This window comes from Bubalus kerabau, chromosome 7, assembly GCF_029407905.1.
Source record: "Bubalus kerabau isolate K-KA32 ecotype Philippines breed swamp buffalo chromosome 7, PCC_UOA_SB_1v2, whole genome shotgun sequence".
Taxonomy (NCBI): domain Eukaryota; kingdom Metazoa; phylum Chordata; class Mammalia; order Artiodactyla; family Bovidae; genus Bubalus; species Bubalus kerabau.
This window is the reverse complement of record NC_073630.1, coordinates 76,249,017-76,321,105: the sequence shown is the minus strand read 5'-3', so window position 1 is coordinate 76,321,105 and position 72,089 is coordinate 76,249,017. Positions and strand designations below refer to the sequence as shown.

General features: G+C 42.7%; 1 protein-coding gene, 1 long non-coding RNA gene and 1 other non-coding gene across 3 annotated transcripts; 2 read left to right on the top strand and 1 right to left on the bottom strand.

Moving 5' to 3' along the window:
* The first annotated feature begins 27,168 nt into the window (after positions 1-27,168).
* On the top strand, positions 27,169-34,521 carry SPINK2 (serine peptidase inhibitor Kazal type 2). Its single transcript, XM_055587465.1, has 4 exons — positions 27,169-27,270; positions 28,097-28,140; positions 32,680-32,789; positions 34,196-34,521. The coding sequence occupies exons 1-4, from the start codon at positions 27,213-27,215 to the stop codon at positions 34,239-34,241; spliced, it is 258 nt and encodes an 85-aa protein (XP_055443440.1). The 5' UTR covers positions 27,169-27,212; the 3' UTR covers positions 34,242-34,521.
* A 16,875-nt stretch (positions 34,522-51,396) lies between these two features.
* Positions 51,397-51,523, bottom strand: LOC129658220 (U6atac minor spliceosomal RNA). The gene has a single exon (XR_008717319.1). It is a non-coding gene; the product is annotated as a U6atac minor spliceosomal RNA (small nuclear RNA).
* An 11,653-nt stretch (positions 51,524-63,176) lies between these two features.
* On the top strand, positions 63,177-68,152 carry LOC129657243 (uncharacterized). Its single transcript, XR_008716635.1, has 3 exons — positions 63,177-63,309; positions 64,289-64,419; positions 67,610-68,152. It is a non-coding gene; the product is annotated as an uncharacterized LOC129657243 (long non-coding RNA).
* Positions 68,153-72,089: the final 3,937 nt, after the last annotated feature.

Genomic DNA, 72,089 nt, shown 5'->3' with positions numbered 1-72,089 from the left:
TACAGTGACTGATGGTTTGACAGCCCCAACATCCTTTGTTTACTGATATAACAGGTGAAATTCTTCATCCACAATTGGGAGTTGATACAGGAGGCTGTTCTTATTTGATTTCTATACTTCTGTATTATCTGAATCTTTTCACCATGAGTTTGTATTGATGTATTTGTAATTCAAATAAACGAATTAACTAAAGAACCTAGGCTACAGCAAGCCTACTGTTTCTTTCTGTATTCTTTTTTAATTGAAATGTAGTTGATTCATAATGTGGCAACAGCCACCGTTTCTTGTTTTTTTTTTTCACCACACTACACAGCATGTGGTATCTTAGTTCCCTGACCAGGGATTGAAACCTCACTCCTTGCACTGGAAGCTCGAAGTCTTAACAACTGGACCACCAGGCAAGTCCTAGCTTACTGTTTCTTAATAGTTATCTCAGAGGTCAGTAGGAAAACAAACCTTTGGCATTAGTTCTCTATTTTTGCACTAAGTCAAAACTTAAACAACAACAAATGCTAACTAGCTTAGACAATTTCAGGAATTTGGGAGAACTTTACCTGGTGCTTCTGGCTAGAGATTGCTCATGAAGTTATGGTCAAAATGTCCACTGGGCTGCAATGTCATCCGAAGGTTTGATAAGGCTAAAGAATTCGCTTAGAAGATGGCCCGCTCATATGACTGGCCCACTTGGTGCTGGCTGCTGGCAGAGGCATTGATTCCTTACCTACTCAAATGTCCTTATGACATGGCAATTGACTTCCCCCAGAGCAAGTGACCCAAAAGAACAAGTCAAAACTGCAATGTGTTTTATGACCTAGACGAGGAATTGGCAAACTACAAGTGACCAATAAAGCTACCCTGCTACCTTCTTTGTAAATAAAGTTCTTTTAGATCACAGCTACAGTCATCATTTACTTACTGGTTGCATTCTTACTATAGTGACAGCATTGAGTAGTTACAATAGAAACCATATAGCCTGTAAAGTTTAAAATATTTACCATATTTACTACCTTTTAGGAAAAAAGTCGGTCAACCTTTGACCTAGCTTTAGACGTCATAGACCATTATTTCCCTGGTATTCTATTGGTTACAGAGACAAACCCTGATAAGATGCTGGGGGACTGTACAGAGTGTGAACACCAGGAGGCAGAGATCATTGAGGACCATCCTGAAGGCTAGCTGCCACACACTTCCCCTCCTACAGGCTCTCTAACATCTCTGTCATTGCACTTGCCACCTCATAGGGTAACTGTCTATTAGTTGGCTTCCCCCACTATGATACCAAAGCACCTGTAGGCCTGGGCTGTGCGTTGTTCCATCTTTGGCCCTCAGTACTAGCACAACAGCACTTAATTTTTTAATTGGATGATAATTGCTTTACAATGTTGTGTTGGTTTCTGCCGTACACCAACATGAATCAGTCATAAGTATACGTGTATTCCCTCCCTCTTGAGCCCCTCCTCTGCAACAGCAGCACTTTAAATATAAGAGTTCAGTTCAGTTCAGTTCAGTCGCTCAGTCGTGTCCAACTCTTTGCAACCCCATGAATCGCAGCATGCCAGGCCAAAGAGTAGCAAGAGCTTAAAAATGTTTATGGGCTGCATGCATGTAAACTGGGAGTGTCAGGAAAGTTTGATCAGGCAGGGGGCATTTGAACAAATCTTGGAGGGATTTAATTTGATTAAGTAGAGAAGACAAGATGATGGAAAGGAAGACAGATAAATAGAAGACATCGAAAAGATTAGAAACAGCAGGACAGCTATTGATTATTTTCCTGATGATTTATCATAACATGCTCGTCTCAAAAGCCTGTGCACTAATTAGAATCCTTCTCACTGAAAATGGCAGAAGCCCAAGGGGAGGAGAGCCAGGGGAAGGGAGAGGTTCACATGGGTCCCAGGCTGCCTTGGAACCAAAGTGTAATGTCACAGGAATCCCTTTCTCCACATTTCTCCTACTTGTCTGTCTGTATATGGGTTATATGGCCTCTGGTTCAATATTATAGTGGGGAGGCTGGCCCAGAAAGGACTCTTTTTCTCTAACGCTGAATAGAAAAATTCTAGGAAGGGATTCTGATTGGCCTGAGTTGATGCCTGAGAGTTGGGAGGATGGGGGTACTTAAATTGGATATGCCCATAAAAACCTCTGACTTGAGTGAGAGGAGTACTATCTCCCCTGAAGAAGTAGGGTGCTGTCACTAAAGAAAGAGAGGAGCACTGGGTGGGCAAAACAGTAATAACTACTCTAATAGTGGCTTCCATATCTTTTTGAGCCAGCAAGAAAAGGCATTTTATCACTGGAGAATCCCATGGACAGAGGGTAGCACAGAGTCAGACATGACTGAAGCGACTTAGCACACACCTGTATATAATACTTTGGGTTCCCTGGGAAGCAGATTCTGGATGGAGAGTTGATGCAGCTCATTTACTGGGGGCGTTCTCTAGGATCAGTACTTTTGAAAGTACAAAGGACACAGAATTGGGCAGAGGAAAAAGTAGAACTTAGTGATGCTCCTGCAATCTAAGTGAAGCTTCAGTTGATTATACAGAGTTCTGAAGTTGATTTATCAATAGCATCTCAAATTGTGGCAAGAGTGGGTTGACCAACCTTTCCAATTTACCCAGGATTGAGAGGTCTCCAAGGACAAAGGACATTCAGGTTTAAAGTTCCAGGCAAGACAGAATACTTCTAGGAGGATTGGACCTTTGCACCTACCTCCCAAGTTGACCAGTCACTGGATTCGGGCTTTCCTTGGGGAGGGGCCTTAAGCCTGCATGACTCAGTTCGCTCAGTAACCGTGCTCAGTGGTTCAGTCATGTCCAACTGTTTGAGACTGCATGGACTGCAGCGGGCTAGGCTCCTCTGTCCATGGAATTTTTCTAGGCAAGAATACTGAAGTGAGTTACCATTTCCTACTGAAGGGGATCTCCCCGATCCAGGGATTGAACCCATATCTGCTGCACTGGCAGGAGGATTCTTTACCACTACTGCTGCTGCTAAGTCACTTTAGTCGTGTCCATCTCTGTGTGACCCCATAGATGGCAGCCCACCAGGCTCCCCCGTCCCTGCGATTCTCCAGGCAAGAACACTGGAGTGGGTTGCCATTTCCTTCTCCAATGCATGAAAGTGAAAAGTGAAAGGGAAGTTGCTCAGTCGTGTCCGACTCTTCGAGACACCATGGACTGCAGCCTACCAGACTCGTCCATCCATGGGATTTTTCCAGGCAAGAGTACTGGAGTGGGTTGCCATTGCCTTCTCCATCTTTACCACTGAGTCACCTATAAACCTGCCAAGGGCAATTTCTGGGGCAGGGTTAGATTTTGAGCAGTTAGTCAGCAACAGGCAACATTCTTAGGAACTGGGGAGTGTGTGCTTAATCGTAAATGAAAGAATCTGAGGAATACAGCACAGCAACTACTACAATATATAAAACTAAAACAGTGTTTCAGGAAAAAATATCTACTCTTGCCATGAATGGTATATTCTGATATTTTCTAATCTAATCCATTAAAAAATGTACTGGCCCTCTAGTTCAGTTGCTCAGTCGTGTCTGACTCTTTGCAACCCCATGGAGTGCAGCACACCAGGCCTCCCTGTCCATTACCAACTCTCAGAGCTTACTCAAACTCATGTCCATTGAGTCAGTGATGCCATCCAATCAGCTCATCCTCTGTTGTCCCCTTCTCCTCCCACCTTCAATCTTTCCCAGCATCAGGGTCTTTTCAAATGAGTCAGTTCTTCTCATCAGGTGGCCACAGTATTGGAGTTTCAGCTTCAACATCAGTCCTTCCAATGAATATTCAGGACTGATCTCCTTTAGGATGGACTGATTGGATCTCCTTGCTGTCCAAGGGACTCTCAAGAGTCTTCTCCAACACCACAGTTCAAAAACATCAATTCTTCAGTTCTCAGCTTTCTTTATGGTCCAACTCTCACATCCATATATGACTACTGGAAAAACCATAGCCTTGACTAGATGGAGCTTTGTTGGCAAAGTAATGTCTCTGCTTTTAATATGTTGTCTATGTTGGTCATAACTTTTCTTCCAAGGAGTAAGCGTCTTTTAATTTCTTGGCTGCAATCACCATCTGCAGTGATTTTGGAGCCCAAAAAAATAAAGTCTGCCGCTGTTTCCACTGTTTCTCCATCTATTTGCCTTGAATTGTGGACCGGATGCCATTATCTTTGTTTTCTGAATGTTGAGCTTTAAGCCAACTTTTTCACTCTCCTCTTTCACTTTCTTCATGAGGCTCTTTAGTTCTTTTTCACTTTCTGCCATAAGGCCCTCTGAACTAGCACTTCACAAAAGAAGATATTTAAATGGCCAATAAACAGATGAAAAAGTTCTAACTTCATTAGTTATCAGAGAAATGCAAATTTAAAACCACAATGTAATAACACTATGTGCGTGCACAAGCGTGCTGTTGCTTCAATCATGCCCAACTCTATGCCACCCTATAGACTGCAGACCAACAGGCTCCTCTGTCCATGGAATTGTCCAGGCAAGAATACTGGAGTGGGCTGCCATGCCCTCCTCCAGGGGATCTTCCCAACCAAGGGGTTGAACCCATGGTTCTTATGTCTCCTGCATTGGCAAGCAGCTTCTTTACCACTAGCACCACCTGGGAAGCCCGCAGTACCACTGTATATCCTGCCAAATGGCTAAACTGAGGAAAACAATGCCAATTGTTAGTAAAGATATGGAGGAACTGTAACTTTCACATATTATGGGAGTATAAATTGGCACAAGCCAAAAACAACTATTTAGCATTATCTACTAAAGTTTAGCAAACATACACAGTTCAACTCAGCAATTGAGCTTCAAGGTATAATACATACTGGACAGAAATGTACATATCATCATGAAAAAATGTCCCAGAATGGTCACAGAGCTGAGGCAATTCATGTTTTGCAAAGATGGCTGTAAAAAACTTTTCTGTCACATACGCTTCCTTATAACGTAACCCAGAGACTCTTCAGTAGGAGAGGTAGGATCTGTGCCTCTTTTCTTTGAACCTAGGCAGGCTTGTGGCTCATTTGGAATGATAGAATGGTGTGGAGGTGATGCCATGTGACTTCCAAAGTTAAGCTAATGGAGGGTAGAAGAATATGCTCCCCAACAGTGTGCCACTTGGCATTAGGATTCTTTGAGCTGAAGACAACTGAGAAAAAAGCAAATATAAGAAAAGCTCTCTGCCTTCCTCCTACTTTGTATGACATAAATTTATGATGCCCCCTCTCTCTGCTCTACCAGGAAGAACAGAAGTTAATCATCAGAGACAATAGTAGACTCATAAATCCAGCCCTTATCTTCCACTAGTTCCCCCATATATTTACCTTCCCACAATTTGCTGTCCTAGAAACTTAAAATTCTCACGTGTCTTGTCACTTCCCTGAAAATTTATTGTTTTTTGGTTAAGGCACTATATAAGCCCAAGTTCTCACTGCTATTTGTGTTACTCATGATAGAGAGTTCCCATGTGTATGCGAAGCATATATTAATAAACTTTTGTTTTTCTCTGTTTATCTGTTTTGTTTTTTTTTTTTTTTTTTTTTTGTCATTCTAATTTATAGAAATGGCAACCCACTCCTGTATTCTTACCTGGAAAACTCTGGAGGAGCCTGGAAGGCTATAGTCTACGGGGCCACAAAGAGTCGGACACGACTGAGTGCATACACACAGAGTGTGGTGCAGTGGTAAAGAATCCACCTGCCAGTGCAGGAGACACAAAAGATGAGGGTTTGATCCCTGGGTTGGGAAGATTCCCTGGAGTAGGAAATGGCAACCCACTCCAATCGTTATTCGTGCCTGCAGAATCCCATGGACAGAGGAGAATGGCCATGGGATTGCAGAGTTGGACACAACTGAACGCATACACACAGAACCAATGAACCTAAGATGGGTAGAGGCAAATCAGTTATCCTGTCTTACAGTAGAAAAAGCCACGGAGCTTCTTCCTTGTTCCTGGGGACACTCATGCTTGGAATTCTGAGCCTTTGTGTACGAAGTCCATCTGCCCTGAGGCCACCAAGCTATGAGGAAGTCACACTACCAGAAGATTTCACACAGAGGTGACCCAACTGGCAGTAGTTAGTCTTAGAGTCCTTTTAGCCCTGGTGCCGTATATATGCTGGTGCCACTGCCAACTCACCCACAACCACTGAGTCTGTTCACCTGAAAGCCCAGACTTCACTGGAGCAGAGATCAGCCATCCCTACAGAACCCTTTACAAATCCCTAACTCATAGAATGTTTGAGCATGATAAAATGGCCATTCTTTTACATCATTATCTGTAATGGCCCCAAGCTGAAAACAATGCAGATGTTCATTAACAGTTGAATAGATAAGTTGCAGTGTATTCATATAGTGAAATACTCTATGGGAATGAGAACTACTGACACACACAACTACATGGATGAGTTTCACAAATACAATGCTGAGCAAAAGAAGCACCATACAAAATAACACACACCATAAGATTTTATTTCAATGAAACTCCAAGAATACAAAATGTTATGCTTAGTGCTAGAAAGCAGGCTAGTGGTTAGCTTTGGAGACAGGCAATGACTGGGAGGGCGTGTGAGGAGGGTTTCTCTTTCTTCATGTCAGGTTGGCTATACTGGTGTGTCCATTCTGTAAAAATTTATTGAATTCAACAGTTTTTAAATTTTTATTTTTATTTTTTGATCATGCTGTGTGGCTTGTGAGATCTTAGTTCCCTGACCAGGGAATGAACCTGGACTCGGAGCAGTGAGAGCACAGAGTCCTAACCTGGAACACCAGGTAATTCCTGAGTTCGACATTTGTTTTCTTCTGAAGTTCGACACTTAAAAACAAAATTTTTTTTTGGCCACTGCTAAGTCGCTGTTAAGTCGCTTCAGTCGTGTCCGACTCTGTGAAACCCCATAGACGGCAGCCCACCAGGCTCCGTTATCCCTGGGATTCTCCAGGCAAGAACACTAGAGTGGGTTGCCATTTCCTTCTTCAATGCATGAAAGTGAAAAGTGAAAGTGAAGTCGCTCAGTCATGTCCGACTCTTTGCGACCCCATGGATTGCAGCCTACTATGCTCCTCTATCCATGGGATTTTCCAGGCAAGAGTACTGGAGTGGGGTGCCATTCTCTGCATATGGGATCTTAGTTCCCTAACCAGGGATTGAACCTGGGGCCCCTGCAGCAGAAGCATAGAATCTTAACCACTGGACAGCCAGGGAAGTCCCTGGAGTTCAACATTTTTTTGTGTGTTCACTTTTATTTTATACTTCAATAACATTTTAAAAGATGCCAGCCATGATCCACAGATTGGTCTCTCAACACGCAAACAGATTACAACTCGCGGTTGGGATTGTATGGGACAGTGGCTGGAGGTGATTTTGCCTCAGACAGGCAGATGGGTATCTCAGATCAGCTGTTCATGAATAAGCATCCTTAACATACAGCTTCCTGCATACCGCAACCAGCTGCAGGCTGCCGCTGCTGACAAAGCCTGCAGGCAAGACTATCCTTTTCTTTCATACCAGGATTGAAGTGGAATGCGACCCAAAAGAAGGCAGAAATATCTTGGTGTTTTAAGAAGATGGATTCAAATATTTGACAACATGCAGCAGGTTAGGTTAACCTTACTAAAAACATTTTTTAGTACTTATTCTGTGCTAGCATTTTATATGTACAACCTTATCTATCATCAGAACAAAGCTGTGAAGCAACTTAGTTACTGGGATTCTTTCTATTTTTAAAGGAGAGGGAATTAAGAACTGGAGAAGTTAAACAACCTGTTGGAGTTCTCAGTATTTATAAATATCTAAGAATGAAGTCTGCCACATTACTGTATTTTTTGAGTTGCCTAAATACATGGGCAAACTTCACATTGAAGACTGGGAGGGATGGAAGTAGTCAGCCAAAAATAAAAGGAAGAGCTTACTGACACTGCTAAAGAGCCTTGGCCAAGGGCAAATTTGGGTTCAGAACACATATATCTGGGGTTTGAGTTTCATTTCTCTTTGACTCATCTTTGACTGATTTTTTGACTCATCTTTTGACTGATTCAGTTTTTCCTTTTATATTATTGTGTTTGCTTTTCTCCTACAGGTCACTGTTTTTAGAGAAAGAATTGAGCTCTTTGCCCTTTTAGATCTTTGTTTGACTAGCTTCTTTGTATTATTCAGGTCTCTGGTCAAATGCTATCTCCTCAGAAGCCCTGTCCTAATCACCTTGTCTAAAAGATCCTCCTTGTCACTCTCTTTCTCTTTTCTTTTTTAAATTATTTTTTAGTTTTCTTCTAAGCAATTTTCAATACTTAAAACCGTATTATTTACTTATTTATTTCCTGTCTCCTCCACTATAATGTGAGCTTCTCAACAAAGATTTCTCTGCTTTGTTCATCCAAACCCCCAGTGCCTAGAATAGTGCCTGGAAGGAGTGTAGTAGATGCTCAATTATTGATAATACTGGGGGAGGAAGGAAGGAAGAGAGGGAGGCAGGGAGGGACTGGTATAAAGACATTTGAAGGCTTTGAAATGGTATTTGGTGATTAAGACTGTATTGTAACAGTAGCTGCTATAGAGATAAACCTCCCAAAATCTCAGTAGCTTGACACGAAAAGCTTATTTCCCACTCACAAAAATAGTCTAATGCAGATGTTTCTAGTTGGGATCCAGGCTCCTTCTATATGTGGCTCCTCCCACATTCCGAAGATGTCTCCCAACGTTTTCCTGGGGGTTATCGCCCTTTCTGTCAGCTGGGAGGGTCCAAGGGCGTGGAGGACAACGCAGAGATGTTTAATGGGCCAGTCTTGGAAGTATTACATATTACTTTTGACCGTGTGTGTGTGTGTGTGTGTGTGTGTGTGTGTGTGCATGTGCTCAGTTGCATCCAACCCCATGGACTGTAGCCTGCCAGGCTCTTCTGTCCATGGAATTCTCCAGGCAAAGTGAGTTGTCATTCCTACTCCAGGGGATCTTCCCCACCCAGGGAACCCTAGTCTCCTGCATCTCCTGCATTGGTAGGCAGAGTCTTTACCATTAGCGCTACCTTATTGTTGTTTGCTCAGTCGCTAGGTCATGTTCAACTTTTTCGACCCCCACGGACTGCAGCATGGAAGGCTTACCTATCCTTCATCATCCCCAGGAGCTTGCTCAAACTCAAGTCCATCGCATCGGTGATGTCATCCAACCGTCTCATCCTTTGTCGTCCCCTTCTCCTCCTGCTTTCAGTCTTTCCCAACATGAGGGACTTTTGCAATGATTTGGCTCTTTGTATCAGGTGGCCAAATATTCAGCTTCCGCATCAGTCCTTCCAATGAATATTCAGGGTTGTTTCCAGATTTTATGAATACAAATATATAGTAATGAATGATTTTACTCTGAACTCTTTATTCATAGATATCTAACATAGACTAACTTATTTAACCACAGCAGCAGAACAGTGTCTAGATTTATCATCGCTTTTCTTCCAAGAGGCAAGCATCTTTTAATTTCATGGCTGCAGTCACCATCTCCAGTGATTTTGGAGCCCAAGAAAATAAAGTCTGTCACTGTTTTTATTTTTTCCCCATCTATTTGCCATGAAGTGATGGGACCAGATGCTATGATCTTAGTTTTTCTGAATGTTGAGTTTTAAGCCAGCTTTTTCACTCTCCTCTCCAGCACCACCTGGGAAGACCGCTTTGACCACATACCACTAGGCATATCTAAGGTCAAGGAAGGTTTGGAAATATAGTTCAGGTGTGTGCCTAGGTAGAGAAGGAACCGGGTTTGGTAAACAGCTAGCTAATCTCTGTCACTGTGGTTAAATAAGTTAGTCTGTGTTAGATGTCTATGAATAAAGAATTCAGAGTAAAATCATTCATTACTGTATATTTGTGTTCATAAAATCTGGAAACCACTTATTTCAGAAAATTTCCAAAGTCTCTGTCTATGATAAAAACTATTCTGTATACTTGAGAGCTGCCTTTTATATATTCTCTCAGGAGAAGAAAGAAAGGAGAAACTTGATTTTTGTAAAAATTCCATTTGTATCTGAATTGCTTTATAAGACTGTGAAATATTTACATATAAGTTATAGTTTTGACTTGATTATAAAACCTGCCAGAATTCCATTCAAAGGTATGGTTTTTCTAATAGTGTGGCTATAAACACTGCAAAATGCATTTCTGAGGGTTTGAAATCTTACCTTCTAGAAAGGAATGGATATTTCTAAAATTTCTAAATTCTAAGGCCTGGGTAAATCCTGCAGTTTTCATTCAGATTGTCTTACCATATGTTTCTTTTCTAATTTAATACTGCTTAAAACTATAAGCTCCAGAAGAATGAGGTTCAGTCCATTGGTAAGAAAGATAGAAAAGTGATAATAGGAAAAAACTAGCATTTGCTGAGGCTTATTTGTCAGGACTGTGTGAGGCACTGTGCCCACACATTTGACTTCCTTGAATCCTCACATCAACACTGCAAGAAAGGTAGTGAGCCCAGTTTTTTCAGTGAGGATCCTTTGTCTCTGGGAGGCTAACTAACTCACCTGTGGTCCCAAGCCAGGAAAGGACAAAGCTTGGATGTGAGCTGAGGCCTATCTGGCACCAAAACCCAGATTCTTGAATACAGCAGACTGGAAAAGAGAATGAAAATGAAGAACTTGGGAAACGAGCTAGAGACCAACACTACGGAGCTTTGAAATTTGATTCCTCAGTCTTTTCTTTCCTAAGAAATCCCTGGAGGTGATTTTTTTGATCGCCCCTCACAGCCTGCGGGATCTTAGCTCCCTGTTGTTAAGTCGCCAAGTTATGTCCGACTCCTTATGACCCTATGGACGGTAGCCCACCAGTCTCCTCTGTCCATGGGATTTTCCAGGCAAGAATACTGGAGTGGGTTGCCATGTCCTCCTTCAGGGGATCTTCTTCCCAATCCAGAAATCAAGTTGATCTTAGTTCCCTGACCAGGAATCATACCTATGCCCCTGCTGTAGAAGTGCAGAGTCTTAACCACTGGACCACCAGGGAAGTTTCCACAGAGGTGCTTAATTCCTTTGTATCTGTTAGCCACTAGCTCTGCCGAAAGACCGAAGTCACATGTAAGGTTAGAGCTTCAGATCTTAGTACCAGCTCTCTGATGTTTCTGGTCACTTATTGAAATCCCTCTGCAGGGTTTTTTTCCAAACCAGTTGTCTAGGGGAGCAATCAAGTTCCAACCTAGCTCTTGACTGGGAAGGTATGGCTGCCTTGATCACATCTCCATGGGAAAAATGAAACTGACAGATTAAGGGAGTAATTCCAAGAATAACTTTGGCACTAGACCTAAGACTGGAAAACAATTTTCCTTCTCCTTTGGGCAGAGAAAATACCTCAAGGACAGTAAAATGTGCAGGAGAATCAGGCCGAGGGCCATTTTTCCTCTTCTCTTCTGCCAGGGTTCATGTGTGTAAAACAGATGAACTGTTTGCTATCTTCCTGAGTTTTTACTCAGCTGTTTATAGCAGATCTGTGAATATGCACATCGTAAAGTTAAAAATAAAGCCAAATAGCAAGACTTCAGAGTGGGAGAGACAAGAAAATACTTGTACTTTACAAGAATTAAACTAAAATTCCAACCTCAACTATATAAGGTAAGTTTTTTGAATCCTAAGAATTATATTTTGCAATATTGAGTGTATCATTTTTGAAAAAGCCACATCTTTTGAATCTACTTGGGTTAACACTATTTTCAAATTTATCTTTCTTACAGCCATTACATAGAATGCAAAGAAGATAAAGAAACAACAGTGCTAAAATGTATTCCCAGTAAATTGATACATTCTCTGTGGAATCTTTTTGCAAAAATGGAATATGGATTAAAGATTAAAGTAATGTACCAATGGTTATAATTCAAAGTGAAAGTGAAGTCAAAGTGTTAATCGCTCAGTCATGTCTGACTCTTTATGATCCCACCAGGCTCTTCTGTCCATGGAATTCTCCAAGAAAGAATACTGGAGTGGGAAACTCTCCCTTTCTTTAGGAGATCTTATCGACTCAGAGATCAAACTCATGTCTCCTGCATTGCAGGCATATTCTTTACTGTCTGAGTCACCAGGGAAGTTCAACCAATAGTTATATTCAAATGTATTCTAAAATACCTATAATTGTACTAAGAGGTAAAGGAGTATGCTGTATGTAATCTACAAATAGTTCAGGAAAAATAATTAATATTATGCATAATGAAGCATCCACATATATGTATTTATAGAGATAGTGAATTATAAAACAAATGTGGGAAAATGATAAAAGTTGATAGATTCATTGTAATGTACTGATTGCTACTGATTTGTTCACTTTAAAATAGTTAATTTTATATTATGTGAGTTTCACCTCAATGGAAAAAAATATATAATGGATTTGAGTGAAGGTATAAAGGGTGTCTAGAATTTTTCTGTATTACTCTGCATTTCTGTATTATTCTGTATTTTCTGTAAGTATAAAATTATTTTTAATAAAAAGTTAAAAGAAACCTCTATAGAAACTATAATAAGTAGCTCAGCAGAGAGAATTTAACTTGGAAATTAAATTAGTTATACAGATGTTAAAGGTCTGAAAAAAGCAAAGGGACCCTGAGGTAACTGAGGTAAAGCCTGCGGGTACCATGAGCCATGTTGTAGGAGGGGCTCCACAGAGCTGAGACTCAGACCTCTGAGGGCTATAATAGTTCAGAGAGCTGGAAAAAAGTCTGAAATCAGCTGCTACTACTGTCAGGGTAAACGGCCGTGCATGCGTGCTACGACTCTTCAGTCGTGTCCAGTCGTGTGACCCTATGTACGGTAGCCCGCCAGGCTCCTCTGTCCAAGGGATTCTGCAGGCAAAGATAAAGGGGGCACTGTGAGCCAAAGTCCATCCTTCCTCCTCCTGCCTTAAAGTCTCCCTCTAGTGCCCCTGGGCTTCCCTGGTAGCTCAGGTGGTAAAGAACCCACCTGTCAATGCAGGAGACATAAGAGGTGTGGGTTTGATTCCTGAGTCAAGAAGATCCCCTGGAGAAGAGAATGGCAACCCACTCCAGTATTCTTGCCTGGAGAATTCCATGGATGGAGAAGCCTGGCGGGCTGCAGTCCATGGGGTCACAGAGTGGGACACAACTGAGCGACTAACACACAGCGCCCCCTACTGGAAGAACCTGACAGCAGTCTGCTGACACAGAATGAATGTAGGCTGTAGAGTTCTAGTCTCACCATCAGAAAGCTCAGCATGAAGGTTTCAAAACCACAAACACACAGGACCCAAGGTATTTGGAAAGCAATTCTTTCTGGGTTTGATTTGACGGATATAAGTTTAGTAACAGGCACACTCCACATAGTGGAATTCTGAGATGCATAAAAAACCCAGCTCAGAAGAAAATCATAGTCTTAAATACAAACACTCACACAGCCAATTCACATTACTTACAGTATATTCTATAAAGTGGCCACAAACACACCATTAGTGAATACTGAACCATCATTCTAGAGAAAATTCAGGGTTAGCTTCCTATGAAGCTCTGTCACATTATTTTTATCAAACTGTGAATAAATAACTTTGTTTTATGGCTGTTTATGTTTAAAAACACCTTACTTAACACATTTTTGGTTGATTAACACTGAACTGATGTTCAACAGCACTTTAACTCATGCCCAAGTAAAGCTCATCCATCCCATGTATTTTCTCCTTAGGAGAAACTTCAGGAGAAATTCTTTCTTTTTAAATATTTATTTATTTATGGCTGAGCTGGGTCTTTGTTGCTGTGTGCAGGCTTTCTTAGTTGTGGTGCTTGGGCTTCTCATTGTGGTGGCTTCTCTTGTTGCCAACTCAGGACTTCCATTCCAAGGAAAGAGAAGACGTGCATACACACAGGAATGGAGAAGTAAATACTGGGACGACAGTCTTCTGCTGAACTCAGGCCTTGGTCCCATCTCATCTGGGGAACCTTGAAGCCTTCCAGTTGCCTCCTCAAGGAAGAAACCCTCATCTGGTTCCTATGTGGATCAGATCCCACATGCCGTAGCTTCACTCTTGCAGCTCCTTTGCCCCATCTAATGCATTCAGCTCACCACAAAGCAATTTTCTTAAATGGCCCATCGGCCTCAGGGATCAAGACCAACCTTCTGAGAGTGACTGAAAAGATTCTTCATGCTTTAGACCCTGGGCTCCACTCCCGCCTCCTCCCACCTCCCCTTGCCCTGCCTGAACTTGCACTCTGGCCTAGCTGACCCAATGTCTGGACTTGTGCCTGTCTGCTTACTGCTTGGGATGCTCTTCCCCATTTGTTTTTCTAGAAAGCCTTTTTAGGGTCCCCAAGTCTGAAATGGCAATGGCACCCCACTCCAGTACTCTTGCCTGGAAAATCCCATGGATGGAGGAGCCTGGTAGGCTGCAGTCCATGGGGTCGCGAAGAGTCGGACACAACTGAGCGACTTCACTTTCACTTTTCACTTTTACTCATTGGAGAAGGAAATGGCGACCCACTCCAGTGTTCTTGCCTGGAGAATCCCAGGGACGGGGGAGCCTGGTGGGCTGCCGTCTATAGGGTCGCACAGAGTCGGACACGACTGAAGTGACTTAGCATCAGCAAGTCTGAGATGGTTTTTCAATCTTTTTTTTATTTTTGGGATATTCTTGGGGAATATCCCAAACATAGCACCTACCATACAGTAGGCGTCGTGCTCCCTCACTGAGCTTCAGGCTCCTCGGGAATAGGGCTGCCTGCTCTACGTTGTTATTTAATCGCTCAGTCGTGTCTAACTCTTTTGCGACCCCATGGACTGTAGCCCGCCAGGTTCATCTGTCCATGGGATTTCCCAGGCAAGAATACTGAAATGAGTTGCATTGCCTACCCTATACATCTTAGAATTGTTAGTGGAACTTAAAAAATTCCTGGCATGCAGTAAGCCTTTATAAATATTTTCTGAATTAACCAGTGTGAGTGAGGACATTTTACAAAATAACCACAGGAGTGAAGAGAAAGAAGTCATTCATGAGGGTGAGGTGTGCCTTTTGGAAAATGTTGAAATTTCAGACATGCTTCATGGAAGGGTCAACGCTTGGCAAGGCTTTTACATGCTGGCACTGGAGACTGGTTTTTGGAGATGGTGTGCTTAGGAGGCTGGGGAGAAGGCTGAAAGGAGGAAGCTTAACCAGGGTGAGAGACAGTGGCTTTAAATAGGGAAGTTTCAAGAAAACAGGAAGTTTTGTTTTTTTTTTTAGCCACCTTGGTGAAGTGCATGGATCTCAGCTATTAAGGTGTCAGAAAACTGTTGAAGGTGTGTAAGTGGCTAAACTTCTTTGATGTATTGGGCTAGTCATTACAGAAATAGAAGATCATTGTCCAGAGATGTGTTAAACGAGCCACTTCTAAACACTGTGTAAACACTCATCCTTGAGGGAAAGAACTGGAATGGCTCTCCTTTATTTGAGCCAGACTGCTTTAAAGTGGCTCAGACTGTCTAGCAGAGAAAGAAGGACCCAGAGAGCTGGCAGAGAAGGGTTGGCCCAGGGCTAGGAGGCAATTGAACCCCCAGGAAGCCAAGATGCTCGAGGTGAATCTCCAAAGAGTTACAGGATTTTATGCTCTTGTTGTTCAGTCGCTCAGTCATGTCTGACTTTTTGTGACCCCATGGAAAACAGCACACCAGACTTCCTAGTCCTTCACTGTCTCCTGGAGTTTGCTCAAACTCATGTCCATTGAGTCAATGACGCCATCCAACCATCTCGTTCTCTGTCGCTCCCTTCTTCTGCCTTCAGTCTTTCCCAGCATCAGGATGTTTTCTGATGGGTCTGCTGTTTGCGTCAGGTGGCCAAAGGGTACTCTGCAGGCCCTCTTAAATGAAGAAAGGGGAGGGTGTGATGGCATCTTCATTGTATGTTTAGAGCTTGTTTACTTCTCGGGACTGGTTCTTTGATTTCTTAGCTTCAGAATATTTGCATAAGAATGTGATTCCCCAGGTGGGCTGATTTCCAGAATTGAAGGATTGACCTTTAACTCATCTGGGAATCTCAAAGGCCACTGAATGGACTGCAGACCTTAGTCAGAAGATGAGCTGGGTGGGGCCTGATGTGGGTTACTCTTCGAGGCTGAGGTTTTTAGGCTGATTAGATACTGCTGCTGCTGCTGCTGCTGCTGCTGCTGAGTCGCTTCAGTCGTGTCTGACTCTGTGCGACCCCATAGACGGCAGCGCACCAGGCTCCCCCATCCCTGGGATTCTCCAAGGGAAGAATACTGGAGTGGGTTGCCATTTCCTTCTCCAGTGCATGAAAGTGAAAAGTGAAGTCGCTCAGTCGCTCAGTCGTGTCCGACCCTTAGCGACCCCATGGACTGCAACCTACCAGGCTCCTCCATCCATGGGATTCTCCAGGCAAGAGTACCGGAGTGGGGTGCCATTGCCTTCTCCAGGCTGATGAGATAAGGGAGGGTGAAGTTTCTCCTTTGCACCTGCACAGCATCCCCTTCTCCTCCCCCTGCACACTCCACCTTACTCCCCACTCCCCATGTGCTCCCACTGAAAGGACAGAACCCCCACCCCACAGTTGCCACCAAATGTAGACTTTTCTGAGGGGCCAGAGGTTTTTGGTTGTTCCTAGTCTGTGACTGTATACTGAAGCCAGATATTTGCCCCGAGTCTGCTGTAACCGCCTCACCACCCCCACGTGGTGTCCGCTCACTCAGCACCTCTTCAAAGAGGTGGTGTTGTCACCTGGGTCACTGTAGTAGGCGCTGCTAGAGAAGCTGTTTGTGAAATTTGAGCCTACAAATAGAGGCCTTCATTTTGTTTTGATGAAGAAGGTTGGGCTGCAGCCTGCAGCCCTACAAGCCCAGTGCTTGCCCACCTTCTAGACCAAAGGAAGAGCCTGGAGTCAGGGACAGAGACTCAGTGGTTTAATGAATGAGGAGGCTTATGTGTCCAAAGCAAAGTCTTGGAGCACACCCCATGGTGTCCGGCAGACAGCAGGCAGGCCTGGCAGGGGCTTCACTCCCAGGAGCAGGGGGAGATTACCAGTTATGGGGGCACTTACATCAGCTTGACTCATCAGTTACCAGGGAAACCAGAAGTGGGGACCACCCCTTAATGCCCATTAGATAAGAACAATGGGCCTGGGACAAGTATGTACGAAGGTCAGTCAAATGAGTAAGGTGTAGGTGAAGCAGGCCCTGATCGAGTTGGCAGGGGTTGGTGGGGGGGGCGTGAGGCAGATGTATAGAGAGCAAGAGAACAGCCATCTTGGATAGCAGAGTGCTTAAATGTAACTGTGAGGAAATTGGGGATCATATACATCTTTCTTGAGTTGGGCCTCATGTGGAAAAGATTGCTCATCCATGCCAGCTTGTACTGCCTTCTCAGGTTACACCAAGAGGCACAGTTTTCTTAGTACACAGTGTGGTGCCCCAAGGATGAAAGAACAAGGTGAACAAGAATGGTCTTGGAATACAGGAACAGAAAAAATCAGACCCTCGATACCCTTCCCCAACATGTTGTAACCCTTGTGGAATTTTTGAGTCCTCCTGAGTAGTATTGCCTATCTCCCCTCTCACCCCATATAAGGAAAAGATGTTTGCCTTACTCTTCTCCTGCCCAGTATACATACCTATCCAAGCAGCAAATGACTCTCCAGACCCCTACCCTGCTCCTTGTCCCACTCACTATACTGGCAGACAACCTCCTCCCCCAATCTAATAAACTCGATTCTCCTTTCATTCTGCCTCCTGTCTGGAAATTCTTTTCCAACCTGCGCACAGACCATGACACTATGACTCTGAGATCCTTGAACCTAGAGGCTGTGTCATATTTACTTCTCAAGCGGCTTGACAGCTGATGTTCAGTGACCCTGTTGCTTTACTGAGGAGGGAAGTTGCCCGTGTTCTCTGGGCCACCTTCCCCCTCACACCTTTCCCTTTCTGCACAAATCATAGACATGCATAAATCTCCCTCTGCAAAACCAAAGCAAGCAAGTGTCCCCATAATCCACTCCACGCCTCATCCCACTTTTGCTCACTTGCCCCTAACATCAGCCTTAGCCTCTGTTTTTTCTCTTTCTAGGAAAAAAGGCAGTGACCCAGTCCACCTCTCCTATTCCCCAACAGTATGAAGTCTGCTTTCAGTCTTCCTCACTCATAGAAACTGTCCTTGCCGCATTCATCAGTAGCTTCTTCATTGAGAAAGCAGCTGGGCCCCGTAGAGTCTCTTCACAGGCACGGCTGTTGATTATTTCACCTGACATGCTGCCATCTAGGCCTCCCCAACAGCACTCTGTCCTGGTTTTGCAAGGAGCTTCTCAGACCACTAAACCCCTTCCTCATGTCAGAGCCTCCTTTAAGTCCCCCAAACATAGGAGTTGCTAAGTGTTCTGATGCTGATCCCACTGCCTCCCTTCCATCTAGAACCTTGCTCCTCAATGTGGTCTTTCTGGACAAGTAGGATTGGCTTCCTTGAGAGCCTGTTAGAAAGGCAGACTCTTAGGTCTATCCTGGACTTCTTGTATCAGAAGCTGCATTTTAATTCAGATCCCCGAGTGACTCATCTGCACATTAAGATTTAAGAGTTTCTGATCTATGGCAGCACTAAGAAAGAAATACAATGCACACCACGTGTATTTTGAAATTTCTTGTAGCCACATTTAAAAACATGAAAAGAAACATGTGAAATTAATTGTCATCATATAGTGTAATTGAACTCAATAAATACAAACTGTTATAATTTCAATGTGTAACCCATATAAAAATCATTGAAATACTTTATACTCATTCGTTAAGTGTTTGAAATTCAGTGTGTATTTTACCCTTATAGCACACCTCACATCACACCAGTCACATTTCAAGTGTTCAGTAGCCACAGGACCAGTGGCTACAGTTTTAGAAAAGGCAGTTCTAGAGTTTAGCATGCAGATGAGATCTTAAGGTTACAGTGAAAAAATCTGTGGGCAAATTTCTTCATAACTTATTGGTGTTGTGATCGTGTACAAATTATCCCTCTCTGGCTTCCTTTCCTCATCTTGTGAACTAGGAAACTGTGGAGATTCGTATCTGAGCTCTGTCACTTACCAGCTGTGGCTAAAAATGCTCTCCATCCTATGTGGTATGTTGTAGAGATTAAAAGAATAAATAGATAGAAATTCCTTACACCAATACCTGATCCATTATAGGCATTACTGTCCACAAGTTATAATGTCAGTTAAGGACCTATTCACAGTAATAATTATGAATAGTTGGGTGATATAAAAAATGCTTATATTAAAATGTTAAATAAAAGAAACAACACAAAATGGTTTTTATAATATGATCACACTTATATTAAAATCAAAGTAGCTTAAAATTATAGCTAGAAGTAAGGAAGCAAATATTAATTTTGATTGTTTGGAAGAGAATATTTTTGGGGAGACAGTGATTTTTTTCTTTCTGCTTTTCTAAATATGTATTGATTTTGTAATGAGAACAAAACTATTTCTCAAACTGCATACTAGTTGAACTAGTTGTGAGCACGGGGCCTGGAATAATACTCCCTGGGTTCCCCTGAGGGCACTGTGGTGAGTGAAATAAATCAGAGAAAGACAGGCTACATGATCTCACTTACATGTGGAATCTTAAAAAAAACCCTCATAGAAATAGGGAAAAAGTTTGAATGTTGCCAGGTGCTGTGTGGGTGGGGGAAATCAGGAGATGTTGGTCAAAGGGTATAAATTTCCAGTTATATTTAAGATGAACAAGTTCTGGGGATCTAATGCACAACATGGTGACTAACAATACTGTATTTTGTACTTGAAAGTTGCTGAGAGAGTAAATTTTAAATGCTCTCATCACACATATTGTTTGTGATTACGTGAGGTGACGGATGTGTTAACTAACTTTATTGTGGCAATCCTTTCACGCACTCTATGTGTATCGAATCATTGTATTGTATACTTAAACTTCACAATGCTATACGCCAGTGTCACCTTAATAAACCTGGAAAACAAAGAGTAAGATATGAGGAAGAGAAGATTCACTTCACAGATTTCAGAGAAGCAAAGTTTATTTAAATCTTTAAAAATATTAGAGCAAAACCACAAACTCTCTGGATTCTGATTCTGGCTATGCTTTCCCTAGCTTATGATCTTGGATAACTTTTTAAACTGCTCTGTGCCTAGATTGCCTCATCTAGGAAACGGGAATAGTAATTATGCTTAACTGATAAGAGTTGTGAAAAAAAAAAAAAGAGTTGTCATGAGGATTAAGTTATATAATAGCTATAAAGGGCTTAGGAAAATGCCTGGCACATAATCACCATAGTTTGATAATGAAGATGAAGGAGGAGGGGGAGGAGGAGAAGGGAGATAAGGTTTGTGTTAGTGATCATTGCCTCTCTGGGTTTGGACCCGGATTAGCTGTTGGGATTTGGGCATGTTTCTTAAATTCTCTAAGCCTTAGCTTTCTCATCTGTAAATGGAATAAAAATACAGGCAATATTCACAGATCACACAAAATTGATAAGGGGAGTACATAAGATCATTTGTGTATAGTGCCTGGATCACAATAAGCTCAATGATATTATTTCTAAAAAGTTAACACAAACTGGGGCAGCAATGTCTACTTTAGAGATTGCTGTGAAGATAAATCGAGAGCCCTTTGAAAACTGCTGCTAAGTCTCTTCTGTCGTGTCCGACTCTGTGGGACCCCATAGACAGCAGCCCACCAGGCTCCCCGGTCCCTGGGATTCTCCAGGCAAGGACACTGGCGTGGGTTGCCATTTCCTTCTCCAATGCATGAAAGTGAAAAGTGAAAGTGAAGTCGCTCAGTCGTGTCCGACTCTTAGCGACCCCATGAACTGCAGCCTACCAGGCTCCTCTGTTCATGGGATTTTCCAGGCAAGAGTACTGGAGTGGGGTGCCATTGCCTTCTCGGCTTTGAAAACTAAAGTACCAAAAAAATGAAGCAGTAGTTCAATTCGTTTTCGCTAGATGGCAGTAGACATCACCAAATACAGCTGCTGCTGCTGCTGCTAAGTCGCTTCAGTCGTGTCCGACTCTGTGGGACCCCATGGACTTCGGCCTACCCAGCTCCTCCGTCCATGGGATTTTCCAGGCAAGAGTACTGGAGTGGGTTGCCATTGCCTTCTGAGCTCACCTAAACAAATCGCTGAGGGAGAAAAAGACTACTACTAGACACTTTCCTTTGCACACTTATTTGGGCTCGTCCCACTTCTGTGATGATGCCGGAATGGGACTGGAGAGCATAACATATATTATTTCAAATGAGTGAATTCCGTGCTTGGGCTCAGGAATCTTTTTGTTGGATGTAGACTGTGTTTTCAAGACTAGACCCAGACTGAACCTGAGAGTATGTCACAGATTGACAGATCAACACACAGATATGAGAGGAAGAAACAGATCTGCCAACGTGCTGACTTTTGCCTTTTTGGCCAAATTATTTCTCTCCTGTAAACCTTTCATCAAGGTTTGCTGAAGTGCCATCAAAATTTGTATGAATCAGTCAGTATGTCAAAGTTTCTCAAGGGAATAAAAAATCAGTAAATAAATGTCCTCATTTTAGATGAGGTACTGTTAGAGGTCATTGATGGCTGTGCCTCAGAGTAACTTATCTTTTATTTGTTAGATTTCTTAAAATTTTCTTCTTTTAATAAAAAAATGACATTTTAAATCTTTTAACACTTGTACATACTGTATACGTTTGTTGGGGCTGCCCTAATAAAATACCACAGACCAGGTGACTTAAACAACAGAAACATATTTTTTCACAGTCTCAGAGGCTAGATGTCTAAGGTTAAGGTCTCTTTTCTTCTGATGCCTCTGTCCTTGTCTTTCAGATAGCCATCTTCTTTCTGTGTCCTCGCATGGTTATCTTTCTGTGTTGTCTGTGTCCTAATATCTTTTTAAAAGGACGCCCGTCATCTTGGGAGTCCACTCAGTGACCCTATTTTAACTTAATTACATCTCAAAATACGGTCGCATTCTAAGGTACCGATGTTACATACTGAGGTACATAATGTTGGGTGGGGAGGACCCAATTCAGCCCATAACACAGGCACAGTTTGTTAAGAAGAATAGCAGTGGACTACTCCTACTCCATCCCTCCTGCTTCATTTTCCAATTTCTGGAAGAATCCAACTTGTACTCTTTTTTTTTTTTTTTTTTAGTATTTGTTTATTTGGCTGCACAGGAGTCTTAGTTGTGGCAGGCAAGATCTTTAGCTGAGGCATGCAGGGATCTAGTTCCCTGACCAGGGATTGAAACCGGGTCCCCTACTTTGGAATTGCAGGGTCTTAGCCACTGGACCACCAGGGAAGTCCTCCAATTTATACTCTTTCAGCTAATTATTTGAGTAGTTAACCTCACACCTATAAATAACATGTATATAATGCCTCATTGTTTTTTCAGGTTTAGACTTCATCCCTTTATTTTTTAAAATAAATTATTTATTTATGTACCTTTGGCTGATCTGGGTCTTCTTTGTTGCTCCTGCACTTTCCCTAGTTGTGGCGAGCGGAGTCTACTCCTCATTGTGGGGCTCAGACTTCCCACTGCAGTGGCTTCTCTTGTGGAGCCTGGATTTAAGTAGTTGCAGCCCATGGGCTTTAGAGTGTGGGCTCAGTAGTCGTGGTCACGGACTCTGTTGCTCCGAGGCATGTAGGAGCTTCCATGATCAGGGATGGAACCGGTGTCCCCTGCATTGGCAGGCGGATTCTCAACCATTGGACCACCAGGGAAGTTCTGATCCTTTGATTTTTACCGTGAAAGATGTACCTCTTTCTCACCTCCCATCACTCCCACCACCCATATAGACTTCCTCTCTCCCCATTCTCCCAAAATAGTGAATCATAATTTTGGTGAGATCAATGATTGATATTTACATTGTTGAACAAGTTTGTTTTTCCAGAAGCCAATTTTTTTTTTGTTTAGTTTTCTATGTACTTGTTGTACCTCAATCTCTAAACTTTACCCCTTTGATGTCAATCTCATCTCAATTATGGTAAGACACATATCTTATTCTATCTGTGTCATCCTCTGGAATCTGCCTCCGGGGGCCTCTTGCTTGTTCCATTCTGGATTGGCTGAACCCTAGGACTGTCATACTGCTGCCTACTAATTCTCTTTGCTTCTCCCTTGGGTTGGAATTTCTGTTTTCTGTATTCTATGTCATCTTCTTCCTCTTCTTGGTCTACTTTCTTGCTGTAATGTCAGTTTAAAATTTCAAACATTTACTTATTCAGCAAACATTTTTTTTTTGGCAACATCATTTGGCATGTGGGATCTTAATACCCTGACCAGGGATTGAACCTGTGCCTTTTGCATTGGGAGCATGGAATCTTAACCACTGGACCACCAGGAAAGTCAGCAAACATTATTGAGCTTGTGTCTGGCACAGTGCTAGGCACTAGGAATACAGAAGAGGAATAGAAAACGTCACTGCTTCTAGGCTGATGATGTCCAGCTCTGTAACAACACAATGGCCAGTGTGATATGATATGAGTTCAGGGCAGGTACCTGGTTAAGACTCTGTGCTTCCACTGCAGGGAGTGCGGGTTCCATCCCTGATCAGGGAACTATAAGTCTTAATCACTGAACTGCCATGGAAGTCCCCATCATTTTGTTTAGGCATACTAGTGGTTTGTTTTATTCTGTGGACCACACTTTTAGGTAAGCTAAGGTCTCGACCCCCTAGAAATTAATTTATTCATTTAACAAATATTTGTTGAGATGCACTCTTCTAGGTGCTGGAAATATAGCATGAATCAAAAAAGAATTACTCCCCTATAGGAACTGACATGAGAGTGTCATAAATAAATTTTTTTAAAAGTCAAGTTGAGATAAATCCTATGGGAGAAGGAAAACAAGGCAGGCCCAGGAGAAGAGAAAAGAGAGGTACTATGGTTTTATAGGACGGTCAGGGAAGGCATTTCTGATATGGGGAAATTTGAGCTACAACAGAAGAAAGGGAAGGAGACACATAGGCAGAGGGAAAAGGTATAATGACTCCAATAACCATGATGGTGTGATCACTCACCTAGAGCCAGACATCCTGGAGTGCAAAGTCAAGTGGGCCTTAGGAAGCATTGCTGCAAACTAAGCTAGTGGAGGTGATGGAATTCCAACTGAGCTATTTCAAATCCTAAAAGATGATGCTGTGAAAGTGTTGCATTCAATACGCCAGCAAATTTGGAAAACTCAGCAGTCGCCATAGGACTGGAAAAGGTCAATCTCAAAGAAGGGCAATGCCAAAGAATGTTCAAACTACGACACAATTGAATTCATTTCACATGCTAGCAAGATCATGCTCAAAATCCTTCAAGCTAGGCTTCAACAGTATGTGAACCAAGAACTTTCAGATGTTCAAGTTGGATTTAGGAAAGGCAGAGGAACCAGAGATCAAATTGTCAACATTCACTGGATCATAGAAAAAGCAAGAGAATTCCAGAAAAACATCTACTTCTGCTTATTGACTTCACAAGGCTTTGACTGTGTGGATCACAACAAACCATGGAAAATTCTTAAAGATGGGACCACTTTACCTGTCTCCTGTGAAACCTGTATGCCGGTCAAGAAGCAATGGTTAGACCTGGACATGGAACAATGTAGTAGTTTAAAATTGGGAGAGGAGTACATCAAGGCTGTGTATTGTCACCCTGCTTATTTAACTTACATGCAGAGTACATCATGCGAAATGCCAGTCTGGATGAATCACAAGCTGGAATCAAGATTGCTGGGAGAAATATCAATAACCTCAGATATGCAATGATACCACCTTTATGGCAGAAAGCAAAGAGTAACTAAATAGCCTCTTGAAGAAGGTGAAAGAGGAGAGTGAAAAGGCTAGCCTAAACTCAACAGTCAAAAAACTTAAGATCATGGCATCTGGGCCCATCACTTCATGGCAAATAGATGGGGAAACAATGGAAATAGTGACAGATTTTATTTTCTTGGGCTCCAAAATCTCTATAGATGGTGACTACAGCCATGAAATTAAATGACACTTGCTCCTTGGAAGAAAATCTATGACAAACCTGGACAGTTTATTGAAAAGCAGAGACATTACTTTGCTGACAAAGATCCATATAGCCAAAGCCATGGTTTTTCCAGTAGTCATGTATGGATGTGAGAGTTGGACCATAAAGAAGGCTGAGCACTGAAAAATTGATGCTTTTGAACTGTGGTACTGGGGAAGACTCTTGAGAGTCCCTTGGACTGCAAGGAGATCAAACCAGTCAATTATAAAGGAACTTAGTCTTGAATATTCATTGGAAGGACTGTTGCTGAAGCTCCAATACTTTGGCCACCTGATGCAAAGGGCCAACTCATTGGAAAAGACCCTGATGCTGGGAAAGATAGAAGGCAGGAGGAGAAGGGGATGACAGAAGACGAGATGGTTGGATGGTATCGCTGACTCAACGGACATGAGTTTGAACAAGCTCCAGGAGATGATGAAGGACAGGGAAACTTGGCGTGCTGCAGTCCGTGGTGTCTGCAAAGAGTCGGACATGACTGAGCGACTGAACAACAACAACAAGGCAGAGGGAAAGGCAAGTGCAAAGTGCTCGGGTGGAGCAAGAAGGCCACTGGGGTTGGGGAAGAGTCAGTCAGGGGAAAGCAGTAAGAGACCAGCAGAGGCCTTGGAGGCCATAGCAAGAAATGGCCTCTTCCTAAGACAGTGGAGATGGGAAGATATTGGAGGGGTTTTGACATGATCCCCAGAAGACATGCAGGTTTCATGGGCCATTTATTGCCCACATTTGGCTTCACTCTCATAGCCAAACTCATGAGAGCCGTCAACATCTGTCACCACTTTCTCACCTCATTCCTTCAACCCAGACCATTTGGGCTCTGGATGCCATCACTTCTCTGCAAAAGTTCTTATCAAGGTCATCAGGGACTATATCTCATCAAAGTTTGTAACAATGCTCAGTCCTCCTACTTCCCAACCTCACAGCAACAACTGACATGGTTGCAGCACTGCTCCACGATTCAGCAATCCCTGACTCTAGCCTGGTTTTCTTCCTTCTTCACAGGCTTCTTTTCCATATCTGTCAAAGTTCTGCATATAGTAGTGCCCCAGGACTCTGACCTCTAACCTCTGACCTCTGCTGTACTCTTCCCCTGGGCTTTGGGTCCACGGTTTTCAATACTGTAGATATGCTGATGACTTCTGAGTTTATATCTCTAGCTCCAAATTTGTAATTCCAAATGCCTAGTCCATGTGTCTACTTGGAGTTCTAATAGGCATCTTCTCCACATGTTCTTCCTCACAGAAATGGCACCACCTGTTCAGGACAAAATCCCAGGAAGCATCCTTGGATCTTATCTTTATTCCAGTTGGCTCCGCCTCCAAACGAAACCCTGAATCTGACCACTTCTCAGCAGACCCCTGTTACCCACTAACTCCAGTTGCCATCATCCCTTGCCCAGATTACTGCACAAGCTGCCTGATTTCTTTCCCTGCCTCCACTCTTACCTGTCCCCTTCATTCTTCATCCATTATCTTAAAAGATAAGTCATGTCAGGGCCATGACCTTGCCTAAAATCCTCCACTGCAATCAGAACAAATCCAATCCCTTATCAGGGGCCTACAACACCAGGTGTGTTCAAGGCCTTGTGGTTCCAACTGCCTCTCGGGCCCCCTCCCTCACCTAGGGCCCAGCTGAGCACACTGAGTTGGCTCCAGTCTCCAGGTCTCTGCACTTGCTTTTTCTTGAGCCTGGAATATTTGTCCTCACGGTCGTCCCTAGGCTTCTTTCTCATCCTTCAGCTTTCAGCTTAAAGGTCACCTCGGTGAGGCTTTTCCTGATCTCCCAAAGTCTTCCCCTACCCCACCACTCTCTAGCACGTTCAGAAATCACTGTATTCATCCGTTGTGGAGTTCCATGTGTAACCTCATCCCCAACACGTACACCAGAAAGCTTTTAGAGAGTGGGTACCTCCTTTGTTTTCAGCCCCACACACTGCCTGGTAGAGAGCAGATGCTGAAGAAACAGAGATTGACTGACAGCCCACGAGATTATCCACGGCTCTTATGAGGTTCTTTGTCTGTTGCAGGGAGAGATGGCTTCTTCAATCGCTTGCTCTCATTCTAGCCAGAGAGGGACTAGCAACCACCCTTCTTCTGTCTTCTCCTCCCCACTTCCTCCCCCGCCCCTTCCTGCTCCATTCTTCCTTCCCGCCACCTCCCCTATCCCCCTCCTTCATCCCGCCCTGTCGCGTGGGAGCCGTCCTGGTCGCGCAGACGCTGGACCCGACGGCCGGCCGCGGAGGCATGATGGCGCTCAAGGCGCTGCGTTTGGCTTTGTTCCTGGTCTGGTGGGACTCGGCCGGTAACGCTCACCAGTCTCTCTGGTCCCTGGAGGACCAGCCAAGGAGTTACCGAGAAGGGGGTCTTGCCCGCTACTATCCCTCCCCGAGGCCTGGGGGTCCTTTGTGTCCCTCCACGCACCCGTTACTGGCGGTTCCGGCCCGCCCCGCAGTTGCCTAGGGACACGAACTTGGGGATGTCCGGGGTTGGGGGGTGGCATTGTGGAGCCAGCAACCGTCTTTAGTTCCTGCTTGGGCTTCTTCCCAGGCTGCTCTTTCTTCCTTAAAGTGGATTTTCTGGAATCCAAGGTTAGGAGTCAGGTTTTTATGTACCCGGGGCCTTCCTTGCAGAACCTCAGCAGCAGACGTACAGGAATCAGAAACTGTGAACGCCGAATATGCCAAGCACCGTGGGGTTCGTGAGAAAGCGGCTTCAGTCCAGCCAGACTTGATGTCTATTTAAGTCGAGTTAAAGTGATAACACCCAATGTCAAATTTTGCACTTATTATCTCGACCACAGAGGAAAACAATATCATGAACTATTGAGTTACTTCTCTAACCTTTATTCGGTAGCTCCAGAGTTTCCCAAGCAATCCTATTAGGGTGGTCAGATACAGAACCGGTACCGAGTGTTTTCTGTGTGCCTGCTAGGAGAGGTGCCAGAACACACTTGAATCGACTTTTGAGGAAGGAGTCAAAGAAGCTACACATGTGAGGGAGAGGGAGACATGTAGCCTGTCTAAATCACAAGCTGAATTAAAAAAAAAAAAAAACAAAAAAAAAAACACCCTTATGAATAAGCACTAACCTTAATCACGTCCTTTAAAATGTCTGTTTCCTTTTTGCAGCCTCTTCCAATGCTCAGTTTGGTCAACCTTCAGAATACAGTACAGTAAGTAGGAAACCACTTGTATTGTTTCTACTAATACAGTGACGCCCACAGTGGTTTGGGTGGGGGCTGGTTTTCAGGTCTGCCACTTTGGAGACAGTTGACTGCTTCTTTAGAAACCAGATTCTCAGGCAGGCTTTTTGACACAGATCACAGTATAAACTTTGGTTAAAAATTGCTCAGGCCTTGAAGGCCTCAGGGCTTTGTTTCCTTTTAATATCTCCTTTGATGATTTAGAAGGTCCTATGCCCAGTAGTTACATGTTGTACTAGATATTTTATGTATATTCTCAAATTAAGTTGTGGAAGCAAGCAAAGGCCAACCAGATGAAAGCAAGCAAAAACTAGTTATTCACTGCTTAATGTAGCAAGTGAGTCAGCCATGTCACTTGTGTTTTAGCTGAGACTCAAAGGCAAAGGAGTGGGAAGCTTTGTAACGGGGAAAAGGGAAGGCATCAGGTGTGTCCTGATTGAGGCTGTTGGCATGGGGAGGCTAGAGGTGGGAACTAAAGGCAGGCATCCTATGTGAATGGTTAGGAGGGCATATTTGGATCAGTTCAGTTCAGTCGCTCAGTCGTGTCCGACCCCATGAATTGCAGCACACCAGGCCTCCCTGTCCATCACCAACTCCCTGAGTTCACTCAGACTCACGTCCATCGAGTCAGTGATGCCATCCAGCCATCTCATCCTCTGTCATCCCCTTCTCCTCCTGCCCCCAATCCCTCCCAGCATCAGAGTCTTTTCCAATGAGTCAACTGTTTGCATGAGGTGGCTAAAGTACTGGAGTTTAAGCTTTAGCATCATTCCTTCCAAAGAAATCCCAGGGCTGATCTTCAGAATGGACTGGTTGGATCTCCTTGCAGTCCAAGGGACTCTCAAGAGTCTTCTTCAACACCACAGTTCAAAAGCATCAATTCTTCGGCGCTCAGCTTTCTTCACAGTCCAACTCTCACGTATGGATATACATGACCACTGGAAAAACCATAGCCTTGACTAGACAGACCTTCAGCCACCTTCTATTTAAGCAAATCACATATGACTCTCTGCTTTCTCTCTAACCATTCCCACAGCAGGTCAATTACTCACTGATTAGAGACAGACCACCCTCTTGTTTAACTATTCCCCTGTAAATCATAGAGTTTGTTTCCCATGAGTGGAGCTGTATTCTTACCAAGACTCAAGTATCTGTGTTCACAAGCCTATTATGCCAGCCACAGTCTTAATTTATAAAAAATGTAGAGACAGCATGAACATGAGGGTAAAGAAATGAAAATGTTTATATGGAAACTGTCAGATGCTTTTGAAAAACTTGCTAAAAGACAAATTCTAAAAAATTGAATTAGGTATAGTAAAACAACAGTAAATAATTGGGGAATTACTTTTTAGCTGTATATTACCTTGCTGTGCCAGTGTCTTTAAATTCTCACCATATTTTTAAAAAGGCGCAGGTTTACCCCTCAGGAGACAGATTGTCATTTTGATTGTCATGACCAGGAAGTTGTAACTAGCATCTAGTGGATAGAGAACAATGATGTTACTAAACACCCTACCATGCACGAGACAGCCTCACACAACAAGTAATTAGCTGGTCCAAAATACGAATGCAGTTGAGAAATCCCATTTAAAACAAAAGAAGAAATCATGGATGATTTATTATGGGTATGATTTTTGCAGTGACAGCACACAGAACTCTAATTAGTTGAAACATTTCGTAGGAAAAGTCTTGTGTCAGGATTAGATTCAGCTGCAGATAACAAGGACTCAACAGCTCACAGAACTGCCGTATTAGGATGTGGACTTTGTCATCCTGGTCTGTAAAGCGTAGAGTTCCATGCACCCAGGAGCAGGATGGAGGAATGGACAAAGAATAAAAATTGGGGGAAGCAGAGGACAAACCCCAACTTCCTTTTAGAGGAGGTTCCTAGCAGGTGGTAAAGAATCAGTCTGCAATGCAGGAGACCCAGGTTCAATCCCTGGGTGGGGGATTGAAGGGAGACTCTCCGGCCTGGAGAATCTGGAGAATGGCAACCCACTCCAGTATTCTTGCCTGGAGAATTCCATAGACAGAGGAGCCTGGCGAGCTATAGTCCATGGGGTTGAAAAGAGTCGGAACAACTGAGTGACTAACACAAACACAGAAGCAACTGCATGCAGTAATTCCACTTGCATCCCATTGGCCTGGCCTTGATGTGTGGTCATACCTAGCTGCAAGGAGGTTGTCTTAGGGTAGGTAGCCTTACAACTGGCCCTGTGCCTCATTGTCTTTCCATCAAAAGATTGGCAATTTTATTTTCATTTATATGTTTTAAGAGAAAATGTTTAGGGTATGTTATAATTTTTGTTACTCTTTCCCTACTTAAATCGACTTTTTCAATTAAATGGCCAATTACCAGTTGTCCCAGTCTCATTGGAAAGAGACTATCTAGTCTCCTGTGGAAGCTGTCCTAGAAGCCATCATCTTAGTGAGCCTAGAACAGGAAGAACACATCAGGCTCCTAAATGGAGATAGAAGGCTGAACGCAGGATGGAAAGGGTCAAAAGTTTCTCTTTAGTTCAGAGTTTGGCCAATGCCCTGTCCTACTTAGGTCTCTATGAGTCCACATAATATGAAGGAAAAGGTATATTTCATTTATTCAGAGTACTAAACACTTATTCTAAAGTGAGGAAAGACGATCACTATTACTAAAACACAACAAATACAGCAGATCATATATTCAACCTGTTACTAGAGTGAGCCTCTGCACGCTATGGTGTGACCACTGTGACCAGTTCTAGTCCTGGTTCTGCTGGAGACTAGTGGCTATGAGCAAGACATATTACCTCTCTGGCCTCAATTCCGTCGAATCTGAGAGTTGAGTTCCATGATCCAATATCAGTTTGTTAGGGCTGCTGTAATAAAGCCACAAACTGAGTGACTTAAACAACAGAGATGGATTGTCTCACAGTTCTCAAGGCTGGATGTTCAAACTCAAGGTGTTGGCAGGGTTGGTTCCTTCCGAAGGCTGTAAGAAAGAATCTGTTCCAGTCCTCTCTCATAGTATCTCGTAGCCTCAGGCATTTCTTGGCTTGTAAATGGCATTCTCTTGGTGTCTTCACATGATCTTGCCTCTGTGTGCGGCTCTGTGTCCAAACTTTCCTTTTGTTTAAAAAAAATATTTATTTATTCTTTGTGCAGGCTTTCTCTACTTGTAGTGAGCAGGGGCTGCTCTTCCTTTTGGTGCTTGGGCTTCTCATTGCGGTGGCTTCTCATTACAGAGCACAGGCTCTGGGCACATGGGCTTCAGAGCTGCAGTACTTGGGCTCAGTAGTTGTGGCTCATGGGCTTAGTTTCCCTGCAGCATGTGGAATCTTCCCAGACCAGGGATCAAACCTGTGTCCCCTGCATTAGCAGGTGGATTCTAATCTGCTGCACCACCTGAGTGAAAAGAAAAGTGTTAGCTAACTCAGTCATGTCTGACTCTTTGTTACCCCATGGACTGTAGCCCACCAGGCTCCTCTGTCCATGGGATTCACCAGGCAAGAATACTGGAGTGGGTTGCCATTCCCTTCTCCAGGGGATCTTCCTGAACCAGGGGTCGAACCCAGGTCTCCTGTATTGCAGGTGAATTCTTTACCATCTGAGCCACCAGAGAAGAATTCCTGAATGGGAATTTCACCACCAGAGTAGTCCCCCAGTTTTCCCTTTTTATAACCACACCAGTCATATTGGATTAGGGCCTATTCTCCTAAACTTTTTACTTTAAGATCATTTCCTATAAGAAGACCCTACTAATCCCACATAAGGTCATATTCTGAAGTGCTAGGAGTTAGGACTTTAACATATCTTTCTGGGTGGATGCAGTTAAGCCCATAACAAGCCCTGAGGTCTAATTCTGAACCTACTGCTTTTCTTAATGCTGTTGCTTAAATGCTAGTATCTTACAAGTCCAGACAAAAGATTACATTTCCGAGTGCGTCTGGGCATTATGCCACGGAATTAGGTGGAATGTAACAGGACATTCTCATGGAGTTGCTCGTGAAGAACAGGTTATGAAGCTGGAGGATAGTAAAGTACGTTGGTGGCATATCTTGGACTTTAATTTAAAAATCAGCCAGCATAAACCTTCCGCTGAGGTCCTTATCATACATAGCAGGTATTGACCCATTGCTTCAACACTACATCTGATGCTTAGAAAAACCTGTGTGTCTGTATGTGTGTGTGTGTAAAATAGAAATTTTTCTGTAGGAAATTTCTAGAAGATATAGGGAAACTTGGGATTTTGCTCAAATTCTTCTCTGGTGGCTAGATGGTGAAGAATCTACCTACAGTGCAGGAGACCTGGGTTCAATCCTTGGGTCTGGAAGATCTGCTGGAGAAGGGAATTGCTACCCACTCCAGTATTCTTGCCTGGAGAATCCCATGGACAGAGGAGCCTGGTGGGCTGCAGTCCGTGGGTTCCCAAAGAGTCGGACACGACTGACTAATGGTGGAACTTGGCCCTCCTCTTACGATAAAAATGTCTCAAGTTATTCACCAATTTCTGTCTTCCTTTCTCTTTTCTAGCCAAACTGCCATCAGTATACATTACCAGGATGTCCCCGGGACTTCAACCCCGTGTGTGGAAGTGATTTGTCCACTTATCCCAATGAGTGTACTCTGTGTATGAAAATCAGGTAGCAATTTTTCAATATAAACTAGGCACATATTCTTTAGTTCTTCTCTTGCATTTTGATTACTTAGGAAGTTTGGCTCTTTTCTTGGACATAATCAAATATGACATAAGTAGCTCTGTTTTAAGACATATTTAAAAAGACACGGAATCAGTGAATTTTCTAGGTCAAGGTTAGAAAAAGAGGCGTGTGATTAATCAATTATAGACCAGATAATTAAGTGATGTTACTATCCAGGGATGGGTAGTTTCCCAAAATTAAAAATATATTTACGACTTCCCTGGTAGACCAGTGGTTAAAAATCCACCTGCCAGTGCAGGGGATAAGAGTTCAATCCCTGGTCCAGGAAGATCCCACATACTGTGGAGCAACTAAGCTCATGCACCACAGCTACTGAGCCCACGCTCTAGAGCCCAAGAGTCACAACTACTGAGCCCATGTGCTGCAACTACTGAAGCTCGTGCACTTAGAGCCTGTGCCCCACAATAAGAGAAGTCACCCCAGTGAGAAGCCCAAGCACCACAACTATAGAGCAGTCCCTGCTCTCTGCAGCTAGAGAGAGCCTGTGTGCAGCAAAGAAGACCCAGAGCAGCCAAAAAAAAAAAATTAGAAAAAGAATATATTTAGTAGTTAAACTCTGGAATAGTGAATATTCTGTTGAATTCAGGAGCCATGTACAGGTGATCTACACACTCTGCACTACTGGTCAGAAAACCGGTCTTAGTAACTCTGCCTGTTAGAATGCTCACTAATAAGTGTATTATACTGATGCCCCCTGTGTAAGACACCTGGCCAGCTTAGGTGACCATGAGTCCACCTCCAGATACACTGCTTTGTATTTCAGGGGTTCAGTCTCTGAACTTAGTCTTCAGTAAATTACCAGGTCTTCTCAGAGTGATTTGTGGGGAGTAGTTCCATGTGCCCTAAGGTTTGGGAAAAAATGGCAGAGTTAGGTTTTCAGCTTCATTGTTTCCTAGATTTAGCTTTAAAAAAAAAATTATTTAATGACTTTAGGCTGTGCTAGGTCTTCGTTGCTGCTTGGGCTTTACCTAATTGTAGTGTGCAGGCTTCTCAGTGTAGAGGCTTCTCCTGTTGCAGAGCCTGGGCTCCAGGGTGCAAGGGCTTCACTAGTTGTGGTTCCTGGACTTAGAGCACAGGCTCAGCAGCTGTGGCACAAAGGCTCAGTTGCTTCACAGCACATGGGATCTTTCTGGATCAATGATAGAACCCATGCCTCCTACATTGGCAGGCAGATTCTTTACCACTGAGCCACCAGGGAAGGCCCTAGATTTAGCTTTAAAAATGATTGTCAACTGGGAAAGAATCTAATGTATAATGACGTGGGTCTTTTTAATACAAATTGTGGGACAGTTTCAATAAATGTGTTTTTATGATTGGTCAATTTTCAGGGAAGATGGTCGTGATATTAAAGTAATCCGAAGTGGACCCTGCTGATGGAGCAGTTCACAGAAGAGAAATTGGAGAAACACCCCTGCATACTAGATGGATTTTATTTTCCCCGTTTCTCTTTTTCTGTGTTTCTTTGTGTGAGATTTGTTAACCCATATTTTCTGAGATGAGATGTGGAAGAGAGCCATGGACAGTGATTGATAATTAAAGCAAACAAACAAAAGTCCTTGTTTCTTGGCATTTGCCCCTTGAGTTAAGCTTATCGCCCATATTACTTATATGTTGCTTTATTTAGTTGGAATAAAATCAGCATTGTGTTCAGTTACCACTGTTCCCTGTTGAATATCCATTCTCACTCAGCCTCACAGGGCTCTTTTCCTCTCAGATGGAGGTGAATTTCACTAAGGGAGAAGTAGAGTCATTTTTGACAGATCAAATTTTATTCTCCTTCCCCATTTCCCTGAATCTTTGATGTAGAGTGTATGGTAATTGGCACAGTGTTGTGCACAGAACAAATAATGTGAGATGCTGAAATTGACTCTAACCTGAACAGATAGAGTCAAAAAAATACGCAATAAAAATACAAGATTTTAGAATTCCTTCCGATGCAGTTTTTCTTTCAAGTTAATGCAGAAACTTGCCCTTTTCCTTTTTCTAGAGCCTAGGTTCTGAACCCTAGATGATGCTGGGGCTATGTCGGGAGGCATTTTGGGGATCACAATTTGTAGGGTAGGTGCTCCTGACTTCTAGCAGGTAGCAGCCAGGGATGCTACCAGAGATTCTACAGTGAGCAGGACACCTCCCAGCAACCAAGAAATTTTCAGTCTAAAATGTCAGTAGTGCTGAGGTTGAGATGTTCTGTCTTAAGAGTCAGATGCAACATAAAGAATAGATGCTGCAATAAAAGTGACCAAAGTTTAATTTAGAAAGATAATTGTTGTCCAGGTAGAGGGTTTTGAGTCAAGTCCTAGGTTTAAGTATATTCTAGGGTCAGGAAACTGTGAGACAAGAGGCAAGGGGTGATGACAGTGTGTAGAAAAAAACCTGGCTTTGGCAAGTGGACTAAATGTGAATTTGAATTCTGATTCCAACACTTCCTTGGGCTTCTGTATTTTTATCTGGAAAAGAGGGATCATGCTCAAGTCATGCAACTGCTGTGAGGAAACTGCTTAGCACAGCACTTGGTCCATGGAAACTACTGAAATAGTAGCTACTGTTAGTTCAAGTATCCCTCTTAGGAGGTAGAAACTGAGGCCTACAGAGGCAAACCAATTTGCCCAAGGTTATGAAGCAGTGTGGACTAGAAGCCTGGTCTCCAAATTCCCAGACCTCTGTTCTTATGTGGAGTAGAGGCAATAAAGTGGGAAGTTGTATAATATAAATGTGCCACAACTACATTATGTCTGTAGTTATTTTTGGCTTAAAAGTTTTATAAAAGTAGTATATGATTTTCAGAAAGTTAAAAATACACCGAAATATGTTTTAAAAATGGAAGTCTTGCCCATACTAGCCTCTAGAGGTGACCAATATTAACCTTTTGGAACACAGTCTTCCTAAGTATGTGGGGGAACTTAAATGTCAAGAAGCTAAAGGGTCTTGGGGTGACACATCACTCTTGACAGCAGACCTGCGGGCAGGACATGGCAGCAACCTTCACTGCACCAGGGAGAAGGAGGCTACCATTTATAGGGGAAATTGATGTCAGGCTACGAGGGCAACGAGCAGCTGGGGCCACACAGGTAGTTACTGACTGAACCCTGTAATTAAGAGAATTGGATAGTCCTGTGAGTGAAGCAGGGCGGGACTGGTTGAGCAGAGGATGTACAGAGAGCAAGAGAACAGCCATCTTGAGTGGCCTGCTCAAACGTGCATCTTGAGAAATGTGGACCTCGTCTTTTACTCTGCCCTCGCATGCCCTAGAGTAGAGCATCCTGTGTAACTATGTTTATAAAAGACTGGTCAGGTAGATCTCCCTGGGCCCTTCAGATCATCTTCATAGACTGGTTTAAAGTGCAAATCCCACTCAAATACATGGGATAGATAGTTGCTACCATCTAGGTCTGGATTTGAATTTAATGTTTCAAAGAATAAAAGTGGATTTAGAAATAAGAGTACCAAAAATAGGGCACAGATTATCTACATGTTAACATGTAGAAATGTGTCATAACAATGATAAGAAATTTTGAGGTGCTATAATTAATAGCTTGATATTCAATAGACTTTTTGTTAAAGTTTTCTTATACAGCATTGTTTTGTATGTATGCATAATAATAGCCATTTGCAATCGCCAATAAATGGATTGTTTAAATGAACAAATTACATAATTCACATAGGCTGAAGGAAGTTTTTGTTTTTAGGAAGTTTTATTTTTCTACGTTGAAAGTGCTGATCAATTCCTATACAATTTTAAGGTAATATACAAGAAGTAGGTGGGAAACTTCCTATGGTGGGTCAGATGGTAAAGCGTCTGCCCGCAATGCGTGAGACCTGGGTTCAATCCCTGGGTCGGGAAGATCCCCTGGAGAAGGAAATGGCAACCCACTCCAGTACTCTTGCCTAGAAAATTCCATGGATGGAGGAGCCTGGTAGGCTACAGTCCATGGGGTCTCAAAGAGTCGGACACGACTGAGTGACTTCACTTTCACTTTTCACAAATCCAAAAGTTTGGGAATTCTTTCTTTTTTTTCTTTGCGGTGGCTTCTCTTGTTACCGAGTACAAGCTCTAAGCATGTGGGCTTCAGTAGTTGTGGTACATGGGCTCAGTTGCCCTGTGGCACATGGAATTTTACTGGACCAAGAATCAAACCCTATGTCCCCTACATTGCCAGGAAGATTCTTAACCTGTGGACCAGCAGGGAAGTCCAAAAAGCTCTTGAGAAACTAACTCTTGAGAAAATAAAGGATCAGATAAACCAGCTAAAGATACAGTCAGCTTCCTCCCAACTCATTCTAGATCTTGTCCAGACTGTCTCTGACACTGCCGCCCGTATTTATGTGTTGTGCCATATACACACCTAGATGGCACAGACAACAAACAAGATATAGAAGGAAAGGTGTTTGGAGGCACAGATGACTCATTCTCAGCTCTTCCCATAATGCCTTTGTTTCTTCATTCTTCATAGTTGGGGAGAAGCAGCATCTCTCTATGACATATAGAAATGTGACCAATCCCATGTGAAAACACATCTGAAATCACACCTGATGCATTTGCCAATGACTGGATCATTTAGACTGCTAAATTACCATAGCTCCCACAGTCCATCTTTAGAGCAAGAAGTTTTATTTTTCTGTCTTGAAAATGCGATAATATTCAATGGGTCTAATAGTTGCATTCACTACAGAATTCTTAGGGCTTCCCTGGTAGCTCAGATGGTAAAGAATCTGCCTGCAATGTGGAGACCTGGGTTTGATCTCTGGGTCAGGAAGATCCCCTGGAGAAGGGAATGGCTACCCACTCCAGTATTCTTGCCTGGGAAATCCCATGGACAGTGGAGCCTGGCAGGCTCCAGTCCATGGGGTCACATAGTCAGACTGAGTAACATTCACTTTTCACTTTCATAGTATTCTTAATCCATAGAATTGAAATTATAGGCAAAATATATGAGGTTTTATGATCTAAAGTGCTACCCTTTACATTTTAAATTCTTTTAAAAATATTTATTTATTTGGCTGCACTGGATCTTAGGTGCAGCATGTGGAATCTAGTTCCCTGACCAGGGATCAAACTTGGGCCCCCTGCATTGAGAGCATGGAATCTTAGCTTACCAGGGAAGTCCCTAAGTTTAATTTTAAATTTTGTAAGAAAAAAAGGGAAATTGTGTGTCTTAGTACTCTAGCATATTCAAAAGTCTCTTTTCTTATTGTGGAGAAGAGATCATGTTTACAAAACATTTATGATAAAATTAGATTCGATGGTTCTGTGGTTTTTTTCCTGTGCCCAAGCAAAATTAGTTTTCCTTAAATGGAAAAGGATTTAAGAAAACAAGGAAGAGATACATCAAAAGGTTAACAAAATTAAACAATTGTACACATTTATCTTCAAGGAATATATACTACTTTGATAATTATGATAAATATGCCTTTTAAAAATTGATTTTTTAAAAGAAAGATTATAGTTTAAGAAACCATGAGAAGAAAGGAAACCTTAATTGAGCCAACAAATTAAGAGCCAGAAATAGCCCACCAATAATCTTTTACAGACTTTTGCCAAGTGTTCTCCCTGTCATGGAACAATTCCTGGCCAGCGCTGAGACACAGGGGGGCAGTGGCTCCCTGGGAACTGCCTCTTCCAGCAAATCCCGCCCCCCAGCCTGAAACCAGCTGAGTGATGTCTCTCTAGAGCATTGCCACTGGCCTGGGAGTCATATTTGACTTGAAAACTGCTTTCAAAGACTCATACTTTTAATTTTTTTAATTTATTTTTGATCGGCGGATAATTGCTTTACAACAATGCTTTGATTCTTTGAAGACACTATTTCTGTGACTAACAATGAATAGTCCAATTGGAGCTAATGTGGAGTCAAGGACCTAGGTGAAATGATGACAAATAAAAACAATTTTACCCTCTGAATAGGAGTTAGGCAAATGCTCTCAGACTGTGGCTGGAAAAGCTGGAATTTGAAAAGCTTCCAGAGGAGGAGGCTGCAAGCTTATCTGACTTGAACAAAAAACTCTGACCCGACAGGCCTCAGAGAAGACTCCTTTTCTGTGGTGGGCAGGTTTATGAAGAAGCCACCGACCTTTCTTCTCTAGGTTTTCTGCCTCCCTGTCCCCGTCTGGTTCAATGTCTTTTATCTTGACTAAAACTTCTGCCCTAGTGAGTATATTTATTAAGTCAGAAAAATCCATAATATCCAATATTAGCTTGGCTATTTACAGTTTCCAAAGTCTTTCATACTATATAAAACTCTTTCAAGTATGTTTTTTAGACACCATTTGAGATTATTTGACTTTTCACTCCCCACTTCAGTGAACTTTCTCACTGGAGATAGACTCCATCATACTGACCAAAGTTATTACCAAGAAAACAAAGAAAGTCTGGGGACCAAATGCCAAGCTCATCGCATCGCATTTACCTTACAGATCAAGCTGCAGGGTAAAGGGTGTGATGTGGGCAGAATGGAAGTGTCAGAATCTGGTTTATGAAGCTCAGGAATGAATTCCTTTCTGAAGAGGAAGGGAAGGGCAGGGCAACTCTGTAGAAGCATTTGCCACTCAAAGACTTTCATGGGCACCCTTGCATATGAAATTGGCAATGAATATTCGTGAGACAGATGACCCTAACTTACGATGTGGTGTGTTAGTCTTTGGAGGAGTGAAGAAATCCTTTGTTTGCATAGGGTTGATTTATTAGGAAAACTTGTCTCCTAAACTATGTATCTTGATAAACTGCAACAAGTCTAAGCCATGCAGAGTGTCACAAAAGAAGCATTTGCTAGTTTTTACTGTTGTGTGGTTTTACATATTTAATCAATGCACATATGTTTGGAGGTTTTTTTTCTATTTTTCTATCAGTTTTATAATTTTTGTGACAGGAAGTAGCATTATGATTATAGGAAATCAGAGGTCAATTCATGATGTCTTCTCTTTTGATTGTCAACCAGGAATGATTTGATTGAAACTTAGAAGTTTTGTGTTTCTATGCTTATGGTTTAGGAGAAAATCTGAAACAGGTTAAATGTCATGGTCAGCTAAAGGGCACAGCACTTCTTTTGACTCTAAATTTGGGATTCTTTATTTTAATCATTGTGCTCTGAAAATTGCACACTCTGTTAAGAAAATGCTATCACCAGACCACTTTTGCTTCGTATTTCTGCAGTGGATTTGGTGGCTACTGTTTTCCATTTTTGAACATAAAAAACAAAGGCTCAAAAATCACTTGATATTTTCAGAGCTGATGAATGAGGAGCTTCTTATTTAGACCCTGTTTGGAAAAAAGTTGATCTCTAAATAGGGGCTCTGCTGGTGGCTCAACAGTAAAGAATCCACCTGCTATGCAGGAGACCTGAGTTCTATTCCTGGGTCGGGAAGATCCCTTGGAGAAGCAAATGGCAATCCACTCCAGTATTCTTGCCTGGGAAATCCCATGGACAGAGGAGCCTGGTAGGCTACAGTCAGTGGGGTTGCAAAAGAGCCGTACACGACTTACAAACTGACCAACAACAACAGAGTCAGTGGCAGCACTCGAGTAGTTTATTATTTGTTGAGCACCAAGCCTGTGCTTGATCCAGTAGGCAAATGACATATGATACAGTCTGTGCCATATGGGACAGTCCATAAACCACCTTCTCAGGCTCCTTGGCTCATGTCACAGAGACTAAGACAAACAATAGACCAAAGGGTGTACTGTAAATCTTGGAGAGTTGTTGCTGTTAAATAGAAACCATATTAGCAGCAAAGCAAATCAAAACACCTTGTATACATTTTATACTCTTAACCAAAATATTAGAGTTAATTATAAGTCTATAAAATGGTAGTTTGCAAGGCTAGGATTAGCAACTTCTCTGCACCTTTTCAAACTGACTCTCTTTTGCAACAGATCTCCCTTTCACTTTCTTCTGCTTTCTTTCTAAGGATTCCCCAAAATACATATCCCACTGGCCTTCAACAAATGCCTGATCATTCACTTATCATTGGTCATAATAAACTGCTCTCTTTCACATTCTTCTTTTAATGTGCAAATATCCCATTGAAAGGTAATATATTACATTCTTAACACAGGAATGGCTAATTCTAGGCAAATCCGGCACATTCCCAGTCTATGGCAGACGTGCATGCTTTCTTGGGGAGTCTGGAGTCAAATCCTCAACACACTGCGCCTGGCAGCCTACCCAGGCTTATCGAAGTTGGCACACAAACTGAAACCTCTTTGGCATCCTTGTTCTAGCAGTGTACATCGAGTGGGTTGATAATACAATATCTGCTTGGTAGGTTCTAGAAGCAGGAAAACTGTGGTTTATATGGGTATGAGAGGAGCTATTAACGTCAAGCTTATTCTACATCACAACTTCACCCCAGGCTCTTTGCTCAATACTATTTTAGTAGGAGAAATAAGACATCAGGGTGGCTGATCTACAAAATAAAACTTTGGGGAATATTTACTTTACAACAGTAGGATATTGTCAGACCTTCCTAAATGGGTAACCATCCATCTCCCAACAGCTCATTCATCAAGCCTTGCACACAGATATTCTTCTGTTCCTAAGCCAAGTGAAGCCCACACATAGTGGGCCTGAAATTGTTAAATGGAAAACGTTGAGCGCTACTGCCAAGGGGAGTTTTATAGTGTTACTCAGAAAAAAACAATGAGGTCAATGTCTCCTGCACACTGGGGGAGACGTTCTAGGTGTTGTGGTGTTGCTTGAACAACATGAATTTGTTCTCTTCCTACCAAAGGTCAGTCCTGTGGCCCCTGTCATATAAAAACAGAGCAAAGATCATGCAGAGAGCAGTCCTTTTAAGAGAGTAGCAGCTGCAGCGGTCACGTTGCAGAAAGCACCTTGGAAATGAAGGAAGCTTATAATAAATAATAGCAATAGGAGGGAAGGCTGTGAAGGTCCATTCAGTTCTGTTCTCGGCCTGACATTTGACTTGAGACCAAATGTTCAGTGGCCAGCATAGAAGTCTTGCATTGTTCCTTCCAAAAAAGAATAATGTAGTCACTGAAGAGTACAAGCAAAAAATATAGACTACATTGACAGAAAAGCTGGGGGCGGGGGGTGGTTGGGCCGTTTATACTGTACCCAGGTAGAATTATGTAGACGTTTCTGAGAGCTTTTAAACTATTTTGCCACACGCAGGGATACAGATGAACATGGACATCCAAACACACCTCTCATTTTACATGGGATCCAGAAAGCCTGTGAGAAAGAGGTGGAATCCAGTAGAGCTGCAATTCAGACATGTAGAAATTGGATGTATGACTGTGAGCCTAGAAGAACAGACTGAGAAGAGAGACAGTAGGACCTTCTATAGAGCCAGCTGGACTGATAACTGGGACTTGAGACTGTCCCCAGGAAGCAGTGTTCTAGGGGTGGCTGGTCTTAAGCACCTTGGCTTCCAGCTCCTTCCGGGACAAAATCTGCTCCTGGGAAGAGGGGGCCATGGTATAAAGGAAAGAAAAGAAAGAACCATGTACTAGGAGCCACCAGTTCAGTCTTAGGAAACCTTTTCCCCTTGGTGGGATGGTATGAAATAATAGGACCCATTGAGACAGATGGAAGGCTTTTGCTGCAGGCTCTGATTAAATGTGAGATGAACACACCTCTCAGCCCTTTGTGGACTTTTGAAACTTGGGTCACACTGTCACATACAACAAGTGTGAGTATCTATGTTTGTTTACATTTCTAACTCAATAATTTTGTGTTTAGTTCACCTCAAAGACTGGCTCACTTATTCTCAAATCATCTTTGTTTTTTAAAAAATTAAGTTAAAAACAAACCGAGTTTAGTTACTGTAGATCTGTAATTCTTAAACTTTAACTGGCATCAGAATCACCTGGAGGGCTTGTTGTTAAAACAGGTTGCTGCACCCCACCCCAGAATTTCTGATTCTTTAGGTCTAGAGGGGGGTCTAGAATTTGTGTTTCTAGCAAGTTTTTTGGAAGTTCTGCTGGTTAGGGAGCATACTTTAAGAATCATTGCTGGAGATAATTTTCTGGACCTGGTAGTCCTTAGCTGAAAATATTCTGGAGACCAGATTGAAACATGAGATAGCAGTCCCTTTCTTAACAAAGTACATTCCTGGCCAGGCAACCCTTCTAAGATTTTCCAAGAGTTTTTACATCTAATAATAACAGATCTAAGAAGATGCCTTCTTACATCTTCTCTCAAATTCTTTGACCCAAATCCTTACAAAATCATATAGAATGGATATTTTCATTACTATTTCAACTTCAAACTTGATCACAGTAAATAAGAACAAAGAACACTTGATATTTTTCCAATATCTGGTATTTGAAACTTGTTATCCAGGGTGCCTCATTCCTGGCATCATAATTTTTTGGACTAAGAATATCAGTTTGAACTTAGAATAAATGGAATTCATAATATTATAGAAACTGTGCTGCAGTTTCTGACCCCTAAATCTAGATACATCGTCTGATGCATGGTCCAAGTACATGTTTTGAAAATATGGCAGAATGTTTAAAATTAGAACTCTCCAATAATATCCTGGACATATGATTGTCTTACATATGATAGTTGTTCATTTATTCATTCTCTAATACATATTCATTGAGTCTTAGGTCAGGGGTGGGTCTAGGTGCTGTGGATACAACAATAAATAACAGCTAGACAGGCTTGTGTCATGGTTGAAGCACATTTTGGAGCCAGACTGCCTGGATTCGAATCCCAACTCTGTCACTTACTAGCTTGGCAAGTTACTTCACTTCTTTGTGCCTCAGTTTCCTCATCCATAAAATGGTATCTATCTGATGAGAGATATGAGGATTAAATGAGTTAACATTTGTAAAAAGTAGAGAACACTATTTGGTATATTATATACATTTTTATTAAACATTGTCATAAATACACCTGTCTGTGTCTTAAGAAGCTCATAGTACTGGGGCATAAAGAGTGACAAATTAAGAAATGAATACAATGTGATGTAATAAATGCTATAATGAAGGTATGAGTGAAGTGCTGGACTTGCTTTGCTGCCAAATGGACTAGAGTAAACTCTGGGCTCTGGACTGCATGTGCTTGCCATATCACTTCCCTCTCTAGAACCACGCTGGAGAAAATCCAGCAAGTTTTTAATCTTCCTTTTTATAAGTGTTGCTATGAAAACAACCATCATTATGCTAACATATAATTACCAGAAGTAGTTTTCAAAAAACCTTCCTATCAAATGTAAATGATGTTGAAACTCATTTAGGAGACCACTTGCTTGGACTTTATAGTATGCAGAGGCAGTTTATGTGAAAATAGGATTAGGCACCTGTTCTGCAGTTTCTGCAGTTGAAACTTGGGTAGGGCACCAAGTGAATTAGATATGGCAGTAACTTGTAGAAGGAGGGTAGACAACTCATCTTGGTGTGCAAGTGACCTTGCCAGTTTTAGTGGTGAAGGTCCCACTTCCCAGGAACCCCCTCAGTCTCAGGCAAGAGGTTAAAATCATTATAATCATATTTTTAAATATAATTTTTATTTCAAAATTTTATTTTTGGCTGTGCTGGGTTTTTCTTGCTATGTGGGCTTTTTCTCCAGTTGCAGCGAGTGGGGGCTACTCTTCACTGCAGTACATGGCTTCTCGTTGCAGTGGTTTCTCTTATTGCAGCTCGAGGGTTCTAGAGTACTGACTCAGCAATTGTGGCACATGGGCTTAGTTGCTCCAGACCACCTGACCTGCCTTTTGAGAAATTTGTATGCAGGTCAGGAAGCAACAGTTAGAACTGGACATGGAACAACAGACTGGTTCCAAATAGGAAAAGGAGTACATCAAGGCTGTATATTGTCACCCTGCTTATTTAACTTCTGTGCAGAGTACATCATGAGAAATGCTGGACTGGAAGAAACACAAGCTGGAATCAAGATTGCTGGGAGAAATATCAATCACCTCAGATATGCAGATGACACCACCCTTATGGCAGAAAGTGAAGAAGAACTAAAGAATCTCTTGATGAAAGTGAAAGTGGAGAGTGAAAAATTTGGCTTAAAGCTCAACATTCAGAAAACGAAGATCATGGCATCTGGTCCCACCACTTCATGGGAAATAGATGGGGAAACAGTAGAAACAGTGTCAGACTTTATTTTTTGGGACTCCAAAATCACTGCAGATGGTGACTGCAGCCATGAAATTAAAAGATGCTTACTCCTTGGAAGGAAAGTTATGACCAACCTAGATAGCATATTCAAAAGCAGAGACATTACTTTGCCAACAAAGGTTCGTCTAGTCAAGGCTATGGTTTTTTCAGTGGTCATGTATGGATGTGAGAGTTGGACTGTGAAGAAGGCTGAGTGCTGAAGAATTGATGCTTTTGAACTGTGGTGTTGGAGAAGACTCTTGAGAGTCCCTTGGACTGCAAGGAGATCCAACCAGTCCATTCTGAAGGAGATCAGCCTTGCGGTTTCTTTGGAAGGAATGATGCTAAAGCTGAAACTCCAGTACTTTGGCCACCTCATGCGAAGAGTTGACTCATTGGAAAAGACTCTGATGCTGGGAGGGATTGGGGGCAGGAGGAGAAGGGGATGACAGAGGATGAGATGGCTGGATGGCATCACTGACTCAATGGATGTGAGTCTGAGTGAACTCTGGGAGTTGGTGATGGACAGGGAGGCCTGGCGTGCTGCGATTCATGGGGTCGCAAAGAGTCGGACATGACTGAGCAACTGAACTGAACTGAACTGATGTGGGATCTTCCCAGGTCAGGGATCAAACCTGCATCTTCTGCATTAGCAGGTGGATTCTTGAGCCATCAGGGAATCATCATTACAACCATTTTAATAGGAACTGGAAACTTTAAAAAGAAAATAGAAAACGACTATAATGTTACAATGAAATATTACTCAGCCATAAAAAAGAATGAAATGATGTCATTTGCAGCAACATTGATAGGTCTAGAAATCATCATATTAAGGGAAGTAAGCTAGACAGAGGAAGACATATACCATGTGATATCACTTCTATGTGTAATCTAAAATATGGTAAGAATGAACTTAGTTATGAAACAGAGGCAGACTCACAGACATAGAAAACAAACTTATGGTTATCAAAGGGGAAAGAGAGTGGAGGAGGGATAAATTAGTAATTTGGGATTAGCAGATACAAACTATTGGGTTGGCCAAAACATTTAGAGATATTATGGAAAAACCTCATGTGAAGAGTTGACTCATTGGAAAAGACTCTGATGCTGGGAGGGATTGGGGGCAAGAGGAGAAGGGGACGACAGAGGATGAGATGGCTGGATGGCATCACTGACTCGATGGACGTGAGTCTCAGTGAACTCCGGGAGTTGGTGATGGACAGGGAGGCCTGGCATGCTGTGATTCATGGGGTCGGTCGCAAAGAGTCGGACACGACTGAGCAACTGATCTGATCTAATCTGATCTGATGGAAAAACCCGAATGAACATTTTGGCCAAGTCAATGCTATACAAAAAATAGATAACAAGGTCCTACTGTATAGCATAGAGAACTATATTCAATATCAAAAAATTATGAAAAAATATGAGAAAGAATATATACATATGTGCATTTACATATATTTGTATATATACATATGTGTATTTATGTATATACACATATGTATATACACACACATATTTTTTCATATATGTACATATGTCTATATACATATATATAGCTGAGTCACTTTGCTGTATACTACAAACTATTACAACATTGTAAATCAACTATACTTCAATAAAAAACACAATGTTATATGTCAATTATATCTCAATTTCAAAAACAAATTAAAACCGGCATGTTGCAAAAGCACCATTTCAAGTTTCATACCAAAAAAAAAGAAAGCAAGAAAATGCAGCTACTGCATCCCTTGGAGTGGGTACAGCTGAAAAGCATAGTAGACATCAACAAATATTTACTGACTTTCTATTGAGGGGAGATGAACATGTTCCCGTCTTTGATAAGCTGCAATTTGATTTAAGGAACAAAAAATAAACCAGTAAAAGTTAAATCAAAATATAGTTACATGTCAGTTCAAGATAAGAGAAATGATGATACAAAACGGTTAATAGCCCATCAATTTTCCATTTTAGAGTTGCTATGGGAATGGAGCTCAGAGGAAAGGAAGAGCTCTCACTGGGAAACAGTTATACAGTGGTCCTACTTCATGGTGGTTCACAAGAACTGGCAGGATTTTGAATCACAGCAGTGATGTTGGAGAAGACTCTTGAGAGTCCCTTGGACTGCAAGGAGATCCAACCAGTCCATCCTAACAGTCCTGAATATTCATTTGAAGGACTGATGCTGAAGCTGAAACTCCAATACTTTGGCCACCTGATGTGAAGAACTGACTCTTGAAAAGACCCTGATGCTGGGAAAGATTGAGGGCAGGAGGAGAAGGGGATGACAGAGGATGAGATGGTTGGATGGTGTCACCGACTCGATAGTCATGAGTTTGGGTAAACTCGGGCAGTTGGTGATGGACAGGGAGGCCTGATGTGCTCCAGTCCATGGAGTCACAAAGAACTGGACAGGACTAAGCGACTGAACTGAACTGACCTGAACTGAGTGATGGGAGGAGCCTATACAGGTGTTGGTATGGCACAGGAGTGGGAGCAGCATTAGGCAAATCCAGGGGACAGGCAACAGCGTCTTTAGAGGAGGTGAAGGAGAGAAGGAGACATGCAGTTAGCCTTAACACATATTCACACAAAGCTCTGCAGAAGCACACACTCTTAAGCTTGGATTGGAAAACCATTTGTCAAAAGACCACTCTCTTTCCCTTGAGTGAAGAAATAGTACCTTTCCTCCTAAGTCTTTCCTTTATATTTTCTGTAGAAGGATTTCCAAAGTCTATGTTTAAACCCTAAATACAATGGCTGTCTTAGCTCTTTGTTTTGGTTAATGAGTGTTGGGGGACAAAGCTCTCTAAAACCTGCCGTGGGCTGCCTCCCAGCCTGATGGCCTCAGGGGAATCCACCTTCCTCCTTAGCAGCAGGCTGCCCCAGAGCACAGACAGCCGAAGTTCCCAGGCCTTCATAAGTTCCAGGCCCCAAACGTACCCATCACCATTTCTGCCTCATCCTTTGGGTTAAAACAGGCCACAGAGCCCCTGAGAATCAAGAACAGTGGTCTACATGTGACATGAATGCCAGAGGCCTGGCTCCTCTGGGGCTACCTTCATGGCAGGCTACCGGGCTCCTCCTGAGGCTTCTATTTCAAGGCTCTTCTGTCAAATCTCTCTTTTACCACGACGTTTTACCTAACATCTAATTGTATGCACCTCTGCTTAGAGGAAGAAGGCAGCCAACCCTCTGTTTTCCGGGAGAACAGAACCTAAACAGGAAGTTAGGTCTGCTGAATCTTAAAAGGGACAGCTGTGTAAAGACTGACCCAGGCCCTGAGGCTGGGTGGGGGCCAAGCCCAGGACAGAGGATCTGAAAAGGGAATCCAGGGTTTGGATTTAAGACGTAAGGGCTGGCCAGCAGCCAGTGTGCTTCCGGCAGGAGCGCCGCGGGGTTCTTGTTCACATCTGCAGGGAGAGGTACCGCGGGCAGAGAATTCCCCCAGTCACCCGCAGCGCGAGGCTGCCTGACTGCCGGAAATCCGAGAGCTCCCCAGGTGAAGTCAGACTCCTGGGAAGATTTGAGCCTAGGAGAGCAGTCCTGGATTCCTGGGTCTGTTGATGCCAAGTGAATTTTATCCGTGTATCATCCTGCAGTTTCATAGGATTATTGACAATCACTCTCTGCGCTGCTTTCCTTTATCTTTCTCCTCTCCCCTCCCCACCCCATCCCCAGTCTCTTTCCTTTGAGACATCAGGTGCAGAGTTAAGGTGAATAAGCACCCATCTCAGAACGCCTTCACAAGGGCAGACTGTACAGAGCCCTCCTCTTTTATGAAATTTGCTTCCCTCCATTCACACCAGCCACTCATCCAACTGCCTGCCCCCTGTAGGCATTCCACTCCTATGTGATGGATATTCTGTTGAATATACATACCTCCTTGTACTACATGGAGTGTTGTGTGTTTGTGCTTAAAATACATAAGCAAGAAAGGGGACCCAGTTAAGCTTCTTCCCCCTTATTTATTTATTTATTCATTTGATTGAACTGGGTCTTAGTTCCAGCATGTGGGATCTAGTCGGGAGATCTAACTTGGGCCCCCTGCACTGGGAGCGCAGAGTCTTAGCTATTGGACCACCTGGGAAGTCCCTGTTTCCCACTTTTGAGCAGCTTTGCAGATATCCTGCTCAACAACTTCTGCTCCCAACTCATCAGCCAGAACCACTGGCTCCTGAAAACCTGAGAGGCTGGGAAAAGTAATCGACCACCCTTACTGAACTGACCATACTGATATTTGCAGTAAGACAAATGTTCACCAGTGGGGAAGCAGGGGAAATGGCTGTGGGTAGGAGAAGGCAATGGCACCTCACTCCAGTACTCTTGCCTGGAAAATCCCATGGATGGAGGAGCCTGGAAGGCTGCAGTCCATGGGGTCGCTTGGAGTCGGACACGACTGAGCGACTTCACTTTCACGCATTGGAGAAGGAAATGGCAACCCACTCCAGTGTTCTTGCCTGGAGAATCCCAGGGACGGGGGAGCCTGGTGGGCTGCCGTCCATTGGGTTGCACAGAGTCGGACACGACTGAAGCGACTTAGCAGCAGCAGCAGCAGCAGACATCCAGCTACCTCTGTCACCCGTGGCAGAGACTGCTTGCTCTCTGGGGGCCCCAATGCAGGGACAGAGGCAAGGAGACAGGAAGGCTGGAGAGAGGAAGCTGGCTCAGCTCCATCTCGTCTGCATCTACTTCCTTAGGAACTGTGATAATACAAAGTAACCACAAGGGAGATTCCCTATAAATGTGCTGTCACCCTAGAGGGAATATGGCCCCCTCATCTTGGGATAACTGTAAAAACAAGGGAAGTGTAGGAAATGGGTAGGGATAGACACCTTGTGAATATAAACTACAAGTAAGGAGGAGGAGGGTTTCCTTCACATCATTTTCTTCCTTGCCATCACTTGAAAAATATCCCCAGTGTTATTTTTCAATGAAAATGTTTGTCAAGTAAATCCGAACTTAAAGATAACAAATTTTTGATGAATATTTTGTATTCACCACATAAACCCAAGTGAAGAAAGAAACACTTCAAAGTGCTAAACTAAAAAATAAATAACAAGAAAACTCTCTCCAAGTTCATCTCAGCTGAGCTTCAGTCCCAGTTATTGAACAAGGGATGTACCCCTTGCTGTAGCTTAGAAACAAATGAACAGTCATTGATTGTAACTTCGGTGTTTTGGGGAGTATCACTAAATTACACTGCTAGCTTTCCTGGGTCTCCAGCTTACAGACAGCAAATCTTCTCAGCATTTTTAGCCTTCATAAACACATGAGCCAATCCCTCACAAGAAATCTCCACGAATCTACCTGTACCTCTGCCTCTATCTCTGGCTCTGACTCTGTCTTTACCTCTATCTTATTTGTTCTGTCTCTGGAGAACTTGGACTAATACAGTGATCTTTGGGAGCAATTACTGATGTTTTCATTATCCTGGTTCTAAGATGCTAATCCCAGCAAGGCAAATTTCTCTTGATTTCTTTTTGATGCTTTTTCTGTCTAGACATTAGTGTGGATTTATTCTTACACACCTATTTATTCTTGTACCTGCAATTATCTCTCGAGCATAGAGAAGGGACATTTCATCTCCCCATTTTTTTCTCCCCTCGTGAAACCTGCAAGAGAAGTCCCTGGGCGTCTACGTACCCATTGCATTTCAAGCTTTAGCACTAAGGTCCTGCTAACGCTATACTGTGCAGAAGGAAATGGCAACCCAAGAATGCTCTGGTATTCTTGCCTGGGAAATCCCATGAACAGAGGAGCCTGGTGGGCCACAGTCCATGGTGTCACAGGAGTCAGACACAACTTAGCAACTAAACCACCACCAACCCTATACTGAGATGAACAAGTGATTGCCTTGTTTTCTTGATATAGAGTCAACAAGCATTTCCTGGCTCTTGGCAAAAACTTTGTTGTTCAGTCGCTAAGTCATGTCTGACTCTTTTCCACTCCCTGGACTGTAGCACACCAGGCTTCCCTGTCCTTTACCATCTCCCAGAATTTGCTCAAACTCATGTCCATTGAGTCGATGATGCCATCCAACCATTTCATCTTCTGTCTTCCCCTTCTCCTGCTGCCCTCAATCTTTCTCAGCATCAGGGTCTTTTCCAGTGAGTTGGCTCTTGGTATCAGGTGGCCAAAGTATTGGAGCTTCAGCTTCAGCATCAGTCCTTCCAATGAATATTCAAGACTGATTTCCTTTAGGATTGACTGGTTTGATCTTGCTGTCCAAGGGACTCTAAACAGTCTTCTCCAGCATCAATTTTTTGGTGTTCAGCCTTCTTTATGGTCCAGCTCTCACATCCATACATGAATACTGGAAAAACCATAGCTTTGACTATACAGGCCTTTGTTGGCAAAGTGGTCTTTGATTTAAAAAAATTTTTTGTTTCAAATTTAATGTTTATTTTTCAGAAGATAAATCATCCTTTAAAATCCCCCTACTTTGGAAAGCACAAAAAAATTTGGTTAGATGCCACAAAGTAGGTAGGCAATGCCTTAATCGTATGCATGTTGTCAGGCCCGAGAGCCTCTTCCATCCTTGTCAAGAGGAGTGCTAACCTTCTCTCCTTTCATAAAACACATGTCTCTGCTTTTTAATACGCTGTGTAGGTTTTTCATAGCTTCTCTTCCAAGGAGCAGATGTCTTTGAATTACATGGCTGCAGTCATGATCTGCAGGGATTTTGGAGTCCAAGATAATAAAATCTGCCACTGTTTCCACTTTTTCTCCATCTATTTGCCATGAAGTGATGGGACCGGATGCCATGATCCTAGTTAGGCTGAGAAATTGACAGAGCCATTGGCAAGAAGGGGGAAGAGGTGCTAAGTTTCCAAAAACACCGAAGTTACAATCAATGACTGTAGCATTGTTTCTAAGCTACAGCAAGGGGTACATCACTTGTTCAATAACTAGGACAGAAGCACAACTGAGGTGAATTTGGAGAGAAATAGATCTTCTTCACCCCATTTGAGAAGACCCAATGAAATAGGAGAACGATGGGCTGCTCTGGCAGTCAATCTTTTTAGGAAATCTTGGGACACACCTTCATAACCTTGCCAGCGCCATTACTAGCTCTTTGCTTTGAAAAGTGGGGGCTACTTCCTGTGGTAATTAGATTTAATTCAGCAGTATCTTCTCATCAGAAAACCCAAGCCTCCAAGTTTCTTTGGAAACCACACCATTCACTTGGTTCCAACAAGTCTGTCTCTTCTCATTGCTGTTGGCAATTGGGTGTCTGTGTCTAATTTCTTCAAACCAACATATATGTGTATGACAGTCTCATAATTATATAGTCCTCTGCATCACAAGGCCAGGAAGCAATTTGGTGAGTTGGCACATGCCCCAGGGTTTACTTCTATTGTTGTCCAATTCAGATCTCTTTTTACTTAGAACAACACCAAATAATCCTAGACAGAAAACTGCTGCCAAGCAGGCCAGGTGTCAATGACAGGTGTAATTCCCATAGTGTCAATGACTACTGTGAGGAAGTGGGGGAGGGGAAAACATCTCTATCCTCTTGTCACAGCCTTCGCAGGTCCAGAACTGAATCCTATTCATGCACAAGTACAGTAGGTCCAAGGCAAATCCCACAAAGAATCTGCACCCTAGACTTCTCTATTTTTTTTCTCTATGCATGGAGTCCCTATCCCAATCTCCAGGTACATGTTACTCTCTTCTTCTCCACCTATTCACCTCTTAATTGAAGAAGGAAGGATAAAATCTGCCTTGGAGAGTCAGGGAAGCCTTTCACAGAGGAGGGAATGCTTGAACCAGGACACGAAGGGCATGTGGGCATTGCCAGTTACACATCGGGAAGGGGCAGAGAGAAAAGAACATGCAAAGGCATGTTTGAGGAGTTACAAAGAGTTTGATGCTCTTAGAGCATCAAATACAGCAAGGAAGGATTTATGAAAGTATGAAGTTGGTATAAGACAAGGAGATTTAGATACAGAAGGACTCTATTATGTTGTCCTAGATGAAGATCCATTGAAAGTTAGCAGAGAATTAATATCTAGAGCTGCTTTGGAGACACTGTGATACATGGTAAGGGTGGGCAGGAGCTGGGTCTGAAGTCAGGGAGATCAGTAAAGGAGGATAGTGTTCATCCAAGAGAGAAATGATGAAAATCTGGGGGGAAAAAAGGGCAGAAACTATAGGAACAGACAGGGAATTGTAAAGTAATTAACCTCCAATTAAAATAAATAAATTTATATTAAAAAAAAAAAAGAACAGACAGGGAAAGGTAAGTTTGAGAAAGATTTCAAGAGCTGATGATCAGGACTTGATTGTTTGATGTAGGGTCTGTGGGAGAAGGGCTTCCCAGGTGGCACTCCAGTATTCTTGCCTGGAGAATCCCATGGACAGAGGAGCCCAACAGGCTACAGTCCATAGGGTCACTTAGCACACACATGCTGTTGGAAAAAGGGAATCTTGGATGATCCCTAGTTCTCCAGTTTCAGTGTTTGAGTAGATGTGTGACATTCATTGAGACTGGGAGAAATGAAGAGCATGTCTTCAGGGGAAGGCGAGGATCTTAGCTTTGAATATGCTGAAATCCAGGAAACATTCACTAGATAGTTGGACACATAGGCTTGGAAGTTAGGAGAAGCTGGTATTGGAAATTCAAGCTGAAACCCATCTGCATATGGTTGGTAGTTGAAGACCTGGTTTACCCAGGGAGAATGAATAGCATCAAAAAGGAAAAAGGGCCAAGGAAGGACCAATTGCTGCAAGATGTAGGCGGTACATCAGTTCAGTTCAGTTCAGTCGCTCAGTTGTGTCCGATTCTTTGTGACCCCATGAATCGCAGCACGCCAGGCCTCCCTGTCCATCACCAACTCCCAGAGTTCACCCAGACCCACGTTCATCGAGTCAGTGATGCCATCCAGCCATCTCATCCTCTGTCATCCCCTTCTCCTCCTGCCCCCAATCCCTCCCAGCATCAGTCTTTTCCAATAAGTCAACTCTTTGCATGAGGTGGCCAAAGTACTGGAGTTTCAGCTTTAGCATCATTCCTTCCAAAGAAATCCCAGGGCTGATCTCCTTCAGAATGGACTGGTTGGATCTCCTTGCAGTCCAAGGGACTCTCAAGAGTCTGCTCCATCACAGTTCAAAAGCATCAATTCTTTGGCGCTCAGCCTTCTTCACAGTCCAACTCTCACATCCATACATGACCACGGGAAAAACCATAGCTTTGACTAGACGAACCTTTGTTGGCAAAGTAATGTCTCTGCTTTTGAATATGCTATCTAGGTTGGTCATAACTTTCCTTCCAAAGAGTAAGCGTCTTTTAATTTCATGGCTGCAGTCACCATCTGCAGTGATTTTGGAGCCCAGAAAAATAAAGTCTGACACTGTTTCCACTGTTTCCCCATCTATTTCCCATGAAGTGATGGGACCAGATGCTATGATCTTCGTTTTCTGAATGTTGAGCTTTAAGCCAACTTTTTCACTCTCCTCTTTCACTTTCATCAAGAGGCTTTTGAGTTCCTCTTCACTTTCTGCCATAAGGGTGGTGCCGTTTGCATATCTGAGGTTATTGATATTTCTCCCAGCAATCTTGATTCCAGCTTGTGCTTCTTCCAGTCCAGCATTTCTCATGATGTACTCTGCATATAAGTTAAATAAGCAGGGTGATAATATACAGCCTTGACGTACTCTTTTTCCTATTTGGAACCAGTCTGTTGTTCCATGTCCAGTTCTAACTGTTGCTTCCTGACCTGCATACAAATTTCTCAAGAGGCAGATCAGGTGGACTGGTATTCCCATCTCTTTCAAGACAAACCTACAAAATACTGAAAAGTGACTGGAGAGATAGGAAGAGAATTGAGGCGAGTGAGAGGTGACATGGAAACCAGGGAGATGAAGAAGATACATTCCCACCACGGAGGGGTTCACAATCCACTGAATCAGTTAGATCAAAAGGAAAATGCATCTCTGTGTACAAGGAGGGTTGCTGCTGCTGCTGCTTCTAAGTCACTTCAGTCGTGTCCGGCTCTGTGCAACCCCATAGACGGCAGCCCACCAGGCACCGCTGTCCCTGGGATTCTCCAGGCAAGAACACTGGAGTGGGTTGCCATTTCCTTCTCCAATGCATGAAAGTGAAAAGTGAAAGTGAAGTCGCTCAGTTGTGTCTGACTCTTAGTGACCCCATGGACCACAGCCCACCAGGCTCCTCCGTACATGGGATTTTTCAGGCAAGAGTACTGGAGTGGGTTACCATTGCCTTCTCTGACAAGGAGGGTTACTCTGGGCCAAAGAGCTGGAAGATCTAGGGGCTTCTTTATTGTTTTTCCACTTTTGCCCAACTCTTCTCCCAAGGCCTGAATTCTCTTTCTATAAAACAGGCAACTATGAAATTAGCTTATTATAAATAATAATATAATTACATATAATGTAATTAGCAGGGTTGTTTTCTTAAATGAATGAAGTTATATCTATAGGATTCTTTGAAGTCATAAGGAAACAGAATATTCTCATTTTTCTTTCTCATTATACTTTCATCATCTGTAAAATTAATAGCTTTCAACATTTGTTACCTTCACTCTGTATTGAAAAACAAAACTAGGTCTTAAATTTCTTGACCTCTAGATATGGCCTCTGAGAAACAAGTTTCAAATGACCACTATTATTCAGCCACCCATATCAAATGTGTTCAAATTATTTTTTCATATTAAACCAGACAATAAAATTTTAGGTAGACTTTAAAATCTGAGAAATTCACACTATCATTTGAATAGTTTTGTTTTTTAGCCTCAAGCTTCTGGGAATCATCTATTTTTAGAAAATGTTGCTACATGTTCAAAATGTTCTTCTTGCTTTTAATAAAGTGTTTGGTATTATCATTTACTTGAGTTTATTCAATAATGTGTCAGGTCCATCTAAGAAAATTTGGCCATTGTTTTAACACATGGATTTTAAAACCAAATGCCTACCTTGTAAGGACAAGCCTGAGAAATATTCAGGAACAAGAGAAAGAGAAATACATGTAAGTAGAGCTTCCCCCAACCCCATTTTCTACCCAAGTTTAATATGATGTCAGTAGGTATTTATAAAGCACTTATTATCATAACTCACTGGTCATTTATTTCTCTATGTCAGTTTGCATCATATGCTATTCAGAGATGCACTTAGTTTTCAAGTGCATTGTATTATTTATAAATGGTGATTTTACAATGGCATCATCACCTACATTTGCAACCACTTATCAATAAGAAATTTCTATTAGGCCTTTCTGTGTAGAGCTATCACTATTATTCTTTATGTTTAGGAAAATTCAGGGCCTCAGTAACCCTCATTAAATGGTACTGAAGTTAGGGGGGCAAAAACCCTGTGAACCTAGAGATGGGTGGGTGGAATTAACCTCATTTTGAGAATTTGAAGCGTTTGGTGACAAATTTCAAAGAGCAAAAGAAGTAATTTGAAGACACTTTGTGAAACATAAAATGTTCTGTAATTGTTGCAGCAGTGATATGCAGCTAGAATTGAGGTTTTACCCTGTTTTGAGTGTTTTGAAGGATATCTACCCTATAGTAAGTACTCATTGTGTGTGTGTGTGTTCTCAGTTATGTCCGACTCTTTGCAACTCCAGGGACTGTAGCCCACCATGCTCCTCTGTCCATGAAAATTTCCAGGCAAGAATACTGAAGTGAGTTGCCATTTCCTACTCCAGGGTCTCTTACCAACCCAGGGATCAAACCTGTGTTTCTTGTGTCTCCTGCATTAGCAGGCAAATTCTTTACCACTGAGCCGCTTGGGAAGCCCAAGTACTTACTGAACATTTATTAAATGAATGGATGATGGAATGAATGGATACAAATTGTCTTCTTATAGGCCTTGTGAATTGTGGGCCAGGAGGAGAAGGCCATTCTGAAGATGAAGATAACGGACTCAGAAATGACAAGAGGGAGCTAACTGACACAAGACCACGCATGCAGGCTGTGGCTTAGTTGTCTCTGACTCTTTGGGACCCCATGGACTGTAGCCCACCGAGCTCCTCTGTCCATGGAATTTTCCAAGCAAGAATACTGGAGTGGGTTGGCATTTCCTTCTTTGGGGGATCTTCCCCACCCAGGGATCCAACCCGTGTTTCTTGCATCTCCTGCATTGGCAGGCCAGTTCTTTACCGCTAGTGCCACCTGGGAAACCCTTTGTAAAACACAAGATCACTTGTTAGCAACATATATTATTTTTGGAAAATTGCTGGATATTGCTTTTGGATAATTAGGAATTGGCCATTGGGTTAGTGGAGATAAAATACTATCCTCTTGATCTCTGTTGCAAGGACATACTTTAGATAACATGGCCACACAGTGTAACAATTGCCTCAGTAATTCCCCTAGGCATTGGCCAAAATGGACTTGTCTTATACCAAATGCCATGTAAATTTATATTAGAACAAAATTTTAATTTAAATCTAAATATGCCTCATTCTAGTACATTTACCTGTCATTCCAGTTCTATAGCTCTAGCTTAATATTTTCAATATATGTATAGGTATGTGTTTCTTATCTTTCTTTTTCATACTTGCAGAGGTTTAATGTAATGTAGTGTCCCAGTTCAGAGAAGACAATGGCAAACCACTCCAGTACTCTTGCCTGGAAAATCCCATGGACGGAGGGGCCTGATGGGCTGCAGTCCATGGGGTCGCCTGGAGTTGGACACGACTGAGCGACTTCACTTTCACTTTTCACTTTCATGCATTGGAGAAGGAAATGGCAACCCACTCCAGTGTTCTTGCCTGGAGAATCCCAGGGACGGGGGAGCCTGGTGGGCTGCCGTCTATGGGTCGCACAGAGTTGGACACGACTGAAGTGACTTAGCAGCAGCAGCAGCAGCAGCAGCAGCAGCATCCCAGTTGGTGGTAGTGGTAAAGAACCCACCTGCCAGTGCGTGTTTGATCCCTGGATTGGGAAGATCCCCTGGATGAGGAAATGGCAACCCACTCCAGTATTCTTGCCTGGAAAATCCCATGGACAGAGGAGCCTGGCAGCCCATGGGGTCGCAAAAAGTTGTACACGACTGAAGCAACTTAACACACACACACACACACATGCTCTTTCAGAAGCAGGTTGTTTAATTGAACTAACTCACTATAATGGAGAAAGGCCATGACCTTTGGAGTTAAGCATGGAAAGAGGAAAGAGAACCTGGACCATAATTACAGGTTTACACTGAGACTGCTAAGGGGATAGAAGGTGATGTTATTTTGAGCTCAAACCTTAACTATATAAACTGGTCCTAACATTTGAAATAAATACAATTTTACAACTTTTTTCTCCTGTGAATTTATTTTTTCCTTTTTTTAAGTTACAGCTCTTTTTTAAAAAAAAAATGTTCATTTATTTATTTAGCTGTGCTGGGTTTTAGTTGCAGCATGTAGAATTTTTAGTTGTAGCATGAAAACTCAGTTGCGTCATGGGGGATCTAGTTCCCCGGCATGATTCTTTTAAACTTAATTCCCCATGCAACAATATGACAGCCAAGAGAGATTTTGACACCATCTACTTGTTTCTACCTTACAGCTCCATGAATTGGTCGTATCTATTGAAAGTTGTAGCAAGAGTCCTGAAGCTGAACTGAAATCAATAGCAGACCATCTTGGATTTCTTTTGGTAAGCTCATCTAGCGCCAGTCATGCTTCGGTCACAGGAGAAAACTCCCCTGTCTCCATTTGCTATCATCATCGTTTTTTGCGCTGTTGTAGTGCTGCATGTAGAAAAATGGGTGAGCTTTGTTTGTGGGCTTGTGCTGACATCTGAACTCTGCCAGTTCATTTCATCCCATCAGTCTAACTGTTTCCTTCCTGATCTTTTTCACTGTTTGCTTTGTGTTCTGGTTTCATACAGGCAATTGCTTCTTTAAGTTTGAAATATTCATGATGAAATATTTGATCACAACTATTATCTCTTTCATAGTGACATACAAGGTGTATTCTTTGCCTCCTGTCTGGTGTCCTGCTCTTTTCTACCTTTTTTTTTCTCTTATAGTATTTTTGTATAGGTTTCTGTGCTAGGTTTTTTTTTTTTTTTTTAATGTTATTCATCCTTGCAGGATATGAATTTTTCCTTGATGAGCTATTTGCAGAAGGTTTGTGAAGGAGAAGGGTCAGGCTAGCTGGAATTTTTCTTGATTTGGGGTTTTAAGTGAGTTTGTTTAGCTTTTGCTTCTCCTACGCAAAGATGAGCAGCTGTGAAGTTTTAATGACTCAAAGACTCTTCTCTGCTGCCACAGAGACAGAGCTTCTCGAAAATGTGGCTAGTCTCTGTTCTTTGGAAAGCTCATTTTGATACCAAATAGGGTGCAGGGAAATTCTTGGTACCATCAGACACGTTTGCCCCAAAATTGCAAACAAGAGGGTTAGGTTTTGCTCCTTGATTTAGAGAAGGGCATCCAGCTCTTTCTGAGATACACAGCCACTCTGCCCCCTTACTATAGGTCTTTTTCTCTTCTTGTTCCCACATGTCCCCTTGGTCTTCAGTGGTTTTGGCAGCCCTTCCAAATAACTGGGGACCTGAGGTTTTATGTATCTTCTACTTTCTAAAAAAAGACTTTTAAAATTAAACTTATTTATTTATTTTTAAATGAAACAAAGACGAATTTTTTAATGATAAAAGGTACAATTCACAAAGAAGATAGACATCATAAGCCATTAGACACCAAACAACAAAGAAACAAAGATACATAAAGCAAAAATCAGAAGAAATAGGGAAAAGAAAAAATATAATCATAGTGAGACATATTAACATTTCTAAGAAAAGGAATTTTGTGTCTTTGTTTCTCTATCTCAGTTGCTTTTAGCTGATTTCAATGAAGAGAAGAAGAGAGATGCTACCTCTATACCACTATGTATAGTTCAAACCAGAAATTGAAATTTATGGGCTTTTGAGTCAGATAGACCTAGATTTGAATCTTGACTTCACTACTTGCCATGTGACAAGCTGTTTAACCTTCTTGCTCCTCAGTTTTCTCATCTTTACAGCAGGGCTTTCTGGAGCCATCTCTAAAATGACTATTGAGTGAGTTGAAAGAGGTGATGCCTGTAAGGCTCTCAGGACAAAGTCAGGTGCTCAACAAAGAGTAGCTGTGACTACCAACTAGTGTCATGAGGGCAAACTGGAGTTCAGCAAGCTCTATGTAGTGGCTAGCCTACTGTTCGGAGAAGGCAATGGCACCCCACTCCAGTACTCTTGCCTGGAAAACGCCATGGATGGAGAGCCTGGTGGGCTGCAGTCCATGGGGTCACTAAGAGTCGGACAGGACTGAGCGACTTCACTTTCACTTTTCACTTTCATGCATTGGAGAAGGAAATGGCAACCCACTCCAGTGTTCTTGCCTGGAGAATCCCAGGGACGGGGGAGCCTGGTGGGCTGCCATCTATGGGGTCGCACAAAGTTGGACACGACTGAAACGACTTAGCAGCCTACTGTTATTTGGGGAAAATATTCTCCTAAATTAATAGAATCAGATGGAAGAGATAAGAGTTTCCAGAAATGTGTTCTACTGGAAACTATTTAGTTGCTAGGTATGACTCAGAAATCAAGGGAGAGGGTGGATTTCATGGAAAAATATGCCTAAGAGACATCATGTACCGCAATGACCCTTTCAAGATTCATAAGGCACGTACCTCTGTGATGATGTTGCCATGAGTCCCGTGGGGAACGTAATATACATTCTCATGAGGCAAATTTATAGGAAAGAGCCTCTCTCACACATGCAGGTAAATGTCTCAAGTGAAGATGACCGAAGTGACAACCTTCCTCCCACAGAGAGAAACTGCAGAACCTTAACCATTAAGTCTGAGAGTCCTGGGATAACAAAGGGACCTGCTCTTCAGAAGTACTCTCATTTCTTTGCTGTTCTGGCGTAGCACTCACAGCATGCTGGGCACATGCACTCACTCATTGAATCTTCAACTGTTTGAAGAGGTTATTTGTTCCCTTTTACAGATGAGGAAAGAACTCTTTCCCAAAGAATAAGGAAAGTGTACCCTCCAAGAAAATGAGAACCTGGGTGAGGAGAATTGTTGAATATGTCCTTTTTCTAGTATGTGGGCACATTTTATTTGTTTAATTTAATGTATTCATTTGTAAAGAAACCAGTGTTTATATGGCTCATACTCGTGAATTACTGAAAGCCAATCCTATAAGAAGAACATAGGTCTCACTGACTTAGGAATCTAGAGCCCCAGGTCCCCAGCCCTTAATGCTTCTTTTAAAATTAATGAATTTATTTATTTTGGCTGTGCTGGGTCTTTGTTGCTGCGCAGGCTTTTCTCTGGTCTGAGGGTTACTCTCCAGTGGCGGTGTACGGGCCCCTCATTGCAGTGACTTCTCTTGTGGCATACGGGCTCTAAGTGCATGGTCTTCAGTAGTTGGGCTATGTAGTTGCAGCTCCCGGGCTCTAGAGCACAGACTCAGCATTGTGGTCAAGGGGCTTAGTTGCTCCAAGGCATGTGGGATCTTCCCGGACCAGGGATCAAACCCATGTCTTCTGCACTGGCAGGCAGATTCTTTACCACTAAGCCATCAGGGAAGCCCTGCCCTTGATGTTTTGCAACAAGGATGAGGAGCATCATATTAAAGTGTGTGTTTGTGTGTGTGTGTGTGTGTGTATGTTTGGGTAGAGCATCACAGTGCTCTTAAAACCATCACCCTTGAAAGGGAAGAAGAGGAAGCAGGGCTGGACAAAGGGAGAAGCTGAGTTATGCTGCAGACCCACAAAGGACTTTAACCAACCCCACAGGTAGGTTCAGTCCAAAATGGTTCTGCAGAGGTGCCCCAAGTCTGAGTCAGGGGTTGGGATTTTATACCCCTTTGTTGATCAGTTACTGTATGTGGCCTACTTTTGGAAAGAGATTGGCTTAGCGAGGCAATTTTTATCCTGAGAGGCAGTTGTCTTTGGCTGACAGCTGAGAGCTGTCTTTAGGTCACATTTCCAGCACCAGGGGCAAGTCCTTCATTCCAGAAGGAGACTCAGGGGGTGCATTGCAGCACCCACACAAGGAGCATTTTGAGACAGGGATTTTTTAAATATATATTTATTTATTTGGTTGTGTCGGGTCAGTTATGGCAAGGGAGATGTTAACAGTACTATTTGTGTGTGTGTCCGGGTTGCATTAAATAGAAGTAGTGAGACTAAACATCCTTGTTCCTTATCTTAGAGGGAAAGCTTTCCTCATTAAATATGATATTGGGCTTCCCTGGTAGTCCAGTGGTTAAGAATCTGCCTTGCCGTGCATGGGATATGGGTTCAGTCCCTGGTCTGGGAGGATCCCATATACTGCAGAACCATTGAGTCCGTGGGCCACAGGTACTGAGCCCAAGCGCTGGAGCCCAAAAGCCTCAACAAGAGACGCCACCACAAGGTGAAGCCCGTGCATTGCAACTAGAGAAAGGCTGCTTGCAGCAAGGAAGACCCAGTGCAGCCAGAAATAATTAAAAGTAAATAAATCAATATGATGTTAGCTGTGAACTTTTTGTAAATGTTCTTGAGTTATATAGCTTTTGACTGAAAGAAACAAAACACTCTAATTAAATTGATGAAACCATAACGGATGTCACAGTGTCACTGCAGCGTAAGTCATGAGTAAGGATGGGCTCCAGTCCAGGGTGGATGACATCCTCAAGAATTCAGGCTCTTTGCACTCCTTCAGTCCATTGCCTTTAGTTTCATCCTAAGGCTGATTTTCCTTAGAGTGCTAAGTTACCTGCCCAAGTCATCAGGGCTATAATGCTTCCTTGTTGAGGGATACCTGGAGAGAGAGGTGGTACAAAAGAGGTTTGGGGGGTGTCCTGGGAGCCATTAGGTATGAAGCATCAAGTTAAACATGCAGGAGGGCACAGATGGTACCTCAGTGAGCACAGAATAGTCCCCTCATCCTTTGGTATCACTTGTCATCTTCACGGCTGTGTAGATACAGAGCATCTCGTCTGGGCCTTGGAACGTCGACTTTGGAACATGGCAGAAAACGTACTAGTGACAGAGTTGCTGGAGCTGTATTTATTGTTGCTGACTAAGGGCTTTTCCCTGTCACCAGCAGGCGGGTGGACATCATTCTTGGGAATCGGGTTAAGCTTCTCATTCTTGAATAAGTATTTTAAATTCAAGGATGTAGAGATGATGCTAATGGGGATTCTCTGTTCTTTAATCTTCCAACAGCTCACTGATTCACAGGTGTGCTTGACTACGCACAGGATCTAAAACCAGGAAATGCCAGGCAGGGCTGCTTTACTCTCTAAGGGGAAAGGCCACTGCCAGAGCTGAGGGTCCCGAGGCCTGGACTGTGTCCCACCTCTGCTGGGTGGTAGGCACCTACAACTTGCATCAGTCGGTGTCCTGCCACTGACAGAGGCCACACCAACAAAGGTCAGTGGAGGAAGGGGGTTTAATATAAGGCTGTTTAAAAAGCTGTGGGTAGGGTGAAGAAAACCAACAAGGGATGCTGCTACCTTTCAGGGCTAGCTCACCCCCATCCCAGGTCTAAAGAGATAAGGGGAGGGAGTAGTTACAAAACTCAGAGAGAAAACTGAGAAGAGGGACTGCACAGTGTCCTTCAGTAGAGAAATGCAGCCCATCTGAAGCCCAGCAAGAAGAGAGCCAGGAGACTAAACACCCCAACTTTTCTCTTCTCCCTCTATCTTGTGCTGCTGCCTTCCATTCTCCTAACCCAACTCGAAGACACAGCACCAGGGATACTTGTGGATAAAGTTCATAAAGACTACCGAACTAAAGCACAGAGTGGGACAGAAAGTGAGTCTGGTAGAAAAGAATGGAAAATGCCCAGCACACCACCCTTCCATTCATCATTGCACAATAGGTCTCTGCCCAAGGAGAGGACTTTCTACCCACTGGGCAAAAGGAAACAAAGAAAAAAGTAAATACCAGTAGTACTTTCTTGAGAATGTCAGCCCAGGCTCCCACATATGGTCAAAGTGGATTTAAAACCTATTTTATTTTCTGCTTCTGCACCCACCTGGGTCTCTGCACTGCTCATCACATAGTGGTCCTCATGTAGGTTTCATGAAACAATTCTACTCTATTACTGGTGGTTACTAGTGTGTTGCTAATCATCATCACTGTCGTCCAGTCTATATGTCTAACTGTCCACTGTAGACTTCAGTTGAAAGTCTATCCCAGGGGGGCTTTCAAATTAATCCAGCAACACAGGTAGACATACTAAGAACATGTGATAAATGCATAGGCACCATCATTGAATACATAAACAGTCATTAAGGTATTTGCATTCAGTGGAGACAAAAGAATGGGGTCACTTTTATCAAGGTAGTGAGTGATGAGGGTATCATGGGAGTTGATACCTGAACATTTTTCTCTGTCTTTCAATCAGAGAAGAAGTAATCTTATCTCCACTTGAAGCAGTTGCAGGTGCTTGAAACCTCAGAGAAGAAAGCGTCATGGACACAATGTAATTGCCCTTGACAAGCCCTGGGTTCTGGACTTCATATGAAACCTGAAATGGTAAGAAATCTTTTTAACTTGTTGGGAAAAAGAGTCAAAGACAGGACCTGTCTTCATTTAAAATTTTGCCAATTTTGTTCATCATGGATTTTTTGCATTAATTTTGATTTGTTAGAATATTGCATTAACATATTATTGATTTTGATTGCTGAGTTTTGGGGCCACCTCTTCATTACTTCACTCTAACCCTGGCCCTGCCAGCACCTTGCTTTATGAAGCTTTCTGCTGAAACTTCTTTGGAGAGCTCATCTATTATATTGTGAATAGAAATCAGTTTAAAAACTTTTCAGGAACGTAGTTTATAAAAAAGGTATGACTCTTTTCTATTTTTTTTTCTTGGTCATGCCACATGGCACATGGGATCTTAGTTCCTCAACTGAGATCGAACCTGTGCCCCCTGCATTGGAAACATGAAGTCCTTAGCACTGGACCACCAGGGAACTCCCTGCTTGGTGTTTTAAAGTCCACAGTTGCAACCAAATGCCTCCAGTACCATAGGAAGTGAAATGAAGTGAAGTCGCTCAGTCGTGTCTGACTCTTTGCGACCCCTTGGACTGTAGCCTACCAGGCTTCTCCATCCATGGGATTCTCCAGGCAAGAATACTGGAGTGGGTTACCATTTCCTCCTCCAGGGGATCTTCCAGACCCAGGGATCTAACGCTGGTCTCCCGCATTGCAGGCAGACGCTTTAACCTCTGAGCCACCAGGGAATAGGGTGGATCTCAACTCCAGGGCTATCACTGTTTATTCCCCAACTCCGAAACTTTGCCCAAGCCAATGGGCATTCTTTATTCTGAAGTGAAGTTTGTTTAACCCTGAGTGAGAATTAAATTCAAGTTATATGAAAACAAAACACTTTTGACTCCCTATTTGACTTTCATCCTGGCCCCTGGTATTTACTCAAAGTGCTTTTTTAACAAACTGGTCTGACAGAAACTGATGCTGCAGGAAGCTGGAGATCAAAACAAACAACCATATTTAAAAAAAAAAAAAAAGCACCTAGGTTTAGCCTTTGAAGAGCTGAACAGGCTCCTAGCAAGTAAAACCCAGTTCTTTACACTAAATACACCCCCCTCCAAATCTTATCACTGAAAGTCAAGCCCTGGCACTTAGTACCTGAACCCCTACCCCGGGCTTTTCACTGCAACAGTTTTTCCTGCTTCAGGACCAAATGCAAAGCTCCAGGGATGCGAGATTTCAATTGCGTCCCTCCCCCTTGACGGCCTGACAAGGGGTTTCACACTACCAGGGCGGAACAGCATGCTTGGCTGCCAGGACACTCCTCAGCTACTTGAGTGTTTGGGGCAGATGCATTGAATTCTCTCAAGCAACAGGCCAGCAAGCAGGCCAGCAGGAAAAAAAGACAGTAACATGATTGTACTTGTTCTTTCTTAAAAGCAAAATAAAAATAAAGTTCAGGTTCTGCTCAGAGATCCCCAAACTTCCCAGATACTCAGCTAAGTGTTCAACAATGTCAAGCCCAACTAGCCCTACCAATTTCCCCTTTCTGCCCATAGCTTTCAGACTGTTTGATATGCTGGTGCTGCCTGCAGGCCTGGGTACAGAGGACCCTGCTGGTCTATGTCTTAGTGTATTCCCACTGCATGCACCTCTAAACTGCCACCATTCTCCCTCTGGCTTGGTGTACAGCCTGAGTCTTTGGCCATTTTCATCCTACATCCCCCAGAGCCCAAGCTGATTTGAGATGCTGCCGGGGAGACCTTTGTAACTCACCCCAGGCTGGGTCTGGAACACACCATCCAGACCCCAGGACTGGCCTGAAGGATCAAGCTGCCTGGGGTTGGGCAGTGAAGCCTTGACAAGCACCAAACTGGCTCTTCCCCCAGAGGCAGAGCATGCTGCAGGCCTAGAAGCCAGGAGTTGAGTACCTTTCAAGAGGTTGACCAGTTGGATCAACAGCTTCAAAGGCAGAAGTGTGGGGGGCCTCTTCTGTACCTCCTCCAAGACAGCCCCAGGCTTTATGTACTGGCCTTGTTTCGTACAAACCTGTTCAAAGAGTAAAGTCATAGGGTGTTCTTGCCTTTCTTGCTAATGCAGGATCTTGGCCCTGTGCAAAGTTCTGCCCCCTCCTCATCTTAAATAATTCTGGAGGCCCACTGGGAGCTTCTCTTGGGTCCTTAGGATTAAGTCAGCTCAGTTACAGTGCATGTCCCTGGACTTTGATGCCAGGATCCTGCACTGTCCCCTGCACCACTGAAGTGCAGGGCAAAGCAGGGGGAGAGTACCTCCTCTTCCACTTTAAATTTTACTCTGTTTTTAGGATATTTAAGAGTCATGGAGTAAGCCAAAAAGTAGCCCCCCAAAGATATCCACATTTAAATCTCTGGAATCTGTGAATGTTTTCTTGTTGGGGGTAAAAAAGGTCTTTGCAGATGTGATTAAATTAAGAATTTTGAGAAGAGGTGTTCATCCTAGTGGGCCCTAACTGCAATCATATGGGGCTTCCTAAGTGGTGCTAGTGGTAAAGAATACACCTGCCAATGCAGGAGACGCAGGAGACCCAGGTTCAGTTCCTGCGTTGGGAAGATCCCCTGGAGAAGGGCATGGCAACCCACTCCAGCATTCTTGCCTGGAGAATCCCATGGACAGTGGAGCCTGGAGGGCTACAGTCCACAGAGTCACAAAAGAGTCAGACACAAGTGACTTAGCACTCATGCACACATCCTTATAAAATAAACACATAGAGGAGAAGAGATAGACATACAGAGGAGAGGGGTCATGAAGACAGATTTGGAATGAATAGGCTACAAGTCCAGGGATGCTAGGGCAGCCATCAGAAGATGGAAGAGGCAGGAATGGATGGTCCCCTAAGGTCTTGGGTGGGAGTGCAGTACTGCTGACATCTTGATTTCAGACTTCTGGCCTCCAGAACTATGACACAAGAAATTTCTCTTGTGTTCATCTACCCAGAAATGGTAATTTTTAGCGGCAGTCTCAGGAAGCATTATGACCAATAGTCTTGCTTGTATTTTTTCACCATCCCATAGAACTTTTTATTTTCATTTAATTAGGTGAGTGTTCTTTAGCTGAAAGCACTTTCAGCTGTTGCTCCCATTGCTCTCAGACATAGAAATCCTGACACCAAACTGAGTGGCAGTCACCAAACTCGACTTGACATCATGACTCTCTTCTGCACAAACTTGTTCTGTCTGGTTCCTTGTTCCTTTAGCATGAGTCCTCTTCAAGGGACTCCTCAGCCCTCATGCAGGCATGGAGATGTCAGATGGACCACCCCAACAACTGATACGGATGGCATGTGAAGATCCTCATGATGGTCGGAGATCGAACTCAAACCGGAAAAAACATGGATCCACAGGCTCACATACACACAATGTAGACAACTTGTCTGCCACAGTTCCTAACAGATTCAGATGCACAGAGAGAGCAGGGCAAGCTTGTCTTTTTAGAGACTGTAAGATGAAATCCCATAATACACTGCCTCCCAATTGCTCTTCAGCTTCTTGAAACAGTCTTCATTGTCTCAAACATTCTCTTCAACAAGATGTGAAGACCATGTGAAAATCTTTTTTCTATTGACAATTTGTTGCAATATATTCTTCACCTGGAAAACAAATTATCTCAGAATGCAGCAATTTTTAAATAATGATACCTTGAGCTACTGGTTATGATGATGTAATTTTGGGTGCTGCAGAAAATTCCTAAATAAAAGACTGTATTTAAAACAACATGATGGGATCAATGGAACAGAATAGAGAGCCCAGAAATAAAACCACACACGTATGGTCTATTAATCCTCAACAAAGGAAGTAAGAATATACAATGGAGAAAAGACAGTCTCTTCAGCAAGTGGTGTTGGGAAAGCTGGACAGCCACACATAAAGCAATGAAGTTAGAACCCTCCCTCACACCATTCACAAAAATAAACTCAAAATGGTTTAAAGACTTAAATGTAAGACATGACACCACACAACTCCTAGAAGAGACCCTAAGCAAAACATTCTCTGACATAAATCACACCAATGTTTTCTTTTTTTTTTTAATTTTATTTTATTTTTAAACTTTACATAACTGTATTAGTTTTGCCAAATATCAAAATGAATCCGCCACAGGTATACATGTGTTCCCCATCCTGAACCCTCCTCCCTCCTCCCTCCCCATTCCATCCCTCTGGGTCGTCCCAGTGCACCAGCCCCAAGCATCCAGTATCGTGCATCGAACCTGGACTGGCAACTCGTTTCATACATGATATTTTACATGTTTCAATGCCATTCTCCCAAATCTTCCCACCCTCTCCCTCTCCCACAGAGTCCATAAGACTGTTCTATACATCAGTGTCTCTTTTGCTGTCTCGTACACAGGGTTATTGTTACCATCTTTCTAAATTCCATATATATGTGTTAGTATACTGTATTGGTGTTTTTCTTTCTGGCTTACTTCACTCTGTATAATAGGCTCCAGTTTCATCCACCTCATTAGAACTGATTCAAATGTATTCTTTTTAATGGCTGAATAATACTCCATTGTGTATATGTACCACAGCTTTCTTATCCATTCATCTGCTGATGGACATCTAGGTTGCTTCCATGTCCTGGCTATTATAAACAGTGCTGTAATGAACATTGGGGTACACGTGTCTCTTTCCCTTCTGGTTTCCTCAGTGTGTATGCCCAGCAGTGGGATTGCTGGATCATAAGGCAGGTCTATTTCCAGTTTTTTAAGGAATCTCCACACTGTTCTCCATAGTGGCTGTACTAGTTTGCATTCCCACCAACAGTGTAAGAGGGTTCCCTTTTCTCCACACCCTCTCCAGCATTTATTACTTGTAGACTTTTGGATCGCAGCCATTCTGACTGGTAAATCACACCAATGTTTTCTTAAGTCAGTCGCCCAAGGCAAAAGAAATAAAAGCAAAAATAAACAAACAAGACCTAATCAAACTTATAAGCTTTTGCACAGCAAAGGAAACCATAAACAAAATGAAAAGACAATCCACAGAATAGGAAAAAAAAAATACTAGCAAGCTATGTGATTGACAAGGGCTTAATTTCCAAAATACACAAACAGCTCATACAACTCAATACCAAAAAAACCAAACAACCCAATCAAAACATGGGCAGAAGACCTAATAGTCACTTCTTCAAAGAAGATATTCAGAGGACCAAGAGGTACATGAAAAGACTGCTAATTATTAGAGAAATGCAAATCAAAACTACAGTGATGACCTCACAGTCAGAGTCAGTTCAGTTCAGTTCAGTTGCTCAGTCGTGTCCGACTCTTTGCGACCCCATGAATCACAGCACGCCATTCCTGGGGTCCATCACCAACTCCCAGAGTTTGCTCAGACTCATGTCCATCGAGTCGGTGATGCCATCCAGCCATCTCATCCTCTGTCGTCCCCTTCTCCTCCTGCCCCCAATCCCTCCCAGAAGCAGAGTCTTTTCCAATGAGTCAACTCTTCTCATGAGTTGGCCAAAGTATTGGAGTTTCAGCTTTAGTATCAGTCCTTCCAAAGAAATCCCAGGACTGATCTCCTTTAGAATGGTCTGGTTGGATCTCCTTGCAGTCCAAGGGACTCTCAAGAGTTTTCTCCAACACCACAGTTCAAAAGCATCAATTCTTCAGCGCTCAGCCTTCTTCACAGTCCATCTCTCGCATCCATACATGACCACTGGAAAAACCATAGCCTTGACTAGATGGACCTTTGTTGGCAAAGTAATGTCTCTGCTTTTGAATATGCTATCTAGGTTGGTCATAACTTTCCTTCCAAGGAGTAAGTATCTTTTAATTTCATGGCTGCAGTCACCATCTGCAGTGATTTTGGAGCCCAGAAAAATAAAGTCTGACACTGTTTCCACTGTTTCCCCATCTATTTGTCATGAAGTGATGGGACTGGATGCTATGATCTTCGTTTTCTGAATGTTGAGCTTTAAGCTAACTTTTTCACCCTCCTCTTTCACTTTCATCAAGAGGCTTTTGAGTTCCTCTTCACTTTCTGCCATAAGGGTGGTGTCATCTGCATATCTGAGGTTATTGATATTTCTCCCGGCAATCTTGATTCCAGCTTGTACTTCCTCCAGCCCAGCATTTCTCATGATGTACTCTGCATATAAGTTAAATAAGCAGGGCAACAATATACAGCCTTGACGTACTCCTTTTCCTATTTGGAACCAGTCTGTTGTTCCATGTCCAGTTCTAACTGTTGCTTCCTGACCTGCATATAGATTTCTCAAAAGGCAGGTCAGGTGGTCTGGTATTCCCATCTCTTTCAGAATTTTCCACAGTTTATTGTGATCCACACACTCAAAGGTTTTGGCATAGTCAACAAAGCAGAAATAGATGTTTTTCTGGAACTCTCTTGCTTTTTTGATGATCCAGCTGATGTTGGCAATTTGATCTCTGGTTCCTCTGCCTTTTCTAAAACCAGCTTGAACATCTGGAAGTTCACAGTTCACAGTCAGAGTGGCCATCATCAAAAAGTCTACAAATAAAAAAATGCTAGAGAGGGTGTGGAGAAAAAGAAATCCTCCAATACCGTTGAGGCAATGTAAGTTGGTGCACCCTCTATGGAGAACAGAATGGACGTTCTTTAAAAAACTAAAAATTGAGTTGCCATATGGTCAAGCAATCCCACTCCTGGGCATATACCCAGGAAAAATGAAAACTCTAATTTGAAAAGGTACATGCACCCCAATGTTCACACTAGCACTATTTACAGTAGCCAAGATATGGAAACAACTTAAGTCTCCATTGTCAGATGAATGGATAAAGAAAGTGTGGGGGACTTCCCTGGTTGTTCAGTGGTTAAGACTTCATGCTTTCACTGCAGCAGGCTCAGGTTCAATCCTTGGTCAAGGAACCAAGATCTCACATGCTATGTGGTCAAAAAATAAATAAATAAATAAATAAAAATACGATTATCAACTAAAAATTCATATGGGAAAAGTAACAGATTTTTTAAAAAGACGTGGTGTATACTGCATATTGTCTACACACACACACACACACATACAGAATAGAACATTATTCAGCAATCAAAAAGAATGAAATAATGCCATCTGCAGCAACATGAATGGATCTAGAGATTATCATACTAGGTGAAATAAGTTAGAGAAAGACAAGTATCATATGATATTACTTAAAGCTAAAAAGATGATACAAATGAATTTATTTACAAAACAGAAACAGACTCACAGACCCAGAAAACAAATTTATGGTTACCAAAATGGAAAGGGGGGTGGAGATAACTTAAGAGCTTGGGATTAACATATGCATACAGTATATAAAATAGATAAACAGCAAGGTCTTAGTGTATAACACAGGGAACAATATTCAATACCTAGTAATAACCTGCAATGGAAAAAAATCTGAAAAAGAATATATATATAAAGAATATACACATCACTGAATCACTAGGCTGCACACCTGACACGAGCACATCATTGTAAATCAACTATACTTCAATACAAAATTAAAACAACATAATTTGTTTTGTTTTGTTTTGACTGCGCCATGCAACCTGCTGGATCTTAGTTTTCCAACCAGGGATTGAACCTGGGCCCAGCAGTGAAAGCACTGAGTCCTAACCACTGGACCACCAGGGAATTCCCAAAGCAATATGATTATGTTGAGTACCAAGCCAGTGTAAACTTACTCTTAAAAATAATTTTTAAAAACTGTCCGAAAAAGTT

Bases quoted from the DNA above. Each gene is read 5' to 3' on its own strand.
- SPINK2 (XM_055587465.1), top strand. From the start codon at position 27,213: ATGATGGCGCTCAAGGCGCTGCGTTTGGCTTTGTTCCTGGTCTGGTGG. The intron at 27,271-28,096 runs GTAACGCTCACC...TCCTTTTTGCAG, and splicing joins GGTCTGGTGGGACTCGGCCG to CCTCTTCCAATGCTCAGTTT. The intron at 32,790-34,195 runs GTAGCAATTTTT...GTCAATTTTCAG, and splicing joins ACTCTGTGTATGAAAATCAG to GGAAGATGGTCGTGATATTA.